General features: G+C 41.5%; 2 protein-coding genes across 6 annotated transcripts; one reads left to right on the top strand and one right to left on the bottom strand.

The window, feature by feature from the left end:
- Positions 1–16839: 16839 nt before the first annotated feature.
- Positions 16840–45169, top strand: LOC112250698 (zinc transporter 7). Of its 5 annotated transcripts, none has more exons than XM_042322005.1 (11): positions 16841–17006; positions 17599–17700; positions 18230–18343; positions 21265–21352; positions 21543–21681; positions 24403–24579; positions 25342–25389; positions 30902–31037; positions 42832–42922; positions 43039–43188; positions 44208–45169. In XM_042322005.1, exons 1-11 carry the CDS (start codon positions 16927–16929, stop codon positions 44253–44255), a joined length of 1173 nt encoding a protein of 390 aa, XP_042177939.1. In that variant the 5' UTR covers positions 16841–16926; the 3' UTR covers positions 44256–45169. The 5 variants fall into 5 exon arrangements, with proteins under 5 accessions (XP_042177940.1, XP_042177939.1, XP_042177942.1 ...); XM_024421062.2 differs by having other exon boundaries at positions 16842–17006; positions 21543–21675; XM_042322007.1 differs by having other exon boundaries at positions 16851–17459.
- A 1020-nt stretch (positions 45170–46189) lies between these two features.
- LOC112250700 (diphthamide biosynthesis 5) lies at positions 46190–54736 on the bottom strand. Its single transcript, XM_024421063.2, has 7 exons — positions 54275–54736; positions 53690–53814; positions 51326–51434; positions 49838–49958; positions 48109–48148; positions 46794–46897; positions 46190–46716 (listed from the first exon to the last, which is right to left on the bottom strand). Exons 1-7 carry the CDS (start codon positions 54407–54409, stop codon positions 46481–46483), a joined length of 870 nt encoding a protein of 289 aa, XP_024276831.1. The 5' UTR covers positions 54410–54736; the 3' UTR covers positions 46190–46480.
- Positions 54737–72089: the final 17353 nt, after the last annotated feature.

Raw genomic sequence — 72089 nt, 5'->3', positions numbered from 1 at the left:
CACACGTTGGCTGAATTGGAAATTACATTTACATTTCTATCACGCAATCTGTAACACTTTAGTGATACAGATTGAATAGAGCCCCTAGTAGGCTGGGGATGTGTCACACAAAACTAAACTGGTGAATCATTGAGTTCCAACATCATTAGTGTCCATGAGCTTCCATGTTCTGTCCTTAAAGATGTCCATTGACGTCTTGAATCAAGCGCATATTGAGCCCCCATAGACACTGATAGTCGTTCTCAATGCGCTTAATAGGGCAAACAAACGAGGGAGGATTAATGAGGGCCAAGCGTTACTGCTATAACAAGCCTGTATCATGTTCCCAGCTTCTTTCTTCAGCACATTGTCTATTGATTCTCTTTTCCCTTTCCTCCATAATGGCTAGTCACCATGGAAACAGTCCCAAAGCCTGGCTCCAGAAGGAAAGAGGGGTGTCAGGGTTGTTAATACCCAGAGGACAAAGATGTGTGAGAGAGTAGGGGAGGTGCAAATGGAACATTGAGGTCTGTCTTAGAGAGGTGGCAAAGTAAGAGACAAGGTTTCTCCAGGCCACTGCGGTCTTCCAAATGTAGAGAGACCCATTGGAGCGGAGCACCATTTTAGGTGTGAAGAGGAGCTCCTTGGCTGTAGGCCTATTTTGGGATCCAAAGAGTATGGGATAGTAATGCAGTGCTGTTGCTGAATGTGAAAATAACCAGCAAAGTCCTTCTGTGGAATGAGTTCGTGTTTGCAAGCGGCTCCATTGAGATACATTTTCTGTTGACATTCATGGGGTAGAAAACACTGCTCTTGATTTATACTGAACAAACATATACATGTATCATGTAAAGTGTTCCCATGTTTCATGAGCTGAAATAAAAGATCCCAGAAATGTTCCAAAAAGATCCCAAAAATGTTCCATATGCACAAATGTGCACACATTTGTTTGCATCCTGTTAGTGAGCATTTCTCCTTTGCCAAGATAATCCATCCACCTGACAGGTGTGGCATATCAAGAAGCTGATTAAACAGCATGGTAATTACACAGGTGCACCTTGTGCTGGGGACAATAAAAGGCCACTCTAAAATGTGCAGCTTTGTCACACAACACAATGCCACGGATGTCTCAGGTTTTGACGTACCATGCAATTGGCATGCTGACTGTAGGAATGCCCACCAGAGCTGTTGCTAGAGAACTGAACTGAATTTTTAAAAATTCTACACACAATACCCCATAAAGACAAAGTGAAACCAAGTTTTTAGACATTTTTGCAAATGTAGTAAAAATAAAAACGGAAATACCTTATTTCCATACGTATTCAGATCCTCTGCTATGAGACTTGAAATTGAGCTCAGGAGCATCCTGTTTCCTTTGATCTTCCTTGAGATGTTTATACAACTTGATTGGAGTCCAACTGTGGTAAATTCAATTATTGGACATTATTTGGAAAGGCATACACATATAAGGTCCCACAGTTAGCAGTGCATGTCAGAGCAAAAACCAAGCCATGAGGTCGAAGGAATTGTCCGTAGAGCTCCGAGACAGGATTGTGTCGAGGCACAGATCTTGGCAAGGGTACCAAAAAATGTCTGCAGCATTGAAGGTTCCCAATAACACAGTGACCTCCATCATTCTTAAATGGAAGAAGTTTGGAACCACCAAGACTCTTCCTAGAGCTGTCTGCCCAGCCAAACTGAGCAATCGGGGGAGAAGGGCCTTGGTCAGAGAGGTTACCAAGAACCTGATGATGACTCTGTGGAGATGGGAGAATCCTCCAGAAGGACAACCATCTCTGCAGCCCTCCACCAATCAGGTCATAATGGAATAGTGGCCAGATGGAAGCCACTCATCAGTCATAGGCACATGACAAATCTTGTAATAAATCATGTGGAAATTGAGCGAGTTGAGATGACTAAACTGCTGGAGTAACCCTAGATTGTAAAATGTCAATGTCAAAACATATTGATGCAGTAGTAGCTAAGATGGGGAGATGTCTGTCCATAATTAAGTGATGCTCTGCCTTCTTAACAACACTATCAACAATAGTTTTATTGCACCTAGTTTTGTTGCACCTTGACTACTGTTCAGTCGTGTGGTTAGGTGACACAAAAAAAGGACTTAGGAAAATTGCAATTGGCTCAGAAAGGGGCAGCACGGCTGGCCCGTGGATGTACACAGAGAGCTAATATTAATAATATGAATGTCAATCTCTCCTGGCTGAAAGTGGAGGAGAGATTGACTTCATCACTACTTTTATTTATGAGAGGTATTGAAGTAAAACCTGACATGTTGAATGCACCGAGCTGTCTGTCTAAACTACTGGCACACAGATCAGACACCTCATGCATAACCCACAAGACATGCCACAAGAGGTCTCTTCACAGTCCAGAACATATTATGGGAGGCACTCAGTACTACATAGAGCCATGACTACATGGAACTCTATTCCACATCAAGTAACTGACGCAAGCAGTAAAATTAGATTTAAAAACAGATAAAAAAACACCTTATGGAACAGCGGGGACTGTGAAGCAACACAAACATTGGCACACACACACGCACACACACACACACACACACACACACACACACACACACACACACACACACACACACACACACACACACACACACACACACACACACACACACACACACACACACACACACACACACACACACATACTGTAGATATGTGGTAGTGGTGGAGTAGGGGCCCGAGGGCACACAGTGTGTTGTGAATGTATTGTAATGTTTTTAAAATTGTATAAACTGCCTTCATTTTGCTGGACTCCAGGAAGAGTAGCTGCTGCTTTGGCAGGAACTAATGGGGATCCATAATAAATACAAATACAGCCCGCTTGGTGTTCGTCAAAAGGCACCTAACGGACTCAGACCATGAGAAACAAGATTCTCTGGTCTGATGAAATCAAGATTGAACTCTTTGGCTTGAATGCCAAGTGTCAAGTTTGGAGGAAACCTAGCACCATACCTACGGTGAAGTATGGTGGGGGAAGCATCATGCTTTGGGGATGTTTTTCAGTGACAGGGACTGGGAGACTAATCAGGATCGAGGGAAAGATGAACAGAGCAAAGTACAGAGAGATCCGTTATAAAAACCGTCTCCAGAGCTCTCAGGACCTCAGACTGGGGCGAAGGTTCACCTTCCAACAGGACAACGACCCTAAGCACACAGCCAAAACAATGCAGGAGTGGCTTCGGGACAAGACTTTGAATGTTCTTGAGTGTCCCAGCCAGAGCCTGGACTTGAACCCGATCTAACATCTCTGGAGAGACCTGAAAACAGCTGTGCAGCGACCCTCTCCATCCAACCTGACAGGGCTTGAGAGGATTTGCAGAAAAGAATGCGAGAATACCCAAGAAGACTCAAGGCTGTAATCTCTGCCAAAGGTGCTTCAGCAAAATACTGAGTAAAGGGTCTGAATGCGTATGTAAATGTGACATTTCCGTTTCTTTTGGTGGGGGGGGGTTATAATTATGGGTTAATGTGTGTAGATTGATCAGGGAAAAAACTATTGAATCCATTTTAGAACAAGGCTGTAAGGTAACAAAATATGGAAAAAGTCAAGGAGTCTGAATACTTTCCAAATGCACTGTATAAAGACTCTTTAAATTATACCTCTTGATTATATCTGGAGTACTTCTCCTATCCTATCCAGTGTCCTGTGTGAATTTAAGTATGCTCTCTCTAATTCTCTCTTTCTCTCTTTCTTTCTCTCTCTCGGAGGACCTGAGCCCTAGGACCATGCCTCAGGACTACCTGACATGATGACTCCTTGCTGTCCCCAGTCCACCTGGCTGTGCTGCTGCTCCAGTTTCAACTGTTCTGCCTGTGATTATTATTATTTGACCATGCTGGTCATTTATGAACATTTGAACATCTTGGCCATGTTCTGTTATAATCTCCACCCGGCACAGCCAGAAGAGGACTGGCCACCCCACATAGCCTGGTTCCTCTCTAGGTTTCTTCCTAGGTTTTGGCCTTTTCTAGGGAGTTTTTCCTAGCCACCGTGCTTCTACACCTGCATTGCTTGCTGTTTGGGGTTTTAGGCTGGGTTTCTGTACAGCACTTTGAGATATCAGCTGATGTACGAAGGGCTATATAAATAAATTTGATTTGATTTGAGTGTACTTTTATTGGTTTCCGATGTAAGCAGCCCTGTACTTATTCCTGAATAAGGATTTAAAAAGCACGATTTTGGAAATAAATATAATTGATTTGTCAGAGATTGTTCTCCTCATAGTACCTAGCTGTATTTGTATTAGGTTCTCGCTACAGCACAACATAAAATGGGTGAACACATTAAATCAAATCTAAGTTTATTTGTCACGTGCGCCTAATACAACAGGTGTAGACCTTGCAGTGAAATGCTTACTTACAGGCTCTAACCAATAGTGCAAAAAAAGGTATTCGGTGAACAATAGGTAAGTAAAGAAATAAAAACAGCTGTAAAAACACAGTGAAAAATAACAGTAGCGAGGCTATAAAAGTAACAAGGCTACATGCAGACACCGGTTAGTCGGGCTGATTGAGGTAGTTTGTACAGTACATGTAGATATGGTTAAAGTGACTATGCTTATATGTCACGGCCGTCGAAAGAACTAGACCAAAGCGCAGCGTAGTGAGCGTACATATTCCTTTTATTTAGAATGAATGTCGCCAACAAAACCAGAACACGACGTGAAGCTCAACAGGGCTAAGTGCCACAAACAAAGTTAACTACCCACAATCACAGGTGGAAAAAAGGGCTGCCTAAGTATGGTTCCCAATCAGAGACAACGATAGACAGCTGTCCCTGATTGAGAACCATACCCGGCCAAAACAAAGAAATACAAAACATAGAAAATAGAACATAGAATGCCCACCCCACATCACACCCTGACCTAACCAAATAGAGAAATAAAATGTCTCTCTAAGGTCAGGGTGTGACAGTATATGATGAACAGAGAGTAGCAGTAGTGTAAAAGAGGGGTTGGCGGGTGGTGGGTGATAGCCCGGTTAGCCAATGTGCGGGAGCACTGGTTGGTCGGGCCAATTGAGGTAGTATGTACATGAATGTATAGTTAAAGTGACTATGCATATATGATAAACAGAGAGTAGCAGCAGCGTAAAAGAGGGGTTGGGGGGTCACAGAGTTCAAATAGTCCGGGTAACCATTTGATTACTTGTTCAGGAGTCTTATGGCTCGGGGGTAAAAACTATTGAGAAGCCTTTTTGTCCTGGCTATGAACTTGAGTGCTACGGGTCTGTAGTCATTTAGGCAGGTTGCCTTCGTGTTCTTGGGCACAGGGACCGTGGTGGTCTGCTTGAAACATGTTGGTATTACAGACTCAATCAGGGACATGTTGAAAATGTCAGTGAAGACACCTGCCAGTTGGTCAGCACACGTCCTGGCAATCCATCTGGCCCCGCAGCCTTGTGAATGTTAAAGGTCTTACTCACGTCAGCTACGGAGAGCGTGATCAGACAGTCGTCTGGAACAGCTGATGCTCTCATGCCTCAGTGTTGCTTGCCTCAAAGCGAGCATAGAAGTGATTTAGCTCGTCTGGTAGGCTCGTGTCACTGGGCAGCTCGCGGCTGTACTTCCCTTTGTTGTCTGTAATAGTTTGCAAGCCCTGCCACATAAGATGAGCGTCGGAGCGGGTGTAGTATGATTCAATCTTAGCCCTGTATTGACACTTTGCCTGTTTGATGGCTCGTTGCAGGGCATAGCAGGATTTTTTATAAGCTTATAAGTCCCGCAACTTGAAAGCGGCAGCTCTACCATTTAGCTCAGTGCAAATGTTGCCTGTAATCCATGGCTTCTGGTTGGTGTATGTACGTACAGTCATTGTGGGGACGACGTCCTCGATGCACTTATTGATAAAGCCAGTGACTGATGTGGTGTACTCCTCAATGCCATCGGAAGAATTCCGGAACATGTTCCAGTCTGTGATAGCAAAACAGTCCTGTAGTTTAGCATCTGCTTCATCTGACCACTTTTTTTATAGACGAGTCACTGGTGCTTCTTGCTTTAATTTTTGCTTGTAATCAGGTGGATAGAGTTGTGGTCGGATTTACCAAATGGAGGGCGAGGGAGAGCTTTGTATGCGTCTTGGTTCGTGGAGTACAGGTGATCTAGATTTTTTTTCTCCCTCTGGTTGCACATTTAACATGTTGATAGAAATTAGGTAGAACTGATTTAAGCTTCCCTGCATTAAAGTCTCCGGCCACTAGGAGCGCCGCCTCTGGGTGAGTGGTTTCCTGTTTGCTTATTTCCTTATACAGCTGACTGAGTGCGGTCTTAGTGCCAGCATCTGTCTGTGGTGGTAAATAAACAGCCACAAAAAGGTTGGGCATGTGGGGCGGGCATTGATAGTGGTGTTGTTCAAGAATGCACTTGGCCAGTCTAGAGTCAGCCTTAGTCTAAGAGTTCCAGAAATGACTTTTTCAAAGTAGATAATCAGATTTACAAAATTAGCTATGATAAAGTCAATGGAGTTTAGCTAACAGAACATGTACTTTAATAACACACGTGTCACAAGCAGAGTTCTAAAATCTCCCAGCAAACAACCACAGAGACAGGCCAAAGTACAACAATGTCCATCCAGAGTATCACTACAGCCCAATTAAAAACATGTAAAAAGGCTGGGATTTAGGGCTATGAGCACCGGGGAAACTAACACAGCAATTGATTTACTCATGGAGTGGTGGCCAATGTTCGTCCTACTCTTTCCGAGCAGGGTTCATTTGTTCGACCCTACCCAAGCAGGGTTTGTTCGTTTGGCTCTACCTGAGCAGGAATCGGCTGTTCCTCCCAAGCAGCGGTCGTTAGCTGATGACTAGTCGATGGCTGGTTCGGTCATCAATGGCAGGTTCGGTTGTCGGTGGCTGCTTGCTGGGCAGTCTCTCGCTCCACGCCAGGCCTGCTGGGTTGTAGTGTTGGGTGTTGCCTCTCGCAGGTGCGTCAGGCCTATCCCCCCGTGTCTGTTGTCGTGGGGGACACAAAACATACAATTAAAGCATGTACTAGTCAACAATTGGAGTCACACTCACACGTTTGAAACAAGTGCTTTCCTTTAGTAGTGCTATAGCGACCGGTAGATTTGTATATTTTTACCAGAGTAGGCATGCAGCAACGAGGTGGACGTCTGTCGGTCGAGAGGTTCCCCCGGTCTGAATGGCGTCCTGACGGTATGTTCCTTTAAACTCTAGTTCTGAGGAATATTTAGCAATTCGTTTGGAGGGGAGGTGATAAGGAATTGGCAACAACTGTCTCAAGTCAACGTAGTCTATGCCAATCTGGGGGATCACAGCACACCATGCCATCAAACAAATAGTTCATGTAATTCAATTTCACAGGTGAGAATGTTACGAACTAAGTTAAAGCCAAGTAAAACCAACACACAGCACACGTGATTAAATGGGCACTCATAAATAGGCATGATAAAAGTAATATAAAAACAATGGCAGATTCTAGTTGAATAAGAGTCAATGTCACTTGTGACTCACACTCAAAACCTTAATGGGAGTACATTACACTTCTGTACATGGTGAAGCACATGAGCTGCTCCTCTTGCTTCACTGTCCTGTGACATGGTGGATAGTGGTATTAAAGGGGAATGAACTGGACAACTTATGCTGCTTCAGACTATTCATCTACCGAGGCAATTAAAGGAGATAAATCTCTTGCGGCTAACACTTGAAGTGCTTTTCCGTTTTAAAGAGCTTTCCTGTGGGGAGCCTTGAGTTGTGTTGAAGTCTCATACTGGATCCCAATGACCGTTAACCTTGTCGTGAAGAAATTGTGTAAATTATGTAACACCAAAGAAGGATGTTCTGCAGATGTTCGCCCATCTTTGACATGGGGACAATGATTTGTGCTGGGGGTATTTCCTGGCCTCTGGAACGGGAGGCACAAGTCTTTGCTGTTTTGCTTAGACGAATTGAAGCTGCTGTCTAGAGTTTTTTTGTTGTTGTTGATTATCACTTCAATCATTTTATGGGGGGGGGGACCCCATGATTCAGCAGATGTTGGTTGACCCAGGGTTGTTTCATACAGCCTGATCCCAGATCTTATTTTGCTGTCTTGCCAATGACTATAGGAGTTGGCAAGATAACACAACAATATCTGGGACCAGGCTATGTTTCATGTGGAGGGCTAATTTAACTGTTGGGCTCCAACACAATGATTATCTGAACAACATATCTGTAGTGCCAGCACATTTTCCCCCGTGTATTATGTTCTGTTGATTAAAACAAAACACCGGCTTTTGACTATCTTCTCCCCCCTTCTTTGTAAAGGGGATCTGGTTTTCTGACCTCCTTTCATATTTGTATTCATTTTGTCAGACAGGACATCGGGAAAGTAGACAGGAGAGAATTGAGAAACAGATAGAATGGCCGAGACAGAGCTTGAACCCCTGTTGCCAGGGGGGAATGTCATCTGGATTTGGGTTGTCGCTCTCCACTCCAGCACACCTGATTTGGATTCTTGTTTGCACGACAAGACTGGATGAGAATTCCTCATAGTTTATACTTACAGCAAACATTACAACAGAGCAAGCGGCCTTTTGGGGGCTCTAAGCGAGGTTTGACAGTGGAGAGAAAAATGTGCAGCTTTAAAGTTCATGAACTGCGATTCAACACATTCTACCATGGGGACAGAGAGAAGATATTATAGTTCAAATCAAATCTAATTTGATTGGTCACATACTTATATTTAGCAGATATTATTGCGGGTGTAGCGAAATGCTTTTGTTCCTAGCTCCAACAGTGCAGTAGTGTCTAACAATTCAGTACAATACACACAAATCTAAAAAGTAAAGGAAAATAAGTTTTAAAGTTAATTTGCTGTAGTTCTAAATATTTTGCCAAGGGGTGCAGAGAAATGTTCCCGTTTAAAACCTTTTAAGGATCATACCCTTTTTCCAGTTTCTGCATAAAATGACATACTAAAATCTAACTGCCTGTAGCTCAGGACCTGAAGCAAGAATATCCACATTATTGATACCATTTGAAATGAAATACTTTGAAGTTTGTGGAAATGTGAAATTAATGTAGGAGAATATAACACATTAGATCTGGTAAAAGATGCATTTTATTTTATTTTTTGTTCCATTATCTTTGAAATGCAAGAGAAAGGCCATACTTTCACATAGGAGTCTAGGTGTAATTTAGAGTTTGGCCACCAGATTGCAGCAGTGTGTGTGCAAAGTTTCAGACTGATCCAGTGAAGAATTACATTACTGCACAATATTTTGTATCAAGTCTGCCAGGATTTTGCCCAAATGTGCCGAATTGGTCAATTGATACATTTTCAAGTACAATAGCTATAGAGAACATAGAATAATGCTATGGTAATGAAATATGTAAGTTTACACACTCCCAGGAATGTCATACATGATGGATCATTAGCTTATACACTAACTTTCTGTAGACCCCAGTTCCTACATTGAACATAAAAATAGATTTTAACAAACAAAACTATGCTACATTTTATCTCTGGGGCCCTCAGGATGACAAATCAGAGCAACATTACTGAATGTAAGTACATTATTTACCTTCAGAGGTGAATGTATCAAACCAGTTGCTGTGCTAAAAGTTTTTGTTGTTGATGCACTCTCCTCTAACAATAGCATGTTTTTTTTCTCACTGTAATAGCTACTGTTAATTGGACACTGCAGTTAGATTAACAAGAATTTAAGCTTTCTGCCCATATAAGACATGTCTATGTCCCGGAAATCTAGTCACATTAGCGCACGTTAGCAACAACTGTCCCGGTTTTGCCATGGGGTGCAGAGAAAATGTTGCAGTTTTAAAGCTAATTTCCTGCAATTCTACACATTTTCCCATGACTTATTCCATGTTCATATGATCTCTGAGTGACTAACAAAATCAATGGTGGCCCCATGGAGGACAGGGCCATTGGGCAGGTGCCCTTTGTGCCCGGTCAGTAAATTGGCCATGATTACTACAAACTTTAAATAGCTGGTTAGACTAATTTACCTAGCAATCAAAACATTTTGGCTGACATGGGATATTTGACTGACTGTCAGTGACTGACATAACAAGAGGAGAACTACTGATGCACTACCAAATTTCAAAATTGCATCTTTTGCGGATTCTATTATTCTAATTCCTCTACAGTAAGTTGAGACCCCTACTGAGTTCCCAAAAATAATAATAACTGCTTATGTCGCTTATTGGCTGAGCCGGCACTGCCTTACAATTGACTTGTAATATTTCATGACAATGCTCGCCAGTTTGCTCTTTGTGTGAGTGCACTTCTAAAAACCACCATTATTATTAATTAGTAAATGTCTGAAAATGTGTCAAGGGAGACAAATGTAAGGGAGTAAAAGGGAGGAAGAGTGTTAATTTTTTCCAATTACTCGTGTGCTCATGTTCCCTCTTGCATGTTCCCCCTGCCCTCCCTCAGATCACTGAGGCCATAACCAAAGCTTGCTGACCCATGCAGGAACCCCATGTTTGAAGTTCCAAGTAAGTTCCTCATGAAAATCAATGAGGAAAGCAAGCACTTATGTCTCTAAATAACAACATGGCCAGGATACAGAGGTCACATGAGTATTCAAAGTGACACCGAAGTTATGCTTGCTTTCCTGTTGCCTGCTGCAGATGGGTTGATTAAGGAGCTATCTCCGGTGGAACCGAGCCTTTTAGGCGGAAGTACCAGCTTGACCCATTGAATGGAAACTTTGCTTTGCCATGTTCCTGCCTTGGTTAAAGTAGTTGAAGCAATGATGAATGAAATGCTTGGCCAAGACTTGCATGCTTACTTAAGCAGAAATCTATGTACCGTACTTTGTGTTCTATGCTCTTGGAGAACAACATGCTGCATAATTTGTGATGACCCAGAAGTCCCTGTGTATGCTTCTCCCTGTAAACAAGGGAACTAAACATTTGGTCAAATGGACATCAATGCATGCCTTTTAAGATCACTATAGGACAGGCAACTAGATCTCATTAATTCACTAATACAAATTTGACATGCAAGCTTATGTATGCCAACTTATCATAAGCACAAAAAACGATTTCAGCACAAAAGAGGTGGTTTCTATAACTGATGGTTTAGATTGTGATTTTCACCATCTTTGTAAAGGAAGAGACTTACATTCTTCAGGTCTTATTAGAAATGGATGTGTGCAAACTAAAACCAGGCTGACTTACACTCTGACCCAGTGTCTGCTAGCTGGAGAAGGGCCAAGGTAAACACAGTTCTGCTAGTCAGACTTGCCTTTGGAAAGATGAACTATGTGATGGTGGTCTGATAATAAAAACATCAGATCTGGGCCATTTCTCAACAGGAGGACACTCCAGTTCTCTATCCAACTCTATACTGTGCTGTACACTACATTTACTAAGTATTTTGCAATAATGCACAATACAAGATGTTAAACACATAACTCGTACCATGGACACAAGGGCTGAAAAGGAATCTTGGCAAGGTTGGTTAAGCCACGTGATGTTACATCCCACACACAGTAGTATGATACCGAAACAGTCTTGTATGGTTGTTTTGAAAAAGGCAAATTTATTTTCAGATTATAGAACTTGAGCAATAGAATACAATTGGCTTATGCGGAAACAGACTAGTACCTATTTAGGCAGCACAAGAGCCATGCTAGTCTCCCTTAGATAACATGCATTCATGTCAGATGACACGCAGAACCAGTGTGACAGGATCTTTTACAAAATAACCTCATGTACATTTGTACATCTGAGGAGCATCTGTTATTCTGCAGACATACATTTGTCCCTGTTTTATGTGTTAGACAAGATCAAGTGGCTTGTTGTTTTGCAGACCACTTCATGTTCATGAGACCAGAAGAACATAGGTTAGCCATTCATTGCCAGTCACGATTTACGTGTTATTTTTTTCCAAACAAAGCACTTGTTATCATATTGTCGTAATACATATTCATGAAGTCATTGAATGAAAGACATACGTATTTAAAGATATTGTCACTTATTTCCTGCTTGGGCTTAAGTGTACCAACAGTTGAATAAGGATTACAATTTCAGAGGCTAAATAAAGGGTTGGCATTAAGAGATTTTTTGGGGGGCATGGGTAACAAACTCATGGCACTGCAACGTCACAACCAGTTTAGATGCCAATTTCCCATACTTGAACAAAAAATTAACAAAAATCAGACAGAAAAACAATTGCTTGACTAAATATATCCTGTTAAAACAGCCAACATTGTGTTAGTGGCAATTTGCGAGATGGTCGTGTGTGTTTAGCTTTTTAGGCACCCCGCCTGTTTTTTGTACCAATCAGTACTTGGATTTTATCAGTGCTGACACTTATTGTGCCTGTCTGGTTCTTAGTAACTCAGGCAACAACATAATTGTGCCTATTTGGATCAACAGACACAGTTACCATGGAAACATGTCCCCTCTGGAAGTACAGTTTTTATGTTCACAAACATCGCTTTTTTCAACTGTTTGATATTCAGTCCTTACGCCCAGTTTCTCATCATTACCTACGCTTGTTGGTTCATTATCTCAGAATCCAACAGCTCTTATGCTTGTGAAGTGTCTCTTTGTCACCGACTGGTCCATTTTCCCCCATTTCTTCTAATTTATTTCAGCAGACAGACATAATGAATGCATTGTCCATGACAACTACATTGAATAACATATAACATATATAGCACAGACATAATCCTTCTTTTGGCAAAGGAGGGTAATAGTGTTGGTGTGAAACATGGAGGAGAGGAACTTCATACGATCTTTCTTTAAGCACAGGAAGCTATCAAACTTGAGATGGTTATTTCCCAGGATGCCCTTATTGCCATACTGTGGTATCCTCACTGGGATTCATGCAGTATTCTTTTGTAATAAAATCCAGAAGAGCAGGAAATGGTTCAGAGTGCCTATGGTTCAGTTATAGACCCCCATATGCTCACCCCCACTCAGCACATACTAGTTGAATCAATGTTATTTCCACATCATTTCAATGGAATTACGTTGAACCAACTTGGAATAGATGTTGAATTGACATCTGTGCCCAGTGGGCCAGCACTTGCAGCACTATTCTCACAGTGGAAGAATCAATGTTTTGTAGTGTTTGCAGTCCAATTATGTATAGTTATGCATAGTATTATCTTTGTTTTCTAAAACTGACTTTTATTTATGTTATTCAACAGCCTACACAGAAATGTAGATTTCATACCATCAGCATTGAGGTCCAGCTTGCTTATCCAGAGCTTGGGGGGTATCTAGTGGTCAAAAAGAGGAATACATTGGCAGATTCTCCATGTTGCAGGTTGTACCTTCCTTTTTTACCAAACTCAGTCTAAAGTTGAACAAAAGTGCATGACATTATTGAGGGGTTTATTTGAATACATTTCTGATGTGAGTACATTTCTTAAAATTGCAATTCTTTTCAGTTTTCTACTAGAATATGAAAAAAATTACACGGGGTAGCCTATATGTTTTTCCTATAAAGGCAAACTGTGAGCTAAGTTGCAATTATGTCAACTTTCCTTACTATATTTTTAAACGAGTAACCAAGACAACGTTTGTGTATTTAAAACTTTATTTTCAAAAGATTTGCATAATGCCGATAGGCTTCCATTAGCATGATTTTGTGTTCCATTCATATTACAACAAATACATTATTTTGTTGAATAAATCATAAAAACCTTTTGTAATGACTTTGTTTGTAAGCACTATTGTGCAATTTGGGCAACGTAACCTATCCAGGGTAATGGACTGTAGGCTGATCTGATGGGGTCAGTACAGGTGCATCAATGCTGGGACCAAGAGACTGAAAAACAGCTTCTATCTCAAGGCCATCAGACTGTTTAACAGCCATCACTAGCACAGAGAGGCTGCAGCCGACATACAGACTTGAAATCATTGGCCACGTTAATAAATGGAACACTAGTCACTTTAATAATGCCCCTTTAATAATGTTAACATATCTTGCATTACTCATCTCATATGTATATACTGTATTCAATACTATCTATTGCATCTTAGCCTATGCGCTCTGACATTGTGTAACGTTCATCATTGGGAGAAAGAGAGGAGGACTAATGCGCAGCGTGGTAAGTGTTCATAGCTTTTAATGACGTACTAGAAGACTGAACAAAACAAGAAATAACAAACGAACAGTCCCGTAAGGTGAAAGACAAAAACACTAAACAGGAAATAAGCACCCACAACTCAAAAGTGAAACCAGGCTACCTAAGTATGGTTCTCAATCAGGGACAACGATTGACAGCTGCCTCTAATTGAGAACCATACCAGGCCAAACACAGAAATCCCAAATCATAGAAAAAAGAACATAGACAACCCACCCAACTCACGCCCTGACCATACTAAAACAAAGACATAACAAAAGAACTAAGGTCAGAACGTGACATATTGCTTATCCATATATTTATACATTCTCATTCCATTACTTTACTTAGATTTGTGTGTATTAGGTATTTGTTGTGGAATTGATAAATATTACTTGTTAGCTATTGTTGCACTGTCAGAACTAGAAGAACTAGCATTCCGATACACTCGCAATAACATCTGCTAACCATGTGTATGTGACCAATACAATTTGATTGGATTTGATGAGATGGTGGAACCATATCTATATGACGGGGCACAAAGCCTTATATTACAACGAAACACTCTGGGGAACAAAATCTGACGGGGGTCCCTGGAATATTCTGTGTGTATGTATTGATATGGATATGGATTTAATTTATTTGTCTATTTTTTCAATACATACTGTACATAAGGGTGCTCCAGCCAGTGACGCCTCCACATTCAATTTAAGAAAATCATCAAGGATAACACAATGCTTAAAAGCTTATTACCATTGTGGTCCTTTTGGAAGGGGGACGGGGGATGTAGCAAGTTTAGGCGGCAGTTGTAGTTGCAACAGACAATGACAGACAGAATTGTTGTTTGTTTCATAAAATGAGCTAATTAGTACAGTTCCACTCCTAATAAACAACCATAGGTACATCTCCCTTGTCTCACATACCCTTAATATATAAAACAACCAATACCTAATATATATAAGACAATCACAATATGACACACAATAGGCACCAAAAGACAGACTATATGCTATCCCGGGCATTTCCTTCTCAGCCACGCACTATAATCTTACTACTCACTTTTGAGACATGCTACTGTTTAGCAATTTTTTTCAGTGAGAACTTGAAACTATTATTTGGAAGACCATTCCAAAGAATGGTAGCTGAGTTGAAAATGTTTTTAATTTCCCCATACCACTATTAAATCTAAAATGAACAATGTCAGTTTCACTCTTTCAGTTTCACCAAGTTAAAGGAGTTACACAGGTACCTGAGGACCGTCCTGTGGACAATCTTATGGACAAGACAATTTAGTCTGAGAGACTCTCTCGTTCCACTTTGGAGCAATCTAAGGCTTTCAAAGTGGGAATGGTCAAGATTAATTACGTGCTGGAAGTTTAAGAGTTATCCTGACTAATTTGTTCTGAGATGTCTGCAATTGATTTTGTATTGTCTGTGGGGCACTATTGTACCAGGAAGAGCACCCATAGTTGAAGTGGCACTGAACAAGAGCCCCTGCCAATGCCACCATTGCATTGTTATCCAGATATTTGGAGGTTCTTGCCAGAAACCAAATTTTATGTTCCACTTTGGAGATCATTTTTTGTGCCATGCTCTCTTCTGTCAGATGGTTATCTAGTGTAACAGTATAGCAGCTTCCGCCCCAACCTGGGCTCGAACCAGGGACCCTCTGCACACATCAACAACAGCCACCCTCGAAGCATCATTAGCCATCTCGCCACAAAAGCCGTGGCCCTTGCAGAGCAAGGGGAACCACTACTTCAAGGCCTCAGAGCGAGTCACGTCACCAATTGAAACGCTATTAGCGCGCACCACTGCTAACTAGCTAGCCATTTTACATTGGTTACACTAGCACACATCCAAGATAATTAACAGTACTTTACTGTGAGCACTAAGTCATCTACTACCACCTAAGTCATCTACTACCACCTGAGGGATTTCCTCAGTTTCACTTTGGAGCCGAACAAGATGGACATTTTGTCTTTGTGGGGAAACCAACAGCGGAGAATCATCTGCATAGAGGAAAAGGTCACAGGTACAGGCAGATTTCAGATAATTTATATTCAACAAAAAGAAAAGTGGACCCAGCACACTCCCTTGGGATTTTCCGCAGTTCAAGATTTGGGTTTTTAGACAGGGTCTCATCCACATTCACCATCTGTTTTCTTTCTAGCAGATAAGAGCTAACCCATTTTATTGCTACGTTATTAAAGCCCATGGCTCTTAGTTTGATTAAACAGAATCTCATGATCCACTGTATCAAGCGCCTTTTGGAGATCTAACATAACCATGCCACAAAAGTTCCCTCCATCTTCTTCCTTCCTGATGTAGTCAGTTAGATATAGTAGGCAAGTATTGGTTGTATGGGATTTCCTAAAGCCAGATTGGAGCTCATATATAGTAGGTTATGTAAGGAAATATCTGCTAATATCAATCTGCTCGAACATAATCTTTTCCATGACCTTAGATAAAATACACAGGATTGAGACAGGCTGGTGGGGATCCTAATAAAATATCAAATAACATATCTGATAGGGGGTTCTTAGCACATTAATGAGAACTCTGGGGGCCCTTGGACCTCCACATGGGAACCCCAGAATATAGGATTGCCTACTGTATCCATACACCAACATACCATTCATTGGATTTATTTGAGAATCTGTCTGAAAACCACTTGAACCATAGCTGTAGGCAGGCAGTACTGTCCTTATAACATGTATTACATGTTTTGGTAGCGCAAGCGCCCTCTATTGATCGGATGTATTGGCTGAGAGCTGAGTTGGTGGTTCCAGCTCAAACCAGCAGTATTTACCTAGCTAGCTTGGCACAACCTGGGAGGGATTGCTAAAATGTTACCATTATCTATAAAAGACGACGAGTACAAGCCACCCAAATTCAACCTCCTCGCCAAGATTTCAGGATGGTTCAGGTAAATTGTCTTATTTGTTTGTGTTCTTGCTGTATTTTTATTAGGTCTTAATTAGCTTGTTAACTAGCTATTTTGATTCTATGCTCACTGGCTAGTTTAATTCAGATGTGAAATATATGATGCAAAAGATTATGCTGTAGTTACCTAGCTAACGTTATCTACCAAAAACAGCTTGCTAGGGGTATGGGACCATCCACCTTGGTTGCTGACCAAATAGATATTTGTTAGTTAGCTCCATAGACAAACATAAGGCTAAGTTAGCTGTCTAGATAGCCAGTTAGCTTCAGATGCACGAATGTCTGGCCAACACAGCTGGAAGTTAGTTACTTCCCGATTTACTTAGCTAGCCTAAGGGGGGGAGGGGGGAGGGCGGTTGTATAGTATTAAATATTTGTGTGCGGTCAACAACATGCGTGTTCAGGAAACTGATGCAATTTTGCACGTTTGACATAGGTAGGTACTTATCATTCTTAACTGGCTCTACTGTTTTGATGAGCGCAAGCTAGCAAACGTTAGTTAGGTGACGTTTGCTTGGTTGATAACTCGCGCTTGCTGCGACTAACTCAGTGAAATGTATTTTTTTCCCCCCCAGATCAATCCTATCTGATAAAACATCACGCAATTTGTTTTTCTTTCTCTGTCTGAATCTGTCCTTTGCTTTTGTTGAATTATCGTACGGCATATGGAGTAACAGGTAAGTTCCGTACCATTCGACGGGAAAAGCCTAAAAAACGCAACTCTTATTTCAGGATGTGCCACGTATGTCTAAGCAAGCGTTGTACCAACAATGCCCGTTGCTTGCAAGGCTCCCATCAGTGGGAATGCACCACAAACTACATTATAACATCTAGCTAGACACATGTTATATTCCCTGGTTATGTGTTTTGAAATGGCTATCCATCTTGATAGCTGTATTTTAGGCTGTCCTGGCAGAAATACATGCATATCTGCAACATGTGTTCAAATTGTTGCCTGGAACCAGCTGCTGGGGTTAAAATGTCACTGTTATAAAATCCATGTGTTCCCATAGACAAGTAACTAGCCAATTAGAACTAATATGTGCAGTAATGTTTTATCACCCATAACTTAGTCATTCATTAAAACAACTATTTGTTTGTGTTTTAGTGTAACTTTTACCCCCAGCAATTGCAAAGCTTGGGGAGGATATCTGGTGCGGGAGACAGTCCAGTCTAACAAGTTGTTGTGTGTGTATATGCTCTCAGTTTAGGTTTGATATCAGATTCCTTTCACATGTTCTTTGACTGCACTGCACTTTTAGCCGGACTTGCAGCCTCTGTGATTTCCAGGTGGAGGTCAAATGACTCATTCTCATATGGGTACGTATGCAATCAATGTAGACTAGCTTCACTAGCAAAGGTAACGCCGCCTCCAACACTGCTAAGGAGCCTCTGCTAATGTTTACATTTTGAAGTTTGTGACGTCTTACCAAGCGTGTATGATTACCTGTATTTTTGATTTTATGCCTTTATTGATATCCAGGGTTGTCAATCCTGCTGGTGATTGCAAAAATCTGCACCTTTAGTACATATTTGGATGTGTGTATTGCTACTAATGTAGCAAAGGTGTTGCAGCTGTATGGCGTGATTTCAGTTCAAACTGAAGATATTGTAGATATTGAATTCATTGTCTGTGTATCAAATTTACAAACTATAATTTCAAGTTGATCAATATTTAATATATTCAGCTTCTCGGAGGCTTTCAGTTCTCTAAATTCAGATTTAAAAAACAGTTGTAAGCCTGGTACTTTTCCAGACAGGAAAGATAGTCAAAAGCTATCTGTTCTCCTCTGTGGTAAAGTTTCTGAAGCCAATGTGGCATGTTGAATATTTTTTTCCAATGAATTTGCCTCTAATGTTTGAACCGTTTTGGCTATAAGCTATTATGACACCATTCCTGAAGCTAATGCTCTTGGACATGGACGCGTCTTCTGTTCCCTAATATGCTGATCACAGGCCGCGTAGGACACGTTAGAAGGACGTGTCACAAGTTTGACCTCCATAAGAATATAGTTGAATAACCCTGTCATAGCCATTCTACATCCTATTTCATTTTGCTCTTGTGACTGACTGGGTTTGAACCATGTCTCCTATATGTCACAAGACTGTGCCGATCCACTTAGCTAAAGCCCCTGGGGAGGAACTCAGGAAGCTAACACATGTCTTCAAGTCTGCAGCAAGGTTACTCCTCAAAAGAGCGTGGTTCATCGGACCACCTCGGTCACATTTCACCGCCCTTTGACCTCCTACTCAGAGATCACGGCACCAAACTGTCTGGGTTCGAAATCAGGCCTACCATTTTCCGTGGCAAACGGCGGCATAAGGATCTGTGCCCTCCATTTTTAATGAGCGCAACAGAGGTGGTTTGGTGATCTATGCATGTGATGAGCAACCTTGCCTGAGACCTGAAAAACTTGTTTTACTGATGGGGTTCTGGCCCCGGTATCCTGAGCGCCAGACAATGCAACTTTTCAGATCTCAGACAAGTCACTCATCACATGAGCGTTGTCACCGAACCACTTGCGTTACACTTCACCCCCCCTTGACCTCCTTGAAGAGACCATCCAAGTCACAGGACTAACGCCTAGGCTTTAGCTCAGCAGGCCAACAGTCTTAACCCAGTCAGTCACATGTTACCCTTATAATGATGACCCTTGATGGAGACTTAAAACTACACGATATATGCGAAAGTATGTGGACACCACTTCAAATTTGTGGATTTGGCTATTTCAGCCACATGTTGCTGATTGGGTGTATAAAATCACACAGCCATGCAATCTCCATAGAAAAACATTGGCCTGTGAAATTTCTGCCCTGCTAGAGCTGCCCCGGTCAACTGTGCTGTCATTGTGAAGTGGAAGCGTCTAGGAGCAACAACTGCTCAGCCGCGAAGTGGTAGGCCACACAAACTCACTGAAGCGCGTAGCATGTAAAAATAGTCTTTCCTCGGGTTGCAACGCTCACCACCGAGTTCCAAACTGCCTCTGGAAGCAACGTCGGCACAAGAACTGTTCGTCGGGAGCTTCATGAAATGGGTTTCCATTGTGGAAATGCATTCTCTGGAGTGATGAATCACGCATTACTGTCTGGCAGTCCGACAGACGAATCTGGGTTTGGTGGATGCCAGGACTGCTCTCTGCCCGACTGCATAGTGCCTACTGTAAAGTTTGGTGGAGGAATAATGGTCTGGGGCTGTATTTCATGGTTCGGGCTAGGAAATCTTAGAGCTACAGCATACAATGACATTGTTGAAGTTTTTTTGTGCTTCAAACATTGTGGTACCAGTTTGGGGAAGGCCCTTTCCTGTTTCAGCATGACAATGCCCCTGTGTGCAAAGCGAGGTCCATACAGAAATGGTTTGTCGATCGATGTGGAAGAACTTGACTGGCCTGCATAGATCCCTGACCTCAACCCCATCAAAGACCTTTGGGATGAATTGGAACGCTGACTGCGAGCCAGGCCTAATCCCCCAACATCAGTACCCAACCTCACTAATGCTCTTGTGGCTGAATGGAAGCAAGTCCCCAGACCAATGTTCCAACATCTAGTGGAAAGCCTTCCCAGAAAAGTGGAGGCTGCTATGGCAGCAAAAGGGGGACCAACTCCATATTAATGCCCATGATTATGGAATGAGATGTTTGACGATAGGGAGAGTAACAGTTATCTATCTACCTTCTTTTTTTTTTGTGACCCATTAGCCAAAATAGTTGAAACGTTAGCGCCAAATTCATAGGCAGAAAATGTATTCAACATGCCACATTGGCTTTAGAAACCACCATAAGCTTCTGTTTACTGTAGAGTTTAATCCTCTGTTCTCCTCTGCCTTTCCTGGCTGGCAAGGTACCAGGATGTTCTCTCTGGTTTTGAATCTGATTAACTTGAAATTATAGTTTGTAAACTTGATACACAATTAATGCAATATCAACCATATTGAAACTGAATATATAAATATTGAATTTGAATATTCAATTACATTTAACTCAATGCAATAAGTTGAGTCAATGCAATATTTGATTTGAAACTGAAATGAATATCTCAATTTATGAATGAAATGATTTCATTTGTGCATTACACGTTTAAAAAAATATTACATTCAAATTCAATATCCTAATACAAATACAAAATGATGGAATTCAAATACAATTTCTGTTGGCACTGAAATAGCGCCAGCTGTTTTTAAGTCGCATTGATTAGCCTCTATTGTTGACCTGTGTGTACTGTACTTCCCTTTCTGTTTTCAGATATGTGAGGGCGGAGGTGTTGGCAGGGTTTGTGAATGGCCTGTTCCTCATCTTCACCGCCTTCTTCATTTTCTCAGAAGGCGTAGAGGTATGCCACAGAACACAATGGGTTTGATTAAGAGTATTTCACATATTGAAAAGAACATTGATTTGAATGATTTTGATAGGCCTTGTCTAAGCACCTGTGATTCAGCAATATTATCAACTTTTATTTAAGATGGCCAATTCTCAATAACGATGTTGATTTGACTGGTCTTGTCTCCTGCTGCATCTGACAGAGGGCTTTGGAGCCGCCACACGTGAATCACGATCGTCTGCTCCCTGTGTCTGTCGCTGGGCTGCTGGTGAACCTGGTGGGCATCTTTGTATTTCAGCACGGGGGCCACGGCCACTCTCACGGAGGGGATGAAGGTAAGATGAGGACATCGCCGCTCTCTCTCTCCCCGTAGTCACTTAACACATCTACCATATCACTCCATGTTTTCCTAATCTTCATTCTCTCGCCAGTGGTCACTCCACGCTTTCCTGATAGTCCCTGTACTGCTTCTATGCTAGGCCTAAAAGCATATAGTGTTGGGGTGGAGACGTGAGTTGATTCAACTCATGCACCCATCACTTGTGTCCCCTAAAGTTCCTTTACTTGGTGGTCCCCCAAGCTGTTCTCTCAAATTCCCTCAGACACTGCCTAACCCCTTTCTGCTCTTAAGTCACCAGTCACTGTACACTTTTTTTTTTTTTTTACCTGTATTTTACTAGGCAAGTCAGTTAAGAACAAATTCTTATTTTCAATGACGGCCTAGGAACAGTGGGTTAACTGCCTGTTCAGGGGCAGAACGACAGATTTGTACCTTGTCAGCTCGGGGATTCGAACTTGCAACCTTTCGGTTACTAGTCCAACGCTCTAACCACTAGGCTACCCTGCCGCCCCAAACACTAATAGCTTGCCTCATATGTGGCGCGATACTAAACTTTAAAAAAAAGAGACGTCCTCTCACTGTCAACTGCGTTTATTTTCAGCAAACTTAACGTGTAAATATTTGTATGAACATAACTAGATTAAATAACTGAGACACATACTGAACAAGTTCCACAGACATGTGACTAATAGAAATGGAATAATGTGTCCCTGAACAAAGGGAGGTCAAAATCAAAAGTAACAGTCGGTATCTGGTGTGGCCACCAGCTGCATTAAGTACTGCAGTGCATCTCCTCATGAACTGCACCAGATTTGTCAGTTCTTGCTGTGAGGGAAACAGTGTTTAAACCCTTTACAATATAGATCTGTGAAGTTATTTGGATTTTTATGAATTATCAGGGTCCTGAGAAAGGGATGTTTTAAAAAAAAAAAAAAACATTTTTTTACTGAGTTGTGGCAGGAAATTGAGTCTCACTACCTGCACCTGACTTAAGGCTGCAGCACATGATATGCAGCTCAGTCTGCTGAGCTTCGCATCCAGTCAAAGAGGACAAACACTCCTCTGCAATGGCCGTTTAATTTAGTTCACCATTCTGCAAACGTCATTGCTGCTGCTTGTGCTCACCTCAGCTCCACCTTTTGTGGTTTGCTCTTCTGTCTGTCAGGGGAGATTGACTCCGCTCTGCCTATAGTGTGGCTTTGGTCAGTTTGATTAGCTATATATGGTCTCAACAATTGAATGGGTAAACCTAACAGTTAAGGTTTACCCATTTAAATTGTTGGGAACAAAGTGTGCAACTTAATTTTTTAGGAATTATATAGTGCATTTGGAAAGTATTCAGACCCCTTTTCCACATTCTTACATTACAGCCTTAATCTAAAATGGATTCAATAAAAAAAAGTTTCTCATCAATCTACACACAATACCACAAAAAAACACAAAGCAAAAACAGGTTTTTAGATTTTTTTTGTTAATTTATAAAAAATTTAATAAAACGAAACATTTAAGTATTCATACCCTTTGCTATGAGACTTGAAATTGAGCTCATCCTGTTTCCATTGATCATGGTTGAGATGTTTCTACAACTTGATTTGGAGTACACGTGGTAAATTCAATCGATTGAACATGATTTGGAAAGGCATACGGCCAAACTGAGTAATCTGGGGAGAAGGGCCTTGGTCAGTGAGGTGACCAGGGCCTTGGTCAGTGAGGTGACCAGAACCCGATGGTCACACTGACAGAGCTCCAGGGTTCCTCTGTGGAGATGGAAGAACCTTCCAGAAGGACAACCATCTCTGCAGCACTCCACTAATCAGGCCTTAATGGTAGAATGGGCAGACGGAAGCCACTCCTCGGTAATAGGCACATGACAGCCCGCTTGGAGTTTACCAGAAAGCACCTAAAAAAGGACTCTGACCATGAGAAACAAGCTTCACTGGTCTGATGAAACCAAGATTGAACTCTTTGTCCTGAATACCCAAGCATCACGTCTGGAGGAAACCTGGCACCATCACTAGGGTGAAGCATGGTGGTGGCAGCATCATGCTGTGGGGATGTTTTTCTGCAGCAGGGACTGGGAGACCAGTCAGGATCAAGGGAAAGATGAACGGAGCAAAGTACTGAGATCTTTGATGAAAACCTGCTCCAAAGTGCTCAGGACCTCAGGCTGGTGCGACACACACAACCAAGACAACACAGGAGTGGCTTCGGGACAAGTCTCAATGTCCTTGAGTGGCCGAGCCAGAGCCCGATCAAACATCTCTGGAGAGACCTGAAAATATCTGTGCTGCGACGTTCCTCATCCAACCTGGCAGAGCTTGAGAGGATCTGTGGAGAAGAATGGGAGAAATTTCCCAAGTACAGGTGTGCCAAGCGTATACAGTCATACTCACAGCTGTTATCGCTGCCAAAGGTGCTTTAAAGTACTGAGTAAAAGGGTCTGGATATGTGTGTGTGTGTGATAATTCAGTTTTGTATTTTGCAAACATTTCTAAAAAACCTGTTATGCTTTGTCTTTATGGGGTATTGTGTGTAGATTGAGGAACAAAAAAAAAAAAAGGCTGTAACGTAACAATGTGAAAAGTCAAGGAGTCGGAATACTTTCCCTAATAGACCCTAAACACCAAGACCAAATTATTAGTCATTCGCCTTTTTATGTTCAATGGAACTGACAACCCAAACGTATTTGTAGGTGTAATATGTGTTTTATGGTCTTTTGCAGGCCACAGCCACTCTCTGTTCAATGGCGATGCAGGTCACGGACACAGCCATGGGGGGCATGGGCACGAGTCCAAACATGGAGATGGGCACGAGCACAGCCATGGAGATGGACACGGGCACAGCCACGGAGGGCACGGACATGGACACAGCCACTCCCACGAGGAGCCCCACTGCCATGGTAAGGCAACAGCACTTCCTAGCACAGAACCAAATGCCTGTAATGCAGTATGAGAGATTCATTTTGTTCTAGAATTGGTAGTTATTTCAGTGGCATCCAATGTTTTAAAATCTTAATTTAGGTAAATACGCAAAACCATTTGATGAGAGTGAATGTTTAGTGTATGATTTGTGGCAACTGGCAACAATTTCCTAAAAAAATCACAATTGTTGGTGATTTTATTGAAGCCCATTTTAAATTAGTTTTCTGCTTCTGTGTGTTTGCTTTAAAAGTCCAATCCCAAATCAATTCCTACCTGGGTCTGTGATGTCTCTAAAAAAAAAAAAAAAAAAAAAATTAAAGCTCTGCACACACTGGATAAGTTGCCCAAATGTGCAAAATTCCACCTTGCCTAAAACACTAGGTGGCACTATTGCCACACTGCTGATGCTGTCTGCTCAAGGGGACTCGATGATGTCAGGGCAGGGGGATTAGTTTATTAGGCCTGAATGTTCACTATGCAATTCTTGACTGTTCGCTCTACTGTTGTCTATTGCTATTCACACAATTTAGTATTTGCTAGAACATGATATGTGAGCTGGAGCTTTAAGCATATGTGGCAGCACTTCACTCCCCTTTCGTTGTGTCCCAGCAGAAGTCTCGATGAACCTATCCAGGTAGTTGAAAGGCTGTTGTAAATCTCATTTGTGGTTTGCCCTGTTTTCTATAGTCTACTAATTGTCTGCTGTATTTAATTAATGCATGAATTGTATTTTATTTCAGATGAACTGCACACGCCAGGGAAGGGCTCCAGCAAACAGATTTTGCAAGGTACTGAACATTGAAATGACTTGACTAATTTGATGCAGTTTTTTACTCTTCTTTGTTCACCTTACAGCCTTATTCTAAAATTGATTAAAAAAAATATATTTTCCCTCATCAATTTGTACACACTATCCCATAATGACAAAGTAAAAACAGTTTATTTGTGTTTATAAAAACATATATTTTTTTACAATCCATTAATATAAGTATTCAGACTCTTTACTCAGCACTTTGTTGAAGCACCTTTGGCAGCGATTACAGCCTCGAGTCTTCTTGGGGATTACGCTACAAGCTTGGCACACCTGTATTTGTGGAGTTTGTACCATTCTTCTCTGCAGATCCTCATGTGTTTTGGCTGTGTGCTTAGGGTCGCTGTCCTGTTGGAAGGTGAATCTTCACCTCAGTCTGAGGTCCTGAGCGCTCTGGAGCAGGTTTTCATCTAGGATCTCTCTGCACTTTGCTCCGTTCATCTTTACTTCGATCCTGACTAGTGTCTCAGTCCCTGCCGCTGAAAAACATCACCACAGCATGACGTTGCCACCACCATGCTTCACCGTAGGGGGTGGTGCCAGGTTTACCCCAGATGTCACGCTTGGCATTCAGGCCAAAGAGGTGCCTTTTTGCCAAACTCCAAGTGGGCTGTCTTACTGAGGAGTGGCTTCTGTCTGGCCACTCTACCATAAAGGCCTGATTGGTTGAGTGCTGCAGAGATGGTTGTCCTTCTGGAAGGTTCTCCCATCTCCACAGAAGAACTCTAGAGCTCTGTCAGAGTGACCATCGGGTTCTTGGTCACCTCCCTTACCAAGCCATTCTCCCCCGCCCTGTTGCTCAGTTTGGCCGGGCGGCCAGCTCTAGGAAGAGTCTTGGTGGTTCCAAACCTCTTCCATTTAAGAATTATGGAGGCCACTATGTTCTTGCGGACCTTCAATGCTGCATAAATGTTTTGGTACTCATCCCCAGATCTGTGCCTTGACACAATCCTGTCTCAGAGCTCTACGGACAATTCCTTCTAACTCATGGCTTGGTTTATGCACTGAAAATCACTGTCAACTCTGCCTTTCCAAATGATGTCCAATCAATTGAATTTACCACAGGTGGACTCCAATCAAATGGAAGCAGGATGCACTTGAGCTCAATTTCGAGTATCATAGAAAAGGATCTGAATACTTATGTAAATAAGTTTTTATTTTATTTTTATACATTTAAAAAATTCTAAACATGTTTTTTGCTTTGTCATTATGGGGTATTGTGTGTAGATTTCTGAGAATAAACCATGAATAATTCTTTCTGAGAATAATGGATATGTAATCCATTTTAGAATAAGGCTGGTCCTTAACAAAATGTGTAAAGTCAAGGGGTCTGAATACTTTCCGAATGCACTGCATGTGGACTGTGCACAAACTATTTTGATCTTCTTAAAATATTTACTCACGTCAGACTTGGTAAACCACCATCTGACACCTCCTTAATGGGCTATAATGTTGCATGTGAGATTGTAGGGATACATTTTCATCCAGTTCAAGGGAAGAATACTGTGGGGGGGGTTGGTTATGCATAGATGATAGGGTACGGCTGCCTTGACATAGTCCTACTATCTGTTTGACAGTATTTCCAACATCTCTGCAAAAAAAAATTGAAATGGAGTGAGATTTAATGGGTCTGGTAACTTGAATTTGGTGGGGAAATGTCAAGGCACCATTACATCTGAGAAAGAGTCCAGGAGCACTGTCACTAAACTCCTTTGTCCATGCTTCTGTGGGAAAGGGCTGAAAGGATAAAGTAGTTTGTCCCTTTCACCCGGCACATAGAGAGCAATGAAGAGAGGGAGAGCGACTGGGCCTTTTGGGAGGCCTGCTCAGGGGAAACACTGGGCCCACACAGAAGTTGGGGTGGCGTAGGGGGCTCTGGAGAACGGAGGAGGTGGATAGGAGAGAGAAAGAGGGGAAGGGGGAGCTGACAGTGCAAAAGGTGACTTAACCACGGTTCCCTTTTGGCCATTGATTGAGGACCTTGCCTCTTCTTTGGGTGGCATTGTTATGAAGCTAGAACCCAGGAGGTTGGTTGATATTTTCTTTGTCAAATTATAGGTTATAGGCACAGTAGCAAATTATAATTTTTTTCTTATTGACGTGCTCCTTTAAATACCTGGTAAATGCTTCTTTTTTTCCTCTTTTTTTTTGTGCTACGATGAATGTGTTACACAATATCTCAACTTCCGAAGGCTAACCCCAGCCAAACTCCAAAATGGAATTCCATTCATGTTGCATTTCAATTGAAGGACTAAACAAAAGTGGATAAAATGGAGTTATAAAAAAATGGTAATTGACCACTATATAAATGATCTGATACTGTATCTAGTCATGGCCTTGACTGTTTATTTTTACTATTTTCTGCGTTGTAGAATAATAGTGAAGACCAACTATATGAAATAACACCTATGGAACCATGTAGTAACCAAAAAAATCTAAATATATTTGAGATTCCTCAAAATAATCACCCGTTGCCTTGATGACAGCTTTGCACACTCTTGGCACTCTTCACCTGGAATGCTTTTCCAACAGTCTTGTAGTTCCCACATATGCTGAGCACTTGTTTTCCTTCACTCTGCTGTCCAACTCATCCCAAACCATCTCAATTGGTTTGAGGTCGGGTGATTGTGGAGGCCAGGTCATCTGACGCAGCACTCCATCACTCTCCTTCTTGGTCAAATAGCCCTTACACAGCCTGGAGGTATCTTGGGTCATTGTCCTGTTGAAAAACAAATGATAGCCCCACTAAGCACAAACCAAATGGGAAGGCACATCTCTGCAGAATGCTGTGGTAGCCATGCTGATTAAGTGTGCCTTGAATTATAAATAAATCACTGACAGTGTCACCAGCAAAGCACCATCACACTCCCTCCTCCATGCTTCACCGTGAGAACCACACATGGGAAGATCGTCCGTTCACCTACTCTGCGTCTCACAAAGACACGGTGGTTGGAACCGAAAATCTCAAATTTGGACTAATCAGACCAAAGGATCGATTTCCACCGGTCTAATGTCAATTGCTCATGTTTCTTGGCCCATGTTTCTTCTTCTTATTGGTGTCCTTTAGTAGTGGATTCTTTGCAGCAATTTGACCATGAAGGCCTGATTCACGCAGTCTCCTCTGTACTGTTGTGTCTTGTTATTTGAACTCTGAAGCATTTATTTGGGCTGAAATTTCTGAGGTTGGTAACTTATCCTCTGCAGCAGAGGTAACTCTGGGTCTTCCTTTCCTGTGGCGGTCCTCGAGAGACAGTTTCATCATAGCGCTTGATCATTTCAAGTGTAGTCGCAAAAACTTTCCCGATTGACTGACCTTACCTGACATTACCTGAGTAATGATGGACTGTCATTTTTATCTTTGCTTATTTGAACTGTCCTTGCCATAATATGGACTTGGTCTTTTACCAAATAGGGCTATCTTCTGTGTACCACCCCTACCTTGTTACAGCATAACTGATAGGCTCAAACACATTAAGAAGAAAATAAATTCCACAAATGTACTTAACAAGGCACACCTGTTAGTTGAAATGCATTCCAGGTGACTAGCTCATGAAGCTGGTTGAGCGAATGCCAAGAGTGTGCAAAGCTGTCATCAAGGCAAAGGGTGGCTACTTTGAAGAATTTCAAATAAAACATTTGGATTTGTTTAACACTTGTTTTGGTTACTACAGGATTCCATATGTGTGTTATTTCATAGTTTTGCTGTCTTCACTATTATTCTACAATGTAAAAAATAGTACAATTTAAAGAAAAACCCTTGAATGAGTAGGTGTTTGTAAACTTTTGACTGGTACTATATATATACAGTGCCTTGCGAAAGTATTCGGCCCCCTTGAACTTTGTGACCTTTTGCCACATTTCAGGCTTCAAACAAAGATATAAAACTGTATTTTTTTGTGAAGAATCAACAAGTGGGACACAATCATGAAGTGGAACGACATTTATTGGATATTTCAAACTTTTTTTAACAAATCAAAAACTCAAAAATTGGGCGTGCAAAATTATTCAGCCCCTTTACTTTCAGTGCAGCAAACTCTCTCCAGAAGTTCAGTGAGGATCTGAATGATCCAATGTTGACCTAAATGACTAATGATGATAAATACAATCCACCTGTGTGTAATCAAGTCTCCGTATAAATGCACCTGCACTGTGATAGTCTCAGAGGTCCGTTAAAAGCGCAGAGAGCATCATGAAGAACAAGGAACACACCAGGCAGGTCCGAGATACTGTTGTGAAGAAGTTTAAAGCCGGATTTGGATACAAAAAGATTTCCCAAGCTTTAAACATCCCAAGGAGCACTGTGCAAGCGCTAATATTGAAATGGAAGGAGTATCAGACCACTGCAAATCTACCAAGACCTGGCCGTCCCTCTAAACTTTCAGCTCATACAAGGAGAAGACTGATCAGAGATGCAGCCAAGAGAGGCCCATGATCACTCTGGATGAACTGCAGAGATCTACAGCTGAGGTGGGAGACTCTGTCCATAGGACAACAATCCGTCGTATATTGCACAAATCTGGCCTTTATGGAAGAGTGGCAAGAAGAAAGCCATTTCTTAAAGATATCCATAAAAAGTGTTGTTTAAAGTTTGCCACAAGCCACCTGGGAGACACACCAAACATGTGGAAGAAGGTCCTCTGGTCAGATGAATCCAAAATTGAACTTTTTGGCAACAATGCAAAATGTATGTTTGGCGTAAAAGCAACACCGCTCATCACCCTGAACACACTATCCCCACTGTCACATGGTGGTGGCAGCATCATGGTTTGGGTCTGCTTTTCTTCAGCAGGGACAGGGAAGATGGTTAAAATTGATGGGAAGGTGGATGGAGCCAAATACAGGACCATTCTGGAAGAAAACCTGATGGAGTCTGCAAAAGACCTGAGACTGGGACGGAGATTTGTCTTCCAACAAGACAATGATCCAAAACATAAAGCAAAATCTACAATGGAATGGTTCAAAAATAAACATATCCAGGTGTTAGAATGGCCAAGTCAAAGTCCAGACCTGAATCCAATCGAGAATATGTGGAAAGAACTGAAAACTGCTGTTCACAAATGCTCTCCATCCAACCTCACTGAGCTCGAGCTGTTTTGCAAGGAGGAATGGGAAAAAATTTCAGTCTCTCGATGTGCAAAACTGATAGACATACCCCAAGCGACTTACAGCTGTAATCGCAGCAAAAGGTGGCGATACAAAGTATTAACTTAAGGGGGCTGAATAATTTTGCAGTTTTTGATTTGTTAAAAAAGTTTGAAATATCCAATAAATGTCGTTCCACTTCATGATTGTGTCCCACTTGTTGATTCTTCACAAAAAAATACAGTTTTATATCTTTGTTTGAAGCCTGAAATGTGGCAAAAGGTCACAAAGTTCAAGGGGGCCGAATACTTTCGCAAGGCACTGTATCTATCTTGTGTTTTGCTGCGGGACAAATTATTTGTAGATGAGGATATGAAATACTTAAGACAACCCATGTTGTTTTACAGGGGTGTTTTTACATATAGTAGCTGACACTCTGGGCAGTGTGGGAGTGATCATCTCAGCGCTCCTGATGCAGAAGTATGACCTGATGATCGCTGACCCCATCTGCTCCATGTGCATCTCCATTCTGATCGGAGTCAGGTCAGTTGACCTCGCACAGTAGTACGATTCCCAACAGGACACACACTCATTTCTACAAATATTCCCGCAAGCGAGAAACTTGAAGGCCATCGTCACACTGCTGCAGTAAAGTACCACACACACACACACACACACACACACTCGGGGCTAGATTTACTGTGTCGTTTTCACCAGTACAATTTGGAACTGTTGTCTTCAGGATGGATTTAAAATGCCTTCAAAGTAAGCTCAAAACAGTAATGTACTTCTCTTTTTAGGCAATATTGCCTTTTGTTTTATTTCTGCACTGGTGCAGCCACTTCCTTAAGCACCCCAATAGATATTTTTTTACCTCACGTGTCGGTCACTTTGTTTTCGCCTTGCTATCATAACAACCGAACACCAGACCAATTTCACAAGCATCTATTGAACGCTCCACATGTAGGGCTGAACCCAGGGAATATTGCACACTGGCTTCTCCCATGATGATGAGTATTGGTATTCAGCTAAATGTCTTTAAGGGTGGGTCAGTCTCCACCGTAGACCCACTTCTCCTGGTGCTGCAGAACAAGATGAAACGACAGAGAAGGCAAGCATGCATTCGGGCATGTTGTCTCACCACTTCAAACTGGCCACTGTTAATCTTTGTCAAATGCTGCCAACACCACTGTAAAGTGCAGAATTACAGGACTTGTACAGTGGGGTGGAGTCTTTGTGGCTCCCAGAACATATGGCATCCCAGAACTCATGCTCTGTCCTGCTTTGTAGCATTCTTCAAACGTTTACTGCCAAGATGTTGCCAAGTAGACTTTTTATGCAGTGTAAGAGTCATGCTCTCTCCACACTAAATAATGCCCAGCATTGATTTGAATGTTCTGTGTAGCCTACATCTGACTTAGGGAGCTTTAGTAAATATGACTCATGATTTACGTCAAGCTTCAGGAAGTTTCAGCAACCAGTAAACTTAAACTGGTTTCTTCATTTGGGGTGAAGACCGACCGAGCCAACCTCAGCAGACCGAACTAGTCGCACTTGCAATAGAGAGCCAGTCACTCCAACAGACCGAATGGGAGGGCCAAGAATTGTTCCTTGACCACCTGGCCATTCCCAGCAGAAAGACTGTGTAGCCCAACTTTTTTACACAGCGCGTGACCCTACGAGAAGCGAGAGAGTAACATTTTGGCATCTAAATAATAGATTTAGCTTTTCAGATTTTGTTACCCAGTGGTAGATGGACCTGCAAAACTGCTGAAATCCAGGGGGATTTGAAAAAAGATATTTGGTGAGGAATGGACTTGAATGAGTCTTGAGACCCAGAAAAGAGGCATTTAGTTCTTAGTGGCTCTCCTTCTCATGTTTTGCTCAATTCTTCACTGTCCTCTGTTAGTTGTACAGTAGTGACAAAGTGGTTGGGGAGAGGGCCCCATTATGCAAATGTAAACTCAGTGAGTAAAGCCTCTCTGGTAAACTTGTTCACCATCTCTGTCTTTGAGCCTTTTCTTTCCCTCTTTGGAATGTGGTCGTGATCTTCGACGGTTCCGTTTTAAATATGTGTGAACAAAGCCATCCTTTTTAGTGTGGCTTTCTCCCCCTTTTCTTGATCTGTCTGAGTGGGGTTTTGTCCTTGAGACTTAAACATTTTTTCTCAAGTTTTTCTTGATAGCCATCTGTGAAAGGCAAAGAAATGAACAGTTCACATGTTGGACAATGAGAACAAACGAACCCACCTAGGCTTATTCTACAGCATGTTGCATTCCATCGAGGCTCGTAAAAGAGACATTTCAATACAGGTACGAAATGGAACAAGTGAGGGAAGAATGAAGAGGGAGAGGAGCAAATAAAATAATGAAGCAGATTTGAGCCCCAAAATAAGTAGCGAAAAACATACAACTAACCTCCAACGTTGTAAAACCACCTAATCCGCAGCTGGTATTTGGCTATTTTCAGAATGTTTGTACTTGTTTTTGTTAAGCGGCTGGATGGGGAAAAAATAGAGAGCGAGAGTAGTCAAACAGGGATTTGAAAACATTTCCCCTTTGGACATTTTGTTGGACCCCACCTAGATGGTTGTGCGGGATCGGAGATTAATTTCCACGGGCCTTGATGCGTGTTGTTTTGTCATGAATATTTGTTTTTGTTTTGAGTGTAATCACCTTCCTGTTAGTTTAAGTTCTGTGTGAAGTTATTTTGGGACCTTGTATTGTGATATCTTGATAACCTTTAGCACTGCAAAGAGGGCTGGATTTATTCCAGAACAACACAAAATGAAAGTTGTGTAATTACTTGAAGTATATTCCCCACCGTTCTGGAATTGTCATCATCCATTTGTGGGATTCAAGATTCAAACAATATTGGCCTACAGATATCATTTTTCTATTTGATTACCCAGTGAAATGGACCGTAGTTCTCTCTCTGTTATTGGACCGGCAGAAGGACAGTGGGTTGTTTGGAGAAATGGAAGTCAGTGTGTGCTCCCTGAACCTCAGCTGGTTGACTGTTTTATTTTATTTTGCTGACATTGACCACATTTGGAGGCAGGAGGACTATTAAGGGGGGGGGGGTGCAGTATTCCCATCCTCCCTGAACGGCCATACTGGGAAGAAACCTTTGCAGCTTGCAGAAACTGTACAGAACCAAGCACAGACCCTTTGCACGTGTGTGTTTGCCTTGGGCCGTCCCAGTGTGTTTCTTTTGTGTGTGCCTTGGTCAAGGCCTGGTGGCTGCTGGCCTCGCACCAAAGGGGGAATATCTGGGTTGGCTGTGGACAGATGGAACAGTCTGTGCAGCCTGTGATTAGAGAGTGGAGAGAGGTGGTTAGAGGCCCCTGCGGGCCCCTTGGCTCTCTCTGTGGGTTAGCTGTGGCCTTATGTGGGACTCTGCTGCTGGGACCAAGAGCCTGGCTGAGGCTCCTCCCTCCCTGCTGGAGGAAAAGGCTGGGTAATGACTCCCAGGTGAAAGCCTGAAAACCAGATAAGGTAGGCGTGAATAAATTAGGACACTATGTAAATACGAGTACTAATCAAGGCCTTTTGGGACAGTGATTTGGCTCATTTGAAATGAGGATAACTATTGGAAGGATGTTAAAGAGACGACGGTGTGCTAAGATGAATTGGCTTTAGTGTGGCAACTCATTGTTAGATGTTTGAACAGTACATACCCAGCTGCCATACAAAAGTACATTGATTACATATAACGGGTGAGTGCTATGCGTTAACTTGAATGCTGTTTAATTTGACCCAATTATTGAAGGCTTGAAGTTGAAGCATTTAAAAAAAAAAAAAAATACAATTCATCACTTCCAAACTCGTACATAATTATTCATAGTGTACTCTTACCTTTTGACCTCTGTTACATCATTCCCTTGAGGTATTTCCTTTCATGAACTAGACTTGGCAGAAGAGCCATCGTGTTGGCTGGTAATGAAGGTGAGGGCTTGAGGTTAGGTAATGAGCCCTTCCTCCACATAACCACTGTGAAAGCCCTTTCTGATGGGGAGGGCCTTTCACATAGGGCCTTGTGTTTTCAGTGTTCCCTCTTTTAATGCTGTCACGTTTCCTTGAGTTGAGGAGACATAAAGAGTTGAAAGATGGAAAAGGCAGAAAGTTGACACTACTTTCGTCAATTCTTGACAATAACCATGTTTTCATCCAACTATCTAATGCAGATGAATTACCTGACGCGTTAAAAAAAAAACGTCACAACAGGGCTGATGGAAACAGGACATGTCTGTACAATTTCATAAATGTCGACACGCCATTTGTTCATTCGACGTGGTGGGATCTTGTCGGTTTAATGAATGATGATTCTTGCTTGGCTGCCAATTAGCTAATACAATTATTGCTCTTATCCATATCTCATCATATAACGTGTCCACTTTATCAGCGAACTGTCAACAAGACTGGGCAAATTTGCTATATTATCGTTAGTTTGATAAAACCATTGGTAGAGTTGAAAATGCGATAAAACAAATTTATTTTAAGAGTTAATTTATTTTTAATGCAGAATTTTGAATATTCGCATAAAAATCTGTCGCCAGTTGGATAGAAACCTAGCTACTGGTCAGTTTCATTCATTTTATTACTTTTAAAAAAATGACAATGTAGAGTAGTTTCGGCCTCTCCTGTCTACTAAACCCACACCATTTTGTTTAAGGTAACCATCCTAGTGTAGCTGACTGTAATAATAGGTTTTTCATGCTCCTTTGAATCAGAGGGACTTCTGATGGTTTTAGATGTGGGGAGATTTCACTAGCATGTCATGCTTAACCAACATGTCCTACATTGCCATTGGCTCTCTATTTAATAACAGGTTTACATGTTCTTTTGAATTGTTATTTCACCTCTTCAGTGGCTTGGGTCAGTATCGTGTTCAAGGCCATGGGTCTGAGATTTATGTATCCATCTTAAACTGTGTTTCTAACTTCTCAACCCATGTTATCCATGGCAGGTCTGTGTCCTTTTTTTAGATGTTCTCATGATGAACATATGCTTTCATTCAGAACGGGTGGATGTAGGCTTAATTTTCTTCTGGTCTTGTCGTGGTGGAGCGTCCATAGTTTTGCTTCATTGTTCAACTCAAGACTGTTCCGCCAAGGCCTTGAAGAATGTGGGTCTCACTCCCCCTCTTTACAACATGGGGAATTCCAGAACAGTGTTGACACTTTGGCAGCCCCTCATTGGAAGAGCATTATTTTCCCCATTGGGAAGAAACGGGATTTGCTTCAACCTCATCATGCAGTAACGTCAGTATGAGTCAAATGTTGCCTACTGTTTAGTATTGGTTGCCTGGTGAGTGCGATGTTCCCACTTTTTTTTCTTTTTTTTGGGTGGTAAATCTCCCTTGACTGAGGGGTTTAGGCCTATACTGCTCTTGCTACTGTTATATCGATAATACTTAGCAAGGCACACAATAATCAGCCACTAAAGATGTACTTGTTAGACGTCCACTAATTGGTGAGAAAATGTTTGGTGAATTGGTTTCCAAGATGCCAATACCAGGGATGTTACACATTGGCGCTTTGAGTCATGGTTCAAAGCTCGAAATCAGGGGACTCAAACGCATTCCATGGAGGGCCTAGGATCTTCTGGGTTTTTTTCTTTTCAATTAAGACCGAGACAACCAGGTGAGGAGAGTATCTTACCAATTAGTGATCGTAATTCTTCCGTCAAGTACAAGGGAGGAGCGAAAACGCTTCATCACAACGCTTTATCGATACGTATGCTATGATGCTGGTAAAGTTCTCGCGCACCTACAGTGCTGGTCATAAAAAAAAGCTAGCTAGCTCATGGATGCAAACAATATTCTTCCCCAAAAACATAGCAAAACGACATCTGTTTCCGTAGCTATAGTTAGCTAGCTAACTATATAGCTGTAACGTTAGCTTTGAGCAACAGGGTTAAGTAGTTGGCTAGCTATTTATTTTCATGAACTGAAGTTCAATTTCAATGGGTGAACAAGTGGCAACCTAGCTCATACTTACTCACAAGGATTCCTAAATCTTTGCTAAGAATAATGAAAATGACTGCAGTTTCTACTGGTCATTGTTTTCAGGCTGATTTGTATTGGTGCTAGCTTAGTACCAAGCTAAAGCTAGCTACCCCAGAAGTTGCGGTTGAACAAATTATGCTTTATTACCAACACTGTATTGTAAACACATCGTTCTTGGCCGGTGTTTGCTTGTTTTCAGACTTTTTTTTGTACGGCTTTGACAGTGCTACTGTATCTTTTTTGACACACAAAGACCCAAACGGCGTTCCATAGTATGTGTGTCGTGAAGCTAATAACAGTGACGCTATTACTGTAACTCCGGTAGGGCAACATCTGAAAAATAGCGCACTGAAAAATAGATCACTTGGTAGTGTGTACCGGTGCTCAACCAGTCGGCGAAAGCCAACATCACCTACGTCAGAACGGTTAATTGTCAAGGGCAATGAATTCTATTCTTGGCTTTAATGGATTTCGCCTTTAAGTTGTCTTGCTGAAATTGTGTTACTTTCAAATGACTGCTCTCGATCCACATAGCTTACATGGGCTAGTTTAGGAATGCTGTATTGCACGCATAGCGCATCATTTTATGTGGCGTCATTACGTCATGTACCTACGTTTATATAGGTATGCACGTCAGATTTGACATCGGTTTTCCATATCGGCGTTAAACTAGACATCGGCTGATACCGATGATTTTTAGCTAATATCGAACAATTCCGATATGTTCATCGACTATATCGTGCATCCCTAATAAAAATGTTGAATTCATACTGGTAGTTTAAAAAATATATATTTTCCAGAATGCAATACTGTCTTCAATCACGAAGTTGCATTGAATCAAAAACCAACTAGTAGCTGAAGGATGGGACTAAAAAAAACAAAATATAACTATTGTAAAATGTATACAGTATGTATAAGCTGGAAGTAAAAGCCTGTGTTATTGAAGTAAACTAATGGACAACAACACAGGCTTTTACTTCCAGCTTATACATACTGTATACATTTTACAATAGTTATATTTTGTTTTTTTAGTCCCATCCTTCAGCTACTAGTTGGTTTTTGATTCAATGCAACTTTGTGATTGAAGACAGTATTGCATTCTGGAAAATATTATAGAATGTTTCTATAATTTACCAGTATGAATTCAATATTTTCATTAATCAAATCAGGGAGCAAAACAAAGACACAAGCTCCTGACTCTGAGATTCTATACTATTGGTTATTGGCTGCTTCCACAGTAGCATACAGTACATGGTTCAGTACACCACACGTATTACACAAAATGCTTCAGTGTGCTGAATTGTTAAGTGTGTTACCACAGCGTTTACTGGCCAGGAGTGCTGAAGAGTCAGGAAATGGATGGATCACTTAACGGCTCCTCATTTGTGCTACTGTTAATGTCAGGCTGGCACAAATAAAAGCTTCTCTAATTGCTGCCCATACCTTCATAATCGTAACTAGTCAACTGGGGAAGAGGAAGTCACTGGCATTTCACAAGATGCCTTTCCTTCCACTTATTACGAAATATTTTTAGACATTGGCCTTAACTTACCCTGCGGAAATCGAATTTTAACATATCAAAATCCCCCTGTTTAACCCTCTAGATTGGGGGGGTTCTAAGCTAACATATGAAATTGTTTTAAGATGGTCATACCAAGGATTATTTAGCTATTTGATTTTGACTATAAAGACTCCTTTTTAAGGTATCTAAAAAATTATATATACAGTTGAAGTCGGAAATGTACATACACCTTAGCCAAATACATTTAATCCCAGTAAAAATTCCCTGTCTTAGGTCAGTTAGGATCACCACTTTATTTTAAGAATGTGAAATGTCAGAATAATATTAGAGTGATATATTTCAGCTGTTGTTTCTTTCATCACATTCCCAGTGGGTCAGAAGTTTACATGCACTCAATTAGTATTTGGTTGCATTGCCTTTAAATTGTTTTAACTTGGGTCCAACGTGTCAGGTAGCTTTCCACAAGCTTCCCACAATAAGTTGGGCCCATTCCTCCTGACAGAGCTGGTGTAACTAAGTCAGGTTTGTAGGCTTCCTTGCTCGTACATGCTTTTTCGGTTTTGCCCACAAATGTTCTATAGAATTGAGGTCAGGGCTTTGTTGTCCTTAAATTAAGCCATTTGCCACAACATTGGAAGTATGCTTGGGGTCATTGTCCATTTGGAAGACCCATTTGTGACCAAGCTTTAACTTCCTGACTGATGTGAATATAATGAAGCAACATCAAGACAATTTTACTTCCTCATGATGCCATCTATTTTGTGAAGTGCACCAGTCCCTCCTGCAGCAAAGCGCCTCCACAACATGATGCTGCCACCCCTGTGCTTCATGGTTGGGATGCTGCTCTTCAGCTTGCAAGCCTCCCCCTTTTTCCTCTAAACATAATGATGGTCATTATGGCCAAACAGTTCCATTTTTGTTTCATCAGACCAGAGGACATTTCTCCAAAAAGTATGATCTTTGTCCCCATCTGCAGTTGCAAACCGTAGTCTGGCTTTTTTTATGGCGGTTTTGGAGCAGTGGCTTCTTCCTTGCTGAGTGACATTTCAGGTTATGTTGATATAGGACTCGTTTAACTGTGGATATAGATACTTTTGTACCTGTTTCCTCCAGCATCTTCACAAGGTCCTTTGCTGTTGTTCTGGGATTGATTTGCACATTTCCCACCAAAATACGTTAATCTCTAGGAGACAAAGCGTCTCCTTCCTGAGCGGGATGGCGGCTGCGTGGTCCCATGGTGTTTATACTTGCGTACTATTGTTTGTACAGATGAACGTGGTACCTTCAGGCGTTTGGAAATTGCTAACAAATTCACTACATGGAACAATAGATGGTTCCAAAAAACATCTAACGGAAGTTTGTTCTGACGTGTCTGTGATATATAAGAAAGATCAGGAAATGTATTTGTCCCCTTAGTTTAAATGTCTAAAATATCTCCATATATACTTCCATTCATAAAAATAAAAAAACTGGTACCAGGGACTTTCAGATGAGGCTTGTGGGTATCCTAGAGCAAAATGGGGAGAGACACCTTTTCAATAGTGGTCATAACCGTTTGGATACTACAGACATTTTCGTGAGAAGACTGATTTTCGGGATGTCTCATGGTCTGACAAACACCGCTCTAGCTCTGTCACCTTTCACTGCAGATACAGAGGGGTGATATCAGTGTATTGAGAAGCAGCCCATGGAAAATATCTTAAAGAACAGACCGACGTAAACAAAACTCTTTCCCATTTTGTTTATTTAGCTTCAATTCAAAGACTGTTTTGAGAAAATGGTTGTCATTTAAGTTGTTACAAAATGACAGTCAAAACAAAAAGTTCATGGCTGTTATAATTGTGGAATACATGTCATAAATAAGGAGTCAATGTGACTTTAAATTTCTTCAAAGGTTCTCTTTTCCCGTCGGCCATTATCAAGTCTTTGATTTCATATTAACATGTTGGGTAGGGGGAACGTTGGCGACATTTCGACCAGACCCTTAAGACTCAAAGGCAAAGCTGAAGAATGTGCAGTAGCCTATATGCCGACGAGCTATGTAGTGCAAGGAAGACTGTAGACGTGGAGGAAGAGCAAAGGGAAAGTTTTGCCCACGTTGACATGGACCGAGTGGGGCTTCTGGTGGGGTGTAGGGGATTCAGGGATAATGACGGGGAGAAGAGGGGAGTGAGTGGGGTTTTGGGAACGGGGAAAGCTGCCAAACCCTCTGATGGCTCACATATGCTGTGGTGGTCGGCCTTGTGGCTTTGGTATAGGGGTTAGGCGGGACATGCAATGGGATTTTTTTTTAACTGTGGCCGCGAGATGGTTGCGAGGAGACAAAAGGAAGGATCAAGAATGGCTGACGTGGCACTGTCCAGCCTCATGAAGTCATTGTTCAACTATGCTAGTAGTCTCGGTGCAGTATTCCTGCTCTCTGAAAGCAGTTTCTGTGACCCTCCAATTCTGTATGGTATGGCCCTACCTACATAGTCTTGAGTACCAATCCCTTTGGCAAGCTTGCCACTCCTTGTCATTGATAAAGAATTTTTAACAAAGTCAAAAACAAACATTTAGCTGTTAGCTAGGCACGTTGTTGTAGTTTTAGATTTTAAGCCTCAAAATAAGATATTTTGTGGTTCTAATTGCAGTATGTATTTACACTGAGCTAGCAACTTTTGACAGGATTGTCTGGGCAAATACGGTTTCTTAGCAACCGGATACCAACGTGAAGACTGGGTTTGCCAGGTCTAGCCCAAATTTCTAGCACAATCTGCCCACAAGGCTTGAAAAACTAGCCCCAAAAAATGGATGCACAGCGAGAGGAGTTGTCATATTTATACAAACCCTTTCCCCATAACGTTATCGAGCGAATGAAGGAATATCAACATAAGAAGCAAAACTCTGTCATCAATATAATAATTATTGTGAGCTAACGTCATGTAAAAGGAATTTGAATAAGCCGGGAGAGAAGAAAATGTATCTTTATTAAACTTGGCAGATCATTTTCCACCAGTGGGATGTCATTTTAACTCGTTTGACTGCTAAAATTTTAAATAATCCCTTTTTGCATAACTATATATAAATCCGACAGAGTTTTGAGTGACGAAATTTGGACAGAGGATCACAATCCCAAACATTGGGCTATTTTCTGGCAATTGTGCCATCATTATAAGCCAGATGTTAATAAGACTACAACCTGTTTTATAACTGGCCTATTTGCACGATTGACTTGTCATTTCAATAGGCTAAATCTGGGTTTGTGATTTAATTATATTTTGCATAGCTAGATACAGGTAGCCTGTAGCCCCTTTATAGGCCTACATAATATGGCCTACAGTAGCCTGGACAAGTGCTTGTGTTGCCCAATAACCTGCTGGAATAGGCTACTGAGGATGGTGTCATTTTCAAATATTAATAATATGGATATGAACTGAATAGGCCAATGCTTGTCTTTTTTTATTTTAATTAGATTTTTTACCTGTAGCCTAAGCTGACGCTTTCTAACAGCTGATCAGCAATTGCAATAGAGCTTTGACCATGATCACAATTGATAACTTCCAATTTAATTAACTAAACTTGGCCATTAATAATTGCATAACACAACACTACAACAACAAACTGAAGTCATACGATATTTACAAAATGTTTGCTAGCTGCAGTTAAGCTACACAAGTGGCACAAATTGATTTGCAATAACTCCAGAGATTTTGTCATTTCAACATTTTATTGTATCAAATGGTAGACTACGGTAGCCTATAATGACAAATCAATAGGCCACTTGATGGCCAACATATGCAAACGTTTCATTGTGGACTTTTCCCCATAACCGAAGCATGCAAGGGAGTTCCAGAACTTCCATTTCAAATTTCCACTCGCGCAGCGCTCAAACCCTTCACTTGATACAGTTTTCCGTAAGCAAAAGTCGACACAGAATGCAGTTTAAACCACCGAGCGAGTTTATCTAGTGCGCCATGTCATTTTCCAGGGCTTGGTTGCCTTTTTTATTTCTTGACCCACATCAGTTCTATATTGCGTTAATGGACAACGGGTTGGAAATAAATGTCTCCATAATGATAATCTAAATAGCCTACATACAACCAATGTTTTTATTCATACACACACACACACACACACACACATACATCATTGCATAGAACTGGTGAAAAGTTGTCACGACGTGCGCGCTGCTGTCTCCTCGGCTGCCTGCTGCAGTGATTTCAACACACACACCCCTCCGGCCCTCACGATCACTCACTCACTCAGCAACAGCCTCCTCACTGTCTGATAGTCCGCAGCAGCAGGTCACGGTGAAATATATATATATGAGAAATTCAATGGCTGCCGCAGTGCAATTTAGAAGTACCCCCAAAACCTGCGACCAATACATTTTCGCCCAATTTACGGGAATTTCAGATAGGACAACCTTGTGTGGGGGAAAGTGACGGTTCCAATATTTGCATAATCGTTGTGATTTGAGGATAGCTGTGAGGGTGATTGAATCTGGATACAAATCCTCATCTATCCTAGAGCTCATTAATGTTCATATTTGAAGATAGCAGAAAGGACATTTTCTTTGGCACATGACATGGAGTACAGGGAGTAGATTAGCCAAAGACTGGTACCTAGGCTACCACCTACATGCCTAACCAAGCAAGCTGTCATTGTCCAGGGTTCATATTGTTCAGCGTGACTTGTGCCCCAGAAGCACAATATCACTTTGGCCAGATGTGGCATGCCTTGGCTCTGGGTCTGCCAGTGTTGACAGGAAAACGTTGGGGAAGTAAGTCACGCTATTTTTCTCCCTTACCCTCTGTGCCACAGTGTAGTGCCTTTGCTGAGGGAGTCCATTGGGATTCTGATGCAGCGAACTCCGCCCTCTCTGGACAATGCCCTGCCAGAATGCTACCAGAGGGTAAGTGCTGCACAACCATGCCTCAACCATACCCTCACGTCAATGCTGAACATGTTAAATGTTTAACAAGGGGAAATGGTCATATAAATCTAGGTGTGAACTGTGTGTGTTTGCAGTTGCAGCAGTTGCAGGGTGTGTACAATCTGCAGGAGCCTCACTTCTGGACCCTATGCACAGATGTCTACATTGGCACAGTCAAGCTGCTAATTGCACCTGACGCTGACAGCAAATGGATTCTAAGCCAAACGCACAACATTTTCACACAGGTAGGAGAGGAACCCATCCTTTTGTAATGTCAGACGGTCATTCTCCTACAAATACACACACTGATTATCCAGCAGCTGATGGGAAACCACAAAATCACTAACATTGGAACATGTGTCATTTACTTATTATGCAATGGGTGGGTCTAATCCTGAATAATGATTGGTTAAAAGCGCATTCCAGTTGTCTATTCCACAAGTTACCACCGGCTAAATCGATGATGCCTATTTACTCTGTTCCATCTGAATTGTGCAATCCACTGTCTCATCAGCCCAGCCAGGCAAGTTATAAACTTGATCTCCACTATAAAAAAACATCTAGACATTCTCACATTTCTAAAACTAACATTTAGTTTTCAACAGCAGAGTTTTGTATAAACCTTGCTGTCTGACATTTGCAACATTGTTTTAATATTTGATCTCCAGCTGTCCCATAGTAACATGTAGGGTTCGGTGTCGGGACGGGAAGACAGTGTTTCTCAGCCAGTCAATCGCATCCATAGATAAAGAACAAAAGACTGAACGACTTGGTTGCGTCTCTGACAACCCGAACCAATAGAACGAATGACCAGCCGGCTTGGGTAGTAACCATAATGTGTTGGGACTATATCTTGTGGATGAATAAAATAATGTTAATGAAAACATGTTGGTAACCCGTTGTATAAGTGATAATGCCCTTGAAGCCGGTGTTTGGGTGATATATTGGCACATCCTCCAAACACTGGCTTTGAGGGCATTATCACTTAAATAACCGCCAACTGGTCAGCAGCCTAAATGATGGTTTATGGACAGACAATCGGTCTATTCAAGTCCAGGTGGAAGGTTTGAGAAACAAAGATGTAGCAGCCAAGTATTAAGAGCTCTGCCATTACCACTAGACCATCTTAACATTATCATTAGAATTACACCAGTACTAGGTAATGACAGGCTGCAAATGTCAGACATTAAAGGAACCATCTTCACTGTTGTGACAGGTGTTGAAGCAAATCGTGACTGGTTTTCTCCATTGTACTTGTCCACAGGCTGGAGTACGGCAACTGTATGTCCAGATAGAAGTGGCGACGATGTAGGACTCGTTCCTCGTCTCTCCCTGGGACCAAAGCCTCTGTGTGCTGCTGTGGGGTTTCCTCCCCACCCTTTCCCCCCTAAACCCTGCATCTCTCTGGGTTTTAAAGTCCACATCACAAACCAAGGACCAAGACGGAAGCAGCTACAGGACAAGTACACTGACTCTTGAGAGGACACAAGAAAACGGGGGAAACCAAAACTTGCCAATTATGATGCGACGTCTGCGGGGAAAATGAGAACTTTGCACACACCCACTTCCACCCATTCTACTGTTTAGGAAGTGTTTATCTTAATGTCAGAGACTTATTTTGGTTTTATCATTCCCCCCTCCATTTTAAGATGGGATTTTAATTCATTTGTAACTATTATCTGCGTTAAAGTACACTTCAATGGACATTCGTGTTAAGCCCTGCAACCATGTAAGATCCATAGATGGTCTATTTTTATACGTCCATATGAGTCACACACAATTAACAAGGGGCATATTCCATTTGGCCATTTAGTTGCACTTTGCACACTTGAGCCGTTCAACTGTCATTTTGGGTTTCTTAAGTGCCTTTTTCACCAAATCATGGACTGGAATCATGTCCCTCCAGACCCAAAAGGAATCAGATGACCAACATGGGTCTTGTTATTCCAACCCCTTGGTTCCATCCTTGATCCAGCATCCCTTTGAGGGTTGTCATGGTATTTTTCCTAAGGGAATATTGTCATAATTCCCTGGACGGCACACAGTGGTTTTATTTGAACCTTGAACAGCTGCGTACGACCTTGTCAAAGAGGATGGTTAAAACCGATGTAAGCCTAAAACTCATGATTTCATTGCCCTCATTGGTCTTACTTTAATGTAATGGGCCAAGTGTGCAGTTGGCCAGTTCCATTCTTATTTTGAAATGTAATAAATGATTTTACTGCATATAATTTATTTTCTCTCATTACTGGCAGAGGTTGAAATTTTGATAGTTTAACTTGAAGAAAAGGTTTGGCACAGATTGCACATCAATGTTTATTCGTTACATGGATATTTGAGAGAAGACATTTTTAAATGTATTTTGCTCAGTTTGTGCTGTCATCCATGATTTCTTATCTGTACATTTTTATTTTTGACAATGTCATTAAATTGTTGCATATCAAGTAGGGCTCGACTATCTGTAGCACTGAAGAGCTACAGCTATTCAGCTTAAGCAGAGACTGCATTCACGGTAAACGCTGCATATTTCGGCTCAATTGGAAATTACCTTTTTTATATTTCAGAAGCTGTGAACTTCAGCGATACGAGCCCTTACATTATCTGGAGGAGGAAAGGGGAGTTGCTGCCACCTTTTAAAAATCTATCCAACTCAGGAACTAGATGATGAATTCTAAGTGTCATTTAAGCACATCAGTATTAATAAATCAGTGAAATATATGCTTTGGTCTGTGTAAGAAATATGTAAAACTCTTAATTCTGGTTTCACAGGCCCAGATAGGGGTCCAGGTTGACTTTTTGGCAGTAAGTGCTGCGCATACCAGAAGATTGCACTTCATTTTCCAAGAATACAAAACATAATTACAGAACAGCTTAATTTTTTACCAAGATAATCTGACTCAGTTATGTTCCTCTGTTACCTCTTCAATCATGGTAATAACATTTATGCCATAGCCAGCTAGCGTTGTGATTTCAGCTAAAGCACGGGGGATGAGGGATTTTTTTTTTTATAGGGAAGCAAAGTAATGGATTTGATTGCCCATTAAAAAGCATTCAAACCCCTTTCACATTACAGCCTTGTTCTTAATCTACCCCATAACGACAAAGAAAAAACTATCCCTCAATTGAGCTCCGGTGCATCCAGTTTCTACATGATTAAGAAAGGCACACCTGTCTACATAAGGTCCTATAGTTCACAGTGCATGTCAGAACAAAAACTTTTCAAATGATGCAAACTTATTTGCTGAATGTTAAATACAATGTCTTTAATGTATGACTTGAATTTTCATGCTGATCAGAGATATTTATATGCTTTAGAATGACAGTTCTGGTGGGAAATACTGGATTATACCCGGGATGGAACGTTTAAATACATAACCCTAATGTCGATCCAGATCTACTGGTGTGTTGGTATCGGTCAGCGGCTAGGCGTGTCAAGTCAACAGAAGTTAGCAGGCCTATATGACACATGGTCCTGTGTTTGTGTGTGCTAGGTCGTTTGGAGATCCTGAGAGTCATTCTTGAGGCAGTATGTGTGCATTAGGAGGTGTACGTTGAGCTGTCGGTCATTCGGAGGTCCTGCAGTGCGTCGGGGGTGGCAGCTGACAAACGCAACATGTCTACCTCCAGCGGGTGCAGGTGACCCGTCACGATCATGGAATGCAGCGGGCCGCCCAGGTCACATGACGCCAGTTGGCGGAGTGTCCCCGCGCGGATGACCTGGTCCTCTGCTCCCACCCTGGCCAGACCCACACATATGGTCTCCTCGCTGATGGCTAGATGGAGAGCGAGGCAATTAGTGTTTTTTCTTTCACATTGTCACATCATTCAATTCAACATGATAGCAACTCACCCAGGTCATCTCCCCGCTCCCTCCTGTTTTGTACTATCTCCAGTAGCTGCTCAGCCGCCTGGCTCACGGTCATAAATCTGGCCGGTTCATAAATCTTACGGCCCCTTTACAAGAAAAAGAAACGAGGACGTTACTTATGGAGTAATGCAATGCCAATGGGTTCATACTGCCCAGACCTATAAGTGCTGTGGAGGTGACTTCTTCAGAATATAAAAGCTGAATCTAATAACCAGGTGTAGACAAAGCAAGCCCCTTTGTTACCAGTAGAGCCATTCAAAAGGAAGGAGAAAAGGACATGCCATTATGCTAAGCATTCAGTACTGTGCTGAGTAGCTCAGATGGGGCTATTCTCAGCTCTTTCAGCACTTTGAAATCAAGCAGGTTTTATTCTGGCAATGTTTCACTGTGGCTGTTCTGGTGCTAGATCAGAACTAAAATAACGGAGTCTCGTGTAAATCTCCTACAGTCATAAAATGCTTACAAAGCAAGCCAGAGATCTATTTGATAACTATGTTACTGGAAAGAAAACGTTCACAAATGTGTCTAAATTCCTTGGCCGGGGGGGGGAAGACGGGGTATTTTTTTCCTTCGGCTAATACTGTATGGCATGAATCTCTCACTGCGCAAACATTTTAATATTGACCAAAATCATAGGGCATGTGTTTATTCCATTTTCTAGTAATAATATATATGCACCAGTAAACCTTGGAGAAATTAAGACTCTTTTCTGTCTTAAATGAAAACCATACTTTTCCCCTGTACATAACCCTTACATGGCAGATTACTGAAGTCCATTTCAGCTTTTATAGATTCACATATAAAACTACTTCCATGCAGGCTCCTGTTGGGAAAATAATTGCAGGACACCGCAAAGTGAACGAGGAGTTGACAACCTTCCTGCAAACCAATACATGATACAGTAACGCATTAGTGTGGAATGAGATGAACTGGCATCCAAAACAGACATGTCTGTTGATTCTCAAGTGTGGGACTGGTTGTATGTCATCTTTTCTGAAAACACATGCAGGAGATTAACATACTAAATGTATTTCCTAAACCTGGCCCAATGAGACGACACTGACAACAGATTGTGTGTCCAAGTCAAACAAACCACTGTATTTTTTTTTTTTTTTGACTCACTGGCCTGGCCCGTCTCCAGCTGCCAGTATAAATGTATGTTAAGTGAACGTCTGCAATAAACCTCAACTCTGCTCCGTTTCAGAGTCCTGCTGGATAGAAACACCACTGACCAGATATAAATCAGACGGCCCCCTCCCAGACAGTCCAGCGCAGGAGGGGGAAAGGAGAGACTTACCTCATGAGGTTCTCCATGGACTGCTCTTTGACTTTGATATCTGCGGACAAAAAAAGGAGGGCTGTGGAGGTAATGAACCATTTCACAGATGTGGACAATTCCTTTTCCCCTCAAACTGGCCATGAACAACACATCTTGACAAATTACCCAAGGCCAGCTTGAGGAACTAAATATCCCTTTAAGCCATTCCATTTTCAGGAAAATTTTACGCTCCGCTAGAATAATAATCATACATCATTTTGTTGAATAATATGAACAGTCAATAATCCTTACACAAAGACCATCAAAATCTTACCCAAACATTTTTTTAAAATTTATTTTAAATCAGTATTAGTCAAACAGGAACAACGGTCCTGCTAGTTTCATTACAGTGATGAGGTTTCCCTCATGTAGATGTATGGCGTGCATGTTGTCCGGGGAAGTCATGATAGATGACCCAATCAGAGTTGTGCGTGCGTCTGCTTTTGTTGTCTGCGCTCGTTCTTCATCCTTTTAGAATCGTGCCCTTTGCTTCACGGGTGTGGAGGTGCCTTGGCTAATGCCAGGCTTTCCGATCCACTATTGAATAATGGGGGTTCATATCGGTGGGGTTCATATCGGAGAGCTCACAAGCGCACACACCCTTCTGCAGCTGGGGCCGCACCTGGGGACACATAGGGAGCTTGGCCCACAGAGACAATAAGGGTGTGACCCAAAACCGTCTCCGCTTCAACCAGCATCCATTACCTCGAATTATAGGGCTCTCCCATGTGAGGTTCATAAGGGGGGCAACCCTCTGCGTCCAAACAAAAATCTCTTGCTCAAATAAACATAAATTATGAGCGTTCGGGCCATCTGCCTCTGCAGTCACAGCCGCCTTCCCATTACAGAAACCTACTCCACAGTCTACTACTGTGACTGTGATTGAGGACTGTTTAATATGCACCCAGGGGATGATGCACCCAGGGGATGACACACACAGGAGGGAAAAGGTCTTGGAGTAGAAACAGTCATAATGAGGGCTTTGTTTGGTCCCAGCCTCCCGGAGATGAAAGTGTGTAGAACTGACTGACTGACTGGCTGGCTGGCTGGCGCACACACACACACTATATCCTCGCTCCTTTCCCCCACCTGGAAGGCAGACCAGCACCTTGACTGGAAGTAGGTCTGGAAGAATATGAGCTCTGAGGGACTGCCTGGAGAATCACTCAGACACACGTGTACACGGATGTGACGTCCCATGTTTCCACCCCATGTGCTCGGGTGTGACCAGACCCAATGTTACTACGTAGCGTGAGCGGTCCATAATGGTTACGGGCATACTGTATGCATGCTATTCTGTAGGGATGATACCAGTATCGCGACACTCGTTAGTATAGTGGCAAAGGAAACAAAGCGGATTTGACTTCTTGATGAAAACGGCCCTAATGTTGGGAACAAACATCATTATGTTGTCATCCAGAGTCACATTTATGTATTTTCCAAGCTACAGCACACTATTTTACAAAAAGCTGGTTTTTAAATGACCAAATAGTTTTTACAGCTTTGTGTTTTAATTTTTGCCATGGGGAAAAAAATATTGCAATATGGGTATCGTCTCAGCCCTACTATTCTGTACAGATTTTCCACTTTGTATTTTTTTCACGGCCCATATCAGGACAGTCACTTGACTCCTAATATGGACACCGTGTCACTGGATGTTTGTACTGATTTGGTTGGTTACTAAAAGAGATGAAACTGTAGGACTCACCAAGCAAACATAGTGTGTGCATCCCCAGGTCCCTGTTCTTCTTGATTTTATCGTAGAAGCTTTCCGGTCTCCACGTATCTGTCCAGAACACAATGGACACCGTCTCTCCAAAGTTGTACAGCTGTCCAAAGGTAATGTACACAATGTGATTTAAGACTTGTCTTCTACTCAGGGTTAGACTTGTCTTCTACTCAGGGTTCATTGAAAGTATCTTAGGACAGCAGCATTGGGTGTGAATGGTCAGTTTCTCAAATAAAGAGTTTGTGGTTCTGGTTCACTTGTCTGACAGCTCCTGTGAGCTTATCGATTGATATTTGTGTGTGTGTGTGTGTAGAGCAAAATTATGTCTCGTGAGCAGGCCGTGATTGCTGCAGCAGACTGGATTGCACTAAGTGTCCCAAGGTGCTTCCTGTTATTCAGTGTGTGAAAAATCACATGGCACTCTGAGCCGCGGCATGCTCGATACAGCACGGCGACCCAAAACATGCATTGGGACCCTACCTAACTCCCCCCTTCCCCCAATACACTAACAAGCGCACTGCAGTGCAAGGCCAATACACCGTTGACTTGAGCTAGACAAAACACTTGATATGGCTGGTCTGAATGTATTTTCTGAAACATTTCTTACCATTTAAAATTCTGAGTTAGAGAGCGATTGTAATACCTCATTTTAGCCATCTATTTTTACATCTCATTTGAAACCAATGTCAAATTGATATGCTGATGTTTGGCAAAACATGCTAATTCAACACCCACATATTCCCAGTCATCTGAACTCAAGTTGGTCATTTTATTTAAAAAGAAATTGGTAGGGTAACAGGGAAGACAATTAAAATGCACAACCAATTGAAAGGTAAATTATACAGGCACATATAGTATAGAATAGAACACCCCTCCCCAGAGGGATATGGTGAAGCACACTAGGTTGACAGGCAGGGAGCACACACAACCTTGATCCCTGTGATGGGCACGTCCTTCATTAGAATAGCAAAGCCTCCTTCTCTCCTGTCATTGCTCACTGGCAGTGGCTTTGAGTTGCCAGATCACTTCCAACTAGTGCATCTGATGCACGCCCAAAGGAGCGTCACTACCCACTAATGACAACCCTGATGCACTAACACTGACGTTAGCAACACTAATCCCCCCCACCACCACCACATCAGAGGCAGGGTGGGACAGCTGGATGCTCACAATGCTCCCCCTGACAGGTCAATGCAAGGCCACATTATGGATTTCCTGGGCTGAGCTGTGTATTAAGAGACATTGGTGCTGCTCTGCCATTTCAGTCCATAGACTCCGCATGGATTTTCTTTCCCAATGGCAATTATGCTCTTTGATTGCCTTCATAGGACGTTGCTACATAATGGTTAAGATGATGGGGCATTGAAGACCAGATGTTATAAGCTCTTCTTTTTTTTATAGCAAAGTAGACAACGTTTCTGCTAATCTGTGTGTTTCAGTTTCCAATAGGACTTCAAGTGGACGTACCTGGAGGCCGCAGCATCCAACTGCGTTCATGATAGAGGCGTTATGGATGACCCTGTATTGTATCCCAGCATTCACTGCTCTCAGGACCAAGTCACTGTGGGTGGTGGCGCTATAAGGAAAAGATACATCAAGTGTTAAGAACATGGCATGATGCTGCCTTTAGAAACCTGACAACAAAGTCCAAGCTTAGACCAAAAATGTCACATTGCTGCTCCATTTCCATTCCAAACCAACTGGCAATTTGCTACAGTAAGGATGGTTATGGTCAGTGAGACTGCCTGATTTATTTATTTCAAAGGCCACACTTGGCCCCAAACCGAATCCTTGGTTTTAGATGTCATTAACTTTATTAAATCCCAACATTTCTTGGAGCAAATCGTGACCGTGATGGAGAGTGGAGAATTTGACTGAACCTCCCCTCCTCCTGGTCAGTGGTTTTGGATGGAAAAAGAGCAGAGCCAAACATTCTTCACCATTTAAAAAAATACATCTTTATTTAACTAGGCAAGTCAGTTAAGAACAAATTTTTATTTCCAATGATGTCCTAGGAACAGTGGGTTTACCTGCCTTGTTCAGGGGCAGAATGACAGATGTTTACCTTGTCAGCTTGGGGATTTGATCTTAGAACCTTTTCGGTTACTAGTCCAACGCTCTAACCACTAGGCTACCTGCCACCCCCATGCCCGTTAAGCACTATTAGTAGCGCTAGCAAATGGGAGTGCAGTACAATGAATGAGTGGCTCTTTCCAGAGACGTTGCAGTGTTCACACAGCAGTTCGGTCCAACTACTCCCTCCCCAGAATGTTTCCCCACCGGCTCAGAGAGCAGATAGCTGCAAAAACACTTTTCTTAATCGTGTGGTGCTCCGTTGAGCATCGATGTCATACCAAACGATTTTGTGAGATAGTATTTTTGTAGCAATTAGTTCCGTTTCCATTTGTATGGGAAGCAAATGGAAACTGCAGATGATAGTCATTGCGGACTGAAGCATACCAAGGTCATGAGACTTTCAATATTTTTGCGGCAAGGGATGTTGTTCAAATGATTGCAAGCATCAACTTCCAGCAGGCTTTCAAATGGCAAAGAAGAAAAACAGTGTGATCACCAAAGCAACATTCTCCACTGAAGGTTCAGGGTTCTCTTTAGTTATTGATTTAATAAAACCATGTTTTGTAAATGTCCCAAAAAATGTAGCCTATCCATTTGTTTACAACTCAAATAGCGAAATGAAGGAGTGAGTGAGTGGTATTGATGAGCGTTGTTTACAATGGTACTCCCTAATCAGATAGGGCTATGTCTTACTGACTTACTCATTCCTACTTGTGTGCCTCCCTCAGAGAAAAACTGAATGCAACGCTGTCATTTCAACCAGATATCAACCTGTCTGTAATGACGTTATTTCAACCTGTTTGTAATGACGTTATTTCAACCTGTCTGTAATGACGTTATTTCAACCTGTCTGTAATGACGTTATTTCAACCTGTCTGTAATGACGTTATTTCAACCTGTCTGTAATGACGTTATTTCAACCTGTCTGTAATGACGTTATTTCAACCTGTTTGTGATGACATTATTTTCAAGCCTGTCTATAATGACGTTATTTCAACCGGTTTGTAATGACGTTTTATCAACCTGTCTGTAATGACGTTATTTCAACCTGTCTGTAATGACGTTATTTCAACCTGTTTGTAATGACGTTTTATCAACCGGTTTGTAATGACGTTATTTTCAATCCTGTTTGTAATTGTTGTATACACTCCCTCAAAATGTGTTGGGACTTTCATTTTCATGACATACCTTACTAAGGTGCGTGTACAGTATGTGTGATATAACACCTCACTTGTTATGTCACACTGTACATACATTAGAGCAGTGCAAACAGGGGAAGTGATATGACGTGTGTGCGTCAGTGGAGGTAATCATGAACTTAACAGATGGAGATCTCTCCTTATAGCGTGTCTGATCAATCACACACACCTGTCATAATGCAAATAAATATATAGCTCATTCCAGCTGTCATAAGCATTCATAAAATAAAAGGTCACGTGTCATGTGTTAGGACACTTTACCATGCCGCTTATGACATTGTTATGACGCGTCATGAACGACACTTGTGTGAAGTGTTACCGATTTGTATCGCCTACTGCCTGGGAGACGGAGGGGCTTGTGTAACATTCCTAGGTGCCTTACGACCTCCCAGAAGTCCTTCAATCCTATTGGAGCAGTGGTTAGCAAGTTCATCTACGGCCAGGGCCTGCACTTCTATTGTTCACGGCAACATCTTTTGAAACTAGCCTGCCAGTAATAGTCATAACGTAATTAATTACTTTTCAAGCATGAAAAACAAGTACAGTAATCAATTACCCAAATGGGTCTCCCACCACAAGAAATGCCACATCACTGACGTCAGCCCCTTTCAGGATCTCATCAGCCTCCTGTTCCACCATGTCTCTGTCGGCCAGTATCAGCTCCCGTCCATAGTACTCCTCCTAAGGTCATAGATCACACTTATTCACGACACATACTGCCTTTTGAACTTGCTTTAAAAAACGGTGGATGGACTTTATCTGGTGGCAACGATAAAACCTTGATCTCCATCCTGCCAGCTTGAGCTCTGTTTAATGAACGTGCACTGTCTATAAACTTGAGAACATGTGACTTTTACTCAATTTTAAGAAAACACCATGAGTAAGAAGTGTCAACGTACGATTTCCAGCCACTCATTGGTCATTTCAACTAATGCAAATTTAATGTCATGGAAAAGTCTATAATATCTTTAACTAGAAGCAAAGACAACATGCACTTCAAGAGGTATTGTATCCTGATGCAGTTTTATCACATGCTCTGGACTGCATCAGTGCCGAGTTCGAAATGGGAGGGATTGTTGTAGCACAGACATGCACAATTTCACTACATGCATGCCATAGTGCTACATAATATTCAACCTACCAATGCATCTTTCCCAACTGTCAATATGGACGTGTAGGCTTCCAAGTAGACACGACTGCATTGCTTTACAATTTCTAACCCCTTTACGGTGATGTCCTTTGCATCTCCCAACCCAAGCCCAATAAAGTACAGCATCGCAACGTAGAAATACCACACTTTTTATGAGTTAGCTATATTAGTGGCTAACACCACACGTCATCACAACTGTCTTAATAGCAGGCTAAGGCTAGCTAATTGCTAAACCTAGCAGAAAACAGACCGCTGCCGTTATAAAATGCTCCGTTAGTTATGACATAACATATCTAAGGTGGTACCTAGAATACGCTTGCATTTATTATCAGATTCCCTCGTGAATATACACCGCTACTACAGTATGGAACTTGAATCCACTTGTCACTAAACGCACGTGTAAACACTATACGATTTCACATACGTCTTGACGCAAAATACTCTTGATTTTACGACACAGTTGCATGACTTCCTGCAATGTGGGTCCGTTCCAGCCCGGTATTAGAACAGTGGGAGTGCATTCGTCGGTAGAGCATCAGGTAGGCTACTTTCGGATTATTTATAAAGTTGGACTTTTTTTCAATTTCCTTGTGACTTTAACGTTTTTACAAAGTAAAAGTGAAACATTTTATAAAATCATAATGTGATTGCATAGTTAAGTGCATGTTCCCGAGTGGCGCAGTGTTCTGATGCACTGCCTCTAAGTGCTAGAGGCGTCACTACAGACCCTGGCTTCACTACGTCCGTGATCGGGAGTCCCGTAGGGCGGCGCACAATTGTCCCAGCGTCGTCCGGGTTAGGGGAGGGTTTGGCCAGGGTAGGCCTCATTGTAAAATAAGAATTTGTTCTTAACTGACTTGTCTAGTTAAATAAATGTTAAATAAAGACACATTTCAAAAAATTAAGCATGAAGATCAAACTCACAATGCAGATCAAACTCACCAACACACATTTTCACTTTCTAATGTCACTCTTTCTAAGCATGCCATCACAGTTCACCAACACACATTTTCACTTTCTAATGTCACTCTTTCTAAGCATTTACTAGACTCCCTATCAGTATTTATTTAGGCAGAGGAGATCATGGGGTTGTGTTTTGCGATGATTGTCCTGTTTATTGAATGGATACTGTTGTCAAGGTTACAGGCATTGCCCCGGAACTCGACCCCACAGTTTCTGTAATCTGACTGGAATGCGTTTAGAGTTTTGATTCTAGCTGATTCGTTACATTTATTGTAAAACAATCCACAGGGAGCAACATTTTTCATGGAGCTGGTTTGGGCAATACCCAAGCACTTGCATGTTAATGGGAAGGAATGTGGGTGTTTTAGCACCTAAATGTATTAATGTGAAGGCCTGGTTTTGAGTGCAGTTTATTACCTCATCAGTGTACAGTGTTCACAAAGTTGCCAAGATAATGTGGAGTAGACATCTGTTAAACAACTTCCTTCCCTTCAATAATGTATTCGACATTATCTGACCAGGTTTCAATATATCAATATAATGTTCAGAAATATGCAGCATTTTGTCACCAAATGGAGAACTTGGGCAATGGGAACTTTGATTTATAGTTAGGGTTTGAGGGTAGAGGCCAACAGTGAGGGGCTTTGTGGGCCTCTGCTTGTCTCTATAGCTCTTTCAAAGAACTGCTTCGAATGGACAGAGTGAGGGAGGCACTGCCATTGTGCTGAGATGGGGAAGCAGTGTGTGTGTGTGTGTGTTGTGTGTTTCCTCCTCTTCCCTCCCACCATAACCTACAGAAAACAAAACAAAATAAGACATGCCTTTTCCTCTCACCTATTAAACCTGGAGTCTTGTACTCATTTGTCAGAGTTTCAGCTAACACATTATCCATGAAAGTGATGAAAATTCCAATAAACAGAAGTTCTCTCTCACAAGATCAGAGTGTGATATCACTGATACCAAGAGGAGCTAGAGGTAATTAAGGCTACTTTTATAATCATTTCAAGACAGATATGAAATCTGATATGAGATTGCTAATGGCTTCCTACCTGTCGAGGGAGCTGTGGGTAAAAGAGGAAGTGCAACAGAGGGCAGAAATACTGTACAACGGACTGGAAAGATCGTCTAGAGCTGATAGCCTGCCATGGTGTGCAAAAACAAATAGAAAGTAGTAGCAGAATTGTCTGGGGAAGAGTTCTGTGTTGGAAATTAAATGAGCACCCGCCTAAAGGAAATTATCAGCAGGCATTGTTTTGCTGAGGACATGTATCCAAATGTACATCTTTCAAGACCAAGGTGGTCTTCAACACCAATTGAAGTGAGAGTTGAAGGAATTGGAACACATAGGTCTAAGACATATTAACCATCTTGTCCACTCTCCACCACTGAACCACTTGGCAAAAGATTATTATTTGAATAGCGTATCAAATTATCTGTTTCTTCATGAGGTTTGATAAGTTACTAATTGAAACATGGTTGTCAATCTTTTATTCTCTTTAAATAAAGGGCAATTCCACAGTAGCGGAATTAAAATGTATGCCAAACAAAAACCATTGATTTATGCACTACTTTTGAAAAAAATTCACAGAACATTTTACACAAAAACACATTTACTGGAAGAACTGTGTAGATACAAAGTTTGCAATGTCGGTAAAATCTTCCTCCAGTTTTTTATGTGACCACATTTTCCAAGAACTTTGTTAAATATCTGCTCCTAATTAAGATATTAAGATTCAAAGATGTCTGCAGAAAAAAATGTGGGTGTCAGCTATGACATGAAACCTTGAGTTAGAAAGAAATCTCTTATGGTTATTCAACTACAGTAAGTGAAGAGGATTTACACCGGTAACATAGTTCTGGTAACGGAATTGCATAATTATGGAGATGAATTTCATTCCTTTCATGGTGATGTACCCTAAATGGATACATAAAGGTATTTTGGGTATTTTTCTACACACTGGCTATTATTTATTGAGCTCCACAACCAAGACTGGACTAAATCTGAACCAATCATAGATGTTCATGTTTCACAGGTTTACACATCAAAGTCCAGCACAGTAGAGCTCAGTACAGTGCAGTAGAGTTCACTACAGTACATTTGTGTACTCGAGTCTAGTGTGCTCTACTGTGTACTGAACCATACTCTACTTCTCTGTACTGTTCTGTACTGAACTGAACTTCGGACCGGACCAAATCTGAACCAATCATGAACGTCTATGTTTGGGCCAGGTGAATGCCGGTCCAGACGTCTGTGGACAATGAAACAAGGCTTGTCCGAAAAGGACCGAAAAACAATGTCTGTGGGCATTCAATTCAAGGCCAGGGCGGACTGACAAAATATCTACTTCTTTTCAACGTCCATGGACTTCCGGTGTCGGTCGTTGCTCAGTGGGTGAGGATGCTTCTTTTGGTAAATGGAAAGAGCGGGAAGAGGTGTCATTAATTGGAGAGAGAGAGAAAAGAGAGAGAGAGGGAGGGGTTGTCCAGACTTTTCACACTCTTGCTTTGACCACCAGATGACAGAAAGAGAAAGAATATAGTTATGAGCTGAACATAACATTATGTCAGTGGAAGGGAGGAAGGACAGTAAGCAGGTGACCCAACTGTGGTTTGTGACTACTGGGAATTCCCATTGTAGCCAATTTAATTGCAGAAATTCTGTTACCGTTTCTTGGAAATTCTGTTACCAATTTGGTAACATATGTCTCTGAAGAACCAGTTACTAGCCCCGGCCCGATAGCTTTTCTGAACACTGTGTCACCATTCTCGCTCTAGCGTAGTAGTGACTACCGAACAGCACTCTGACTCACCTACTGCTGCTCTTTTGACCCTATGATCACTCGGCTCCACAGCTGATGCCCCCTGGACTGTTTCAATAACATCGGCATTTACCCGTTGTTGTCTTAGCTCTCCTGATCAATACCTGTGATTGCTTTATGCCTCTCTCGAATGTCAATATGCCTTGTCTACTGCTGTCTTGGCTAGTTTTTACTGTTTTATTTCACCGTAGAGCCTTCAGTTCCGCTCAAAATGCCGTAGATAGCTCTTTTGTCCCACCCCACACACATGCGGAGACCTCACCTGGCTTAACTTGTCCCTCTAGAGACGAAACCTCTCTCATCATCATTCAACGCCTAGGTTTACCTCCACTGTACTCACATCCTACCATACCCTTGTCTGTACATTATGCCTTGAATCTATTCAACCACGCCCAGAAATCTGCTCCTTTCATTCTCTGTCCCCAACGCACTAGACGACCAGTTCTTATAGCCTTTAGCCGTACCCTTATCCTACTCCTCCTCGGTTCCTCTGCTGATGTAGAGGTTAACCCAGGCCCTGTAGCCCCTAGATCCCCTCCTATTCCCCAGGCGCTATCATTTGTTGACTTCTGTAACTGTAAAAGCCTTGGTTTCATGCATGTTAACATCTGAAGCCTCCTCCCTAAGTTTGTTTTATTCACTACTTTAGAACACTCCGCCAACCCTGATGTCCTAGCCGTGTCTGAATCCTGGCTTAGGAAGGCCACCAAAAATTCTGAATTTTCCATCCCCAACTACAAAATTTTCCGCCAAGATAAAACTGCCAAATGGGGTGGAGTTGCAATCTACTGCAGAGATAGCCTGCAGAGTTCTTCCATGCTATCCAGGTCTGTGCCCAAATAGTTAGAGCTTCTACTTTAAAACATCTGCCTTTCTAGTAATGAGTCTCTTACTGTTGCCGCTTGTTATAGACCCCCCTCAGCCCCCAGCTGTGCCCTAGACACCATATGTTAATTCATTTCCCCCCATTTATCTTCAGAGTTTGTACTGTTTGGTGACCTAAACTGGGATACGCTTAACACCCCGGCCGTCCTACAATCTAAGCTAGATGCCCTCAATCTCACACAAACTATCAAGGAACCTACCAGCAACAACCCTAAATCCGTAAACATGGGCACCCTCATAGATATCATCCTGACCAACCTGCCCTTTAAATACACCTCTGCTCTCTTCAAATAGGATCTCAGCGATCATTGCCTCTTGCCTGCGTCCGTAATGGGTCCGCGGTCAAACGACCACCCCTCATCACTGTCAAACTCTCCCTAAAACACTTCAGCGAGCAGGCCTTTCTAATCGACCTGGCCCGAGTATCCTGGAAGGATATTGACCTCATTCCGTCAGTAGAGGATGCCTGGTTATTATTTAAAAGTGCTTTCCTCACCACTGAAATAAGCATGCTCCATAAAATAAAATAAACTAAGAACAGATATAGCCCTTGGTTCACTCCAGACCTGACTGCCCTTGACCAGCACAATAACATCCTGTGGTGTACTGCATTAGCATCGAGTAGCCCCCGTGATATGCAACTTTTCAGGGAAGTTAGGAACCAATATACACAGGCAGTTAGGAAAGCAAAGGCTAGCTTTTTCAAACAGAAATTTGCATCCTGTAGCACAAACTCCAAAAAGATCTGGGACACTGTAAAGTCCATGGAGAATAAGAGCACCTCCTACCAGCTGCCCACTGCACTGAGGCTAGGAAACTCTACGATAATCGAGAATTTCAATAAGCATTTTTCTACGGCTGGCCATGCTTTCCACCTGGCTACCCCTAACCCGGTCAACAGCTCTGCACCCCCCACAGCTACTTTCCCAAGCCTCCCCATTTCTCCTTCACCCAAATCCAGATAGCTGATGTTATGAAAGAGCTGCAAAATCTGGACCCCTACATATCAGCTGGGCAAGACAATCTGGACCCTCTCTTTCTAAAATTATCCACCGCAATTGTTGCAACCCCTATTACTAGCCTGTTCAACCTCTCTTTCGTATTGTCTGAGGTCCCTAAAGATTGGAAAGCTGCCGCGGTCATCCCCCTCTTCAAAGGGGGTGACACTCTAGACCCAAACTGTTACAGACCCATATCTATACTACTCTGCCTTTCTAAAGTCTTCGAAAGCCAAGTTAACAAACAGATCACCGACCATTTCGAATCCCACCGTACCTTCTCCGCTATGCAATATGGTTTCCGAGCTGGTCATGGATGAACCTCAGCCATGCTCAACGTCCTGAACGATATCATAGCCACAATCGATAAAAGACAATACAATGCAGCCGTATTCATCGACCTGGCCAAGGCTTTCAACTCTGTAAATCACCACATTCTTATCGGCAGTCTCAACAGCCTTGGTTTCTGAAATTACTGCCTCAACTGGTTCACCAACTACTTCTCAGATAGAGTTCAGTGTGTCAAATCGGTGGGCCTGTTGTCCGGACCTATGGCAGTCTGTATGGGGGTGCCACAGGGTTCAATTCTTGGGCTGACTCTTTTCTCTGTATACATCAATGATGTCGCTCTTGCTGCTGGTGATTCTTTGGCTATGCCGGATTAAGTGATATGACATGCTATTCTATGAAATCCTTTCTCTGTAATTAATATTCCCTGATTGAGCTTATCATGTAAATGTAATTAACTAGATATTCAGAGCACCACAAAATAATATTTATAGAGCAGTTATCTTCCAAATAAACTCTTAAAGACCTAGTAATATTTTACATCAATAGCAGTCAATATTAATCGTCACCTTATTTCAGTCTCATCTGAAAGTTGTAAATTCTTGGTTATCTTCACGAACCCTGGCTAACAAGTTGAATCAGCAATACAAAATTGGGTTTAATTATTTATTTACTAAATACCTAACTAATCACACAGAATTACATATACACAGAATAAATCATACATTCATTACACATTTCGTCATAAAGGAAAACGTCCCTAGCGAACGGAACAGATATGACAGCTGGCTACCCAAAGAAAAGGGTTTGAGTGAAAGAGCGGACGGACTGAGGAACAAAGGGAGAAGCGATGTCTCTATTGTAAATATAGTATCTTATGCATTCCAAATTACCGCCCATTTGGAAAAGGAAAATGCAATAAATATTTACTCTGAGCAGCGCTTCGGTAGGTTGGTGGTAGATGAAAAGCTGTGTCCTTTGAAGAATGTCTCTGCTGGTAAATTGGATACATTGTAGTAATGTCATTGTGTGGTAGACGGGATACGCTGTCTGTTCTTTCCTAGCCCACGTTTGCAGCTGCTGTTGCTAACTCAACGGCTAAGAGGTATCACTTCTGTAGTGAATAAGAGATCAAAGTTCATACCATTCGCAACCAAAGCTCACGCTGAGGTTGGCTTCGTTCTGTAGTTATTATCTGAACCATTTTGACATCGGACCGTCGTCCTCACATCCTCGGAACAGGAGGTTACATTTTCTTCAAGGCTTTATATATTGGAGTGAGAAGGGTGTGTTTGAAAAGTTTTATAACCCATGTCTCTTCACAGGGGCGGGCCACTGATTGAGCAGAGCCCTAATCTTATGAAAACCCAAATCTCTCATTTGGAAGCTAAAATTACATTTAATCTCTTCACCAATAATTTTATATTCAAACATTTAAATTGAACAACAATTCCATGTGAATCCGATTACTACAATGTGTAGACTTTCCACTGTAGAGTTTATGTCTTCCTATCATTGATGAGAATGTCTCAGATGACAATCGAACTGACATCATATTCATTAACTTCTTGGATATAGGGGGCGCTCTTTTAATTTATGGATTAAAAAATGTGCCCGTTTTAAGCGCAATATTTTGTCACGAAAAGATGCTTGACTATGCATATAATTGACAGCTTTGGAAAGAAAACACTTTGACGTTTCCAAAACTGATTGTCAGTTAAAAATCCTACAATGTGATTTTCTGGATTTTTTATCCTCATTTTGTCTGTCATAGTTGAAGTGTACCTATGATGAAAATTACAGGCCTCTCTCATCTTTTTAAGTGGGAGAACTTGCACAATTGGTGGCTGACTAAATACTTTTTTACCCCACTGTATATATATATATATATATATATATATATATATATTTTTTTTTTTTTTAGTTTAGTCACTTAATAATTTATAAAGAAAATTAATATCAGGAAAAACACTATACCTAATTGATAGGTCTACCTTTACTTGTTACTTCTGTGAACTTTTGTTATCCCCCTCATGAGGGAGAGAAATTAGAAAATATCTTAAAGTATTTGGTAACAGAAGTGTTTCTTAAACATACAGTTGGCAGATCTTTTATTGATAAACTAAATATAAATGTTGATATTAGTTGGCAGGGGTCTTCAACATTATTGTGCTTGATGTATTTCTAATAACTTTTAAGATGTTTTCTGGTAGATGTTTTTTAAGATTAATTTTCCATCTGTTTGACAAGAAATCCAAGCCTTTGCTTATTCCACATTTTTCGGATGGGAAATGGTAAAATTTTGTTTTACATCTGCCTTAATTAAAACAAAATGTAGACTCTTAGCTTTCATTTGACACCCACTTTGACATGCTCATATGAACTTCACATGTTGTTGCTCATGGGTCCTTCTACATGGAAATGAAGTTAATTCAAACATGTTTTATTTTATTCCATTTTGTTGTTACTTTGTTTCCAGTATGGCACCAGAATAATTGGTTTTATTTCAAAGAGTATAACCCTAACCCTAAAGTTGATTAATTAAATATATTTTATAATATAAATGAAAGAAAATGACTTATCCAAGGGCTTGCCAGTGATTCTTCCTTGCCATTTGTAAAGGGCCAAAAAGAGCCCGTCGGCGGACATTGTGCGTGGCAAAATGGGCTCACTGAACCCTGGAAATGGGATTTGCAGCATGCCCGGATCTCTCTCTTTCTCCCTCTGCCCATTCCAACACTGCCTGCCACACCAGCCTACACCCAGACGTTTCCAGGGAAACTCAGCCAGGCCAGCATCTGAAAACAATTTGGTTCTTAATGAGAATTTACTTCACACATGCGGTGTGGGAAAATGGGGGGGAGATGACGACGGAAGGAGGATTGGAGTTCTGCTCCTTGGACACTCAACATTGAATGCCCTGTTTATGTACAGTATTTTAACAAATTAAGCTGATGGTTTAATTGAAGCTAAAGTTTATGGCCCAAATGTCTGGGTCAAGGTTTTATTTTTCTATTAAGAGTAGGTCTTTTGATGCGTCTCAGCTCACATCCTCTGAAATTCCTATTTATCTTTTCCTAATGAAGTACATTAGATGTATTGATATTTTCCTTATGAAGTACATTAGATCTATTGATATTTTCCTTATGAAGTATATTAGATCTATTGATATTTTCCTTATGAAGTACATTAGATCTATTGATATTTCCTTTATGAAGTACATTAGATGTATTGATATTTTCCTTATGAAGTACATTAGATCTATTGATCTTTTCCTTATGAAGTATATTCGATCTATTGATATTTCCTTTAAGAAGTACATTAGATCTATTGATATTTTCCTTATGAAGTATATTAGATCTATTGATATTTTCCTTATGAAGTACATTAGATCTATTGATATTTCCTTTATGAAGTATATTAGATCTATTGATATTTTCCTTATGAAGTACATTAGATCTATTGATCTTTTCCTTATGAAGTATATTCGATCTATTGATATTTCCTTTAAGAAGTACATTAGATCTATTGATATTTTCCTTATGAAGTATATTAGATCTATTGATATTTTCCTTATGAAGTACATTAGATCTATTGATATTTCCTTTATGAAGTACATTAGATGTATTGATATTTTCCTTATGAAGTACATTAGATCTATTGATCTTTTCCTTATGAAGTATATTCGATCTATTGATATTTCCTTTATGAAGTACATTAGATGTATTGATATTTTCCTTATGAAGTACATTAGATCTATTGATCTTTTCCTTATGAAGTATATTCGATCTATTGATATTTCCTTTAAGAAGTACATTAGATCTATTGATATTTTCCTTATGAAGTATATTAGATCTATTGATATTTTCCTTATGAAGTACATTAGATCTATTGATATTTCCTTTATGAAGTATATTAGATCTATTGATATTTTCCTTATGAAGTACATTAGATCTATTGATCTTTTCCTTATGAAGTATATTCGATCTATTGATATTTCCTTTAAGAAGTACATTAAATCTATTGATATTTTCCTTATGAAGTATATTAGATCTATTGATATTTTCCTTATGAAGTACATTAGATCTATTGATATTGTCCTTATGAAGTACATTAGATCTATTGATATTTTCCTTATGAAGTATATTAGATCTATTGATATTTTCCTTATGAAGTATATTAGATCTATTGATATTTTCCTTATGAAGTATATTAGATCTATTGATATTTTCCTTATGAAGTATATTAGATCTATTGATATTTTCCTTATGAAGTACATTAGATCTATTGATATTTTCCTTATGAAGTATATTAGATGTATTCCTTTGTCTCCCCATATAATTGTACCTGAAAGGTTTTTGATTACAAAATGGGTAGATGATATGATAAACTTTTGAAGTGTGACACTTCTCCCTTTCTCACTATAATATTGTGTATCTAGGCTTATCAAACTATCAGCTCTCTGTAACTCACCTAATATTGCACATGTATGTCTCTCTGATTAACCCTTTAAGTGGAAAACAGCCAGGCTTAATCTCTGGGACACTCCTCCCCAAACTTTAAATTGCAGCCCAATTAATGGCAGTGGTTGTTGTTTTAGTGGCTGATTATGTAATGGCATTCTGTGCTCCTCTGTGAGGTGATTAAGCTTGCCATGGGGAGGAGTGCCAGCTTCCACTGGCGACTCTCTTTGTCCCCTGGTCCCTTTTCTCTTCCATTTTGTTTGAGTCCAGTCAGCCAGTAGCAAATTGTCCCTGCAGCAAGGGGCAATACGGTTGGACGGTACTGTGGTGAGTGTCCTCCTCCCACACACAAACTAACTATTTCCCAGTCCTCAGCTCCTTGGTTAAATGAACTTTAACCCAGCATAGAGGGGGGCTTTCAGAGTAAAGAAGCAACTTGTATTGTATGCCAAAAATAATGGTAGGCAGAGGGGGATGGGGAAAGATGTATATAAAAAGTAAGGTAGTGTGGACTAAAAGAGAGTGGGGGACATGTAGGTGTTTGAATGTAGCGAATTTTTAAAATGTCATTGAAATAAGTTCCCTATCTTACTGTATTTTACCATGTTAATATAAAATATGCCACTTGGTAGATGCTTTTATCCAAAGCCACTTACAATTAAATGATTGCATACATTTCTATGTGATCCCTCTGTTGCTCAGCAACTCACTGCCTTCAGGAAGACAAATAATAGATACGAAACGCTCCAATCTGGTTTTAGACCCAATCATACTGCTGATACTGCACTCGTGAAGGTGGTAAATTACCTTTTAAAGGCTTCAGACCAAGGCTCTGCATCTGTCCTCGTGGTCCTAGACCTTAGTGCCGCCTTTGACACCATCGGTCATCGCATTCTTTTGGAGAGATTGGAAAGCTTAATTGGTCTACACAGACAAGTTCTTGCCTGGTTTAAATCTTATCTGTCAGAATGATATCAGTTTGTCTCTGTGGATGGTGTGTCCTATGACAAATCAATTGTAAATATCAGTGTTCCTCAAGGTTCTGTTGTAGAACCACTATTGCTTTCACTATATATTCTACCTCTTGGTGATGTCATTCGGACACACAATGTCAACTTTCACTGCAATGCTGACGGCACACAGCTGTATATTTCGATGAAACATAGTGAAGCTCTGAAATTGCCTACCCTGGAAGTCTGTGTTTCAGACATAAGGAAGTGGATGGCGGCAAATGTTTTACTTTTAAACTCGGACAAAATAGAGATGCTAGTTCTAGGTCCCAAGAAACAAAGAGATCTGCTGTTTGATCTGACAATTCATCTTGATGGTTGTACAGTCGTCTCAAATAAAACTGTGAAGGACCTCGGCGTTACTCTGGACCCTGATCTCTCTTTTTACGAACATATCAAGACTGTTTCAAGGATAGCTTTTTTCCATCTTCGTAACATTGCCAAAATCTGAAACTTTTTGTACAAAAATTATGCAGAAGCTAATCCATGCTTTTGTCACTTCTAGATCAGACTGCTGCAATGCTCTACTCTCCGGCTACCCGGATAAACCACAAAAATAAACTTCAGTTAGTACTAAATACTGCTGCTAGAATTATCATATAACTCCAGTGCTAGCCTCTCAACACTGGCTTCCTGTGAAGACTAAGGCTGATTTCAAGGTTTTACTGCTAACCTACAAAGCATAACATGGACTGGCTCCTATCTATCTCTCTGATTTGGTCCTGCCGTACATACCTACATACCTGGAGGCAGGGCTTTCTCCTATAGAGCTACATTTTTATGGAATGGTTTGCCTATCCATAGGAGATACGCAGACTTGGTCTCAACCTTTAAGTCTTTACTGAAGACTCATCACTTCAGTAGGTCCTATGATTGAGTGTAGTCTGGCCCAGGAATGCGAAGGTGAATGGCAAGGCACTGGAGTGATGATCCGCCCTTGCTATGTATGCCTGGCTGGCTCCCATCTCTCCAATGGGATTCTCTGCCTCTGACTCTATTACTGGGGCTGAGTGCTCTTCCATACTGTCCGTAGGAGGAGTGTGTCACATTATGCAAGACTTTAAAAAAAAATACTACTTGACTTGAGTGAGTTGAGCCACTGAGAAGTTCTTCCTGTCCCGTTCTGTGCCCCCTTGGGCTTGGGCGGTGGAAGAGATCTTTGTGGGCTATACTCAGACATGTCTCAGGGTAGTAAGTTGGTGGTCTGTTGGTGTGGGGTTTGTGCTTTGGCAAAGTAGCTGGGGTTATATCCTGCCTGGTTGGCCATGTCCAGGTGTATCGTCGGACAGGGCCACAGTGTCCCCCGACCACCCCCGTCTCAGCCTCCAGTATCTATGCTGCAATAGTCTATGTGCCGGGGGGCTGGGGTCAGTCTATCCTATCTGGTGAAATTCTCCTATCTTCTCTGGTGTCCTGTGTGTACTTAAGTATTTTCTCTCTCTTTCTCTCTTTCTCTCTCTCATCCTGAGCCCTAGGACCATGCCTCAGGACTACTTGACCTGTTGACTCCTGGCTGTCCCCAGTCCACCTGGTCGTGCTGCTGATCCAGTTTCTGCTGTTTTGCCTGTGGCCATTGAACCCTGACATGTTCACCCTCTACAACCACTGTGATTATTATTCAAACCTGCTGGTCATCTATGAACATCTTGAAGAATGATCTGGCCTTAATAATCATGTACTCTTATAATCTCCACCCAGCACAGGTTCCTCTCTAGGTTTCTTCCTAGGTTCCTGCTTTTCTAGGGAGTTTTTCCTAGCCACCGTGCTTCTACATCTGCATTGCTTGCTGTTTGGGGTTTTAGGTTTGGTTTCTGTATTATCACTTTGTGACAACAATGGCTGGAATGGAGTGAATGGAATGGTATTAAAGCATATGGGAACCATGTGTTTGATACCATTCCATTAATTGCGTTCCAGCCATTACAATGAGCCCGTCCTCCCCATCAAGGTGCCACCAGCTACATGTGTAGTACAGTATAACAAAATTAGTATTAGTATAACCAAATTTTGTGGAGCAACTGAGAGCATAACACAGTACACAAACTGAACGCAACTCATATAAACTGCAGCACCCACAACAAATAGAGTAATAAAGAGTTAAATACACTTAAATAAATCAACTGGCTGCCTTGTGTTCCTATGCTCCAATCTGGGCATGAAGTGATTTGTTTCATTCACTGGCTGCAGTCAGACCTCTCCCACGGCTTACAGTGGGGAAGTCACCAGTCCCCTATATCAGGTTGTTGTTGCTGACTGTGAACCAGACATGTCAGGGGAATTGTCAAGAATGTCTTTTTTTGGAACTGGTCTGTTTCCATAGCCCCGATGCCCTCAACAACCCCCAAGGCACACACGGTGGAGAGGTGGTATTGTACGATTGGAATTAGTGTAGAAGAAGAGCACAGTTGACGTTTGTCACTGGAGCCATGTAGACAACATTTTTGTCTCGGACTTCACAATGTATTATTAATTAGTCTGACGTGTATGGGGAATTCAACTGAGTGAAGCATGAGATTATTTCTCCCAATTGCGTCACACTGACTGAACTGACAAGCAAGATTGTCGTGGCAGGATAGTCATGTTTCAGTGGAGACGTAATTGTTGGACTTGGAAAGGTCCTTACACACATATCATAACAACAACACATATCCTAACGACGGATAAAACCAACGTACAAACAATGGAAGGTCAATGTGAGAGCTGACATAGCTATTCACTATGTGGATGACTAACAGGAGAAAACAACTCTGCGATTGCAACCCTGACACTACGAGAAGAATTCAATTTGTTTTCAGAAATGGGATGCACAGGCGAGAATGGCTCATTTCCTGGTGACATCCAGGCTTCCTGTCACTAGTGTGTCCTCAGCACCCCAAAGCGATACACACATCCTTCCTAAAAAAATGTTCAGCCAGTAACCGAAAGTTGCTGGTTCGAATACCTGAGCTGACAAGGTGAAAGTCTATCCATGTGCCCTTGAACAAGGCACTTTACCCCGATTTTGCTCCAAGGGCATCGTGCTACTATGACTGACCCTGTAAAACAACATATTTCACTGTACCTATCCCATGTATTACACACCGACTCAGAAAAGTTGAAGAGGTGAGTTTGCAATTGTGAAATGTGACATCCGAAATATTACTTTTGGTGACAGTCGGATGTTCTCTGGGCAAAAAGATGAGGGATAGAGGAGAATAAAGTGCAGGAAGGTGAATATGACAGAGGTAGCTAAGGTCATAACTTTACTGTAGCCTTACTCAATGTATCAAGCTATTGAATAATAGCATCCAATCATACATCCCTTAGTAGGGTTTTTAAATGTTATGACCAGATGTTTCTAGACCTGGATCTCCTTTAAACAAACGGACAACTCTACAGTATGGGGCATTTGGAAATGTTTTCGAGGCCACACAAAATTCCCAACTACAGAAGTATATGAGGAGTAAAAGAAACGTGGAAACGTAAAACCAAGTTTTTTTTTTAAAGATTCAGATTGATTTAAAAGCTTCAACAAGCCAACGTTGTGCAAACCTTGCAGTGACAAAAACCATCTAGTTAATCTGGCCCTATATGGTAAATAAGCCAGTATGGTTGTGCTGGAGCAGAGCAGAGGCCCCAGTGTGTAGGTGCAACCCAGTAGAATGGCCATCTCCTTCTCTGGGGGTATTCTTAGCATTCACTGGAGCACTCATTACAAATGCAAAGCCCCAGTGTTCAAGACCATGGGGCTTGAATGAGCCCCCTTTGTGCAGTAATTGGAGATCGTTCTGTTGAGGCTAACAAAGAAGTGCTGGTCCTCCTCTTCTCTTTCCCACTATCTCCTTCCCTTCATCTCTTGTCACTACTGTCATTCTCATTACGCTCTCCACACTCTTTTCCTGACAGTCGTGTAACTTGTTGCATAAATACTGTATAGTATAAGCAAACTTTGAGCACAAACGTCTTGGATTGACTTGTGTTTTTATGGAAAATCCTCTTAGAAAGTCCATTGTTTCCTTTGAGCACTTGTGAACCTGTTTCTCTAGCTGCCAAATACTGCAGGTATTTGCAGGTACAGTGCCTTCAGAAGTATTCACACCCAAGGGCTGGATTAATGCAGGGGTTTACTGAAGCTGAAGCACCTGGGCCCAGGCCCGTGGGGGGCCCAAGAGCCAGCAAAAAAATAAATAAGGAAATGTACTGTACAAGTTAAAAGTTTGGACACGCCTACTCATTCAAGGGTTTTTCTTTATTATTTACTATTTTCTACATTGTAGAATAATAGTTTAGACATCAAAATTATGAAATAACACGTATGGAATCATGTAGTAACCAAAAAAGGTTTGTACAAAAAAACATTGTACAACAATAGTGAAGACATCAAAACAATGAAAGAACACAGACGGAATCAGGTAGTAACCAAAAAAAGTGTTAAAATATATTTTAGATTTTAGATTCTTCAAAGTAGCCACCCTTTGCCTTGATGACAGCTTTACAAACTCTTGGCATTCTCTCAACCAGCTTCATGAATAATGTTTTTCCAATAGTCTTGAAGGAGTTCCCACATATGCTGAGCACTTTTTGGCTGCTTTTCCTTCACTCTGCGGTCCAACTCATCCCAAACCATCTCAATTGGGTTGAGATCGGGTGATTTTGGAGCCCAGGTCATCTGATGCAGCACCATCACTCGCACCATCACTCTCCTTCTTGGTCAATAGCCTTTGCACAGCCTGGAGGTGTGTTTTGGGTCATTGGCCTGTTGAAAAACAAATGATAGTCCCACAAGCGCAAACCAGATGGGATGGCATATCACTGCAGAATGCTGTTGTAGCCATGCTGGTTAAGTGTGCCTTGAATTCTAAATAAATCACTGACAGTGTCAACAGCAAAGCACCACCACACCATCCCACCTCCTCCATGCTTCAAGGTGGGAACCACACATGCAGAGGTCCTCTGTTCACCTGCTCTGCATCTCACAAAGGACAGGTTCCACCAGTCTAATGTCAATTGCTTGTGTTTATTGGCCCAAGTAAGTCTCTTCTTATTATTGGTGTCCTTTAGGCCTGATTCACGCAATCTCCTCTGAACAGCTGATGTTGAGATGTGTCTGTTACTTGAACTCTGTGAAGCATTTATTTGGGCTGCAACCTCAGGTGCAGTTAACTTTAATGAACTTATCCTCTGCAGCAGAGATAACTTTGGGTCTTCCTTTCCTGTGGCGGTCCTCATGACAGCCAGTTTCATCATAAGTGCTTGATATTTTTTGCGACTGCACTTGAAGAAACTTTCAAAGTTCTTGAAATTTTCCAGATTGACTGACCTTTATTTCATAAAGTAACAATGAACTGTCGTTGCTATTTGCTTATTTGAGCTGTTCTTGCCATAATATGGACTTGGCATTTTACCAAAAAGGGATATCTTCTGTATACAGCTATCTAGTCACAAGACAACTGATTAGCTCGAACGCATTAAGAAGGAAAGAAATTCCGAAAATGTACTTTTAACAAGGCACAACTGTTAATTTAAATGCATTCCAGGTGACTACCTCGTGAAGCTGGTTGAGAGAATGCCTAGAGTGTGCAAAGCTGTCATCAAGGCAAAGGGTGGCTGCTTTGAAGAATCTCAAATATAAAATATATTTTGATTTGTTTAACACTTTAGTTACTACATGATTCCATATGTATTATTTCATAGTTTTATGTCTTCACTATTATTCTACAAAGTAGAACATAGTAAAAAATAAAGGAAAACCTTTGAATGAGTAGGTGTGTCCAAACTTTTGACTGGAAACTGTATATATTTTATTTTTTAATGAACACTGCCAACCACAGGAGGATTCAGAAAACCGCTCTCAATGAGTGTAGACAGCCTGCTGCTACCGCTCCGCTAATTTTCAGATGGGGGGAGGAGGTAGGGAACACACATGGGTAACTGGGGACCCTGCCTTGATTGGGTAACTGATTCATTAAAAATAATAAATACATGTTACTGGTAAATTGTGTGAGTCAGGGGCTGGGGCCATGTCCATAGAAGGCCCAAGTTTTTATTTAACATTTTTATCCAACCACAAGAGCCCGTTCTCTATTTTTTTTAAACAAAGCCCCGGGTCCTATGATTTCTTAATCCGGCCCTGCACACCAATCAATCAATCAATTAAATGTATTTATAAAGCCCTTCTTACATCAGCTGATGTCACAAAGTGCTGTACAGAAACCCAGCCTATAACCCTAAACAGCAAGCAATGCAGGTGTAGAAGCACGGTGGCTATGAAAAACTCCCTAGAAAGGCCAAAACCTAGGAAGAAACCTAGAGAGGAACCAGGCTATGAGGGGTGGCCAGTCCTCTTCTGGCTGTGCTGGGTGGAGATGTTCAAATGTTCATAGATGACCAGCAGTGTCAAA

Source organism: Oncorhynchus tshawytscha, linkage group LG05 (assembly GCF_018296145.1).
Source record: "Oncorhynchus tshawytscha isolate Ot180627B linkage group LG05, Otsh_v2.0, whole genome shotgun sequence".
Classification (NCBI taxonomy): domain Eukaryota; kingdom Metazoa; phylum Chordata; class Actinopteri; order Salmoniformes; family Salmonidae; genus Oncorhynchus; species Oncorhynchus tshawytscha.
The sequence above is the reverse complement of the archived record's forward strand: the minus strand, read 5'-3'. Positions and strand labels throughout refer to the sequence as shown.

Excerpts from the sequence above, each read along its gene's own strand:
- LOC112250698 (XM_042322005.1), top strand. The coding sequence starts at position 16,927 with ATGTTACCATTATCTATAAAAGACGACGAGTACAAGCCACCCAAATTC. Across the intron at positions 25,390-30,901 it reads CAGCAAACAGATTTTGCAAG|GGGTGTTTTTACATATAGTA; the intron begins GTACTGAACATT and ends GTTGTTTTACAG. Across the intron at positions 42,923-43,038 it reads TGCCAGAATGCTACCAGAGG|TTGCAGCAGTTGCAGGGTGT; the intron begins GTAAGTGCTGCA and ends GTGTGTTTGCAG.
- LOC112250700 (XM_024421063.2), bottom strand. The coding sequence starts at position 54,409 with ATGCTGTACTTTATTGGGCTTGGGTTGGGAGATGCAAAGGACATCACC. Across the intron at positions 53,815-54,274 it reads CAGTTGGGAAAGATGCATTG|GAGGAGTACTATGGACGGGA; the intron begins GTAGGTTGAATA and ends CTATGACCTTAG. Across the intron at positions 51,435-53,689 it reads GTGGTGGGAGACCCATTTGG|CGCCACCACCCACAGTGACT; the intron begins GTAATTGATTAC and ends TTTTCCTTATAG.